Genomic DNA, 72,089 nt, shown 5'->3' with positions numbered 1-72,089 from the left:
CTTTCAGGGGGTGATATATTATTAAACGTTAAGTTAGTTACCTAGTGCCCACAGTTGAGCATATACTTAAACATGCGGATTTGGATTACTGTTTTGAAACGCTCTTTGTAGCACTGAAATCTCGTGGCCTACCTTACATACTGTTATACTTAAACTATAGCTCACCAACCTTTGTGTTGACGTTTTTAAGCATGTTTTTCTCAGGTGATTAAGGTTATTTTCTTCCGCTGTCATGCTAGTCTTACTGTAGACACCCGCTGCTCTAGAGTTATCACCGCATGAACTGTTTAACTTGCATTCAAACTTTAATACTTTTGAACTATGATTTGTAATGACCTATGGGTCACGCACTATTATATTTGCTTCCGTTCATTGAAGCATACTTTTGGATGTAAAACATTTGACGTTGTCTATGACATCACCTTTTTATCATGAATGCAAACGTATTTTGAAATAGCATATAGTGTTTGACCTTGTAATGATCCTGTTGTTGATGATTCGTACACGATGGTTTTGTACGGGGCATCACACAATGAAGATCAAGACGACAACCCGTTACCTGAAGGATACCGCAGCGTTATGGTGGCGTCGTCGATATGGAGATATCGAGAAAGGTACGGTTACTATTGATACTTGGGATGATTTCCTTACTGAACTTAAGAATCAATTCTACCCCAATAATGCTCAAAAGGATGCGATGAGTCATCTACATAAATTACATCATTCCGGGACGATTCGGGAGTATATTAAAGAATTCACGAACCTTAGCCTGGAGGTCCCAGATATTCCCGATGATATTCTTCTCTTCTATTTTCTCGATGGTTTGCAACCTTGGGCTAAAACGGAGTTGGAGAGACGAGGAGTCCAAGACCTTGCCACCGCAATTGCTCAAGCGGAGGCACTAGTCGACCATGCTAATAGGAAAGATTCGTTCAAGTCAAAAGATAAGAAGGTGAGCCATGAGAAAGGTGGGGGAGATAAGCTCGCCCAATCAAGGAATGATAATACACGTAAGCCACCAACCGGGAATAACAAGAGCATAAAAACTTCTTACAAGAATGATAGATGTTTCATATGTGATGGACCGCATAGATCCCGAGATTGTCCGAAGAAAGCTAGCCTTCATGCTATGAAAGCTCAAAAGGCGGGTTTTCAGGATGAGGATGTGTGCATGGGATCGATGCAAATACTCAACGCTATCAAGGCCAAGGTGGAGGTACCCAAAGTAATGGCTAAAGGACTCCAATTTGTGGAAGTTTGTGTTCGAGAAAACCGGGTACGAGCTTTGGTAGATACGGGAGCTACTCATAACTTTGTCTCCACCGAGGAAGCTAAGAGATTGGGGATTAAAGAGATAAAGGAGGGCGGAATGATGAAGATAGTGAACGCGAATGCTAAACTGATTAGTGGAGTGGCTAAAGATGTGCAAGTGAAGATTGGAGAATGGGAAGGAATGATTTATCTATCGGTAGTGCCTATAGATGACTTCAATTTAGTACTTGGGAACTTGGGATGGAGTTCCTAGATAAGGTACGCGGTTTTCCTATGCCGTTCGCTAACTCACTGTGTATCTTGGATGATGGGAAAACTTGTATGGTGTCAACAGAGCGTGGAAGCAAGAGTGCATCCAAGTCACTTTCGGCCATGCAATTCAAGAAGGGATACAACAAGAATGAGACTTACTATTTAGTGGTAGCAAGGCAGACTTGCTATTTAGCGGTAGCAAGGTAAGAGACGGCCGAAGAAAAGGGAAAACTAGAGATACCCAAGGAGATTGAGAAAGTCCTTGATGAGTTCAAGGATGTCATGCCTAAGGAGTTACCAAGGAAGCTACCACCTAGGAGGGAGATAGACCATGCGATCGAGTTGGAGCCGGGATCAAAACCACCTTCCAAAGCCCTTACCGAATGCCCCCACCCGAGTTGGAGGAGTTGCGGAGACAACTTAAGGAGTTATTGGATGCGAGATATATCCGTCCCTCAAAAGCCCCTTATGGTGCGCCGGTGCTATTTCAAAGAAAGAAGGACGGGCCCTTGCGAATGTGTATAGACTATCGAGCACTGAATAAGGTAACTATCAAGAACAAATACCCAATTCCACTTATTGCTGATTTGTTCGATCAACTTGGAAAGGCGAGATACTTCTCCAAGTTAGACTTGAGATTGAGATATTATCAAGTCCGAATTGCCGAAGGAGATGAGGCTAAGACCACATGCGTGACGAGGTATGGCGCTTATGAATTCCTAGTCATGCCCTTTGGTTTAACCAATGCCCCTGCCACATTTTGTACTTTGATGAACAAATTATTCCACACGTTCCTCGACAAGTTTGTCGTGGTGTACTTGGATGACATAGTCGTGTATAGCGACACCATGGAAGATCATGTGAGGCATTTGAAGCAAGTATTCCAAGTACTAAGGGACAACGAGTTGTATGTGAAGCTAGAGAAATGTTCATTCGGATTAGAGGAGGTGGATTTTCTTGGACATCGAATTAAAAATGGAAAGTTACTCATGGACGAGGCTAAGGTCAAGGCAATTCAAGAGTGGGAGGCACCAACGAAGGTGACTGATTTACGATCTTTCCTTGGTTTAGTAAACTACTATCGTCGTTTTATCAAGGGATACTCGGCGAAAGCGGCTCCATTGACAGAATTGTTGAAGAATAACAAAGCTTGGTTGTGGGATGAGAAATGTCAAGCAGCATTCGAAGAGTTGAAAGGAGTGGTCATGGGAGAACCGGTGTTGAGACTTCCGGATGTGACCATTCCGTTCGAGTTATACACAGACGCATCGGACTTTGCTATTGGAGGAGTTCTAATGCAAGAAGGTCACCCAATCGCGTTCGAAAGTCGAAAACTTAACGAAGCGGAAAGGAAGTACACTGTGAAAGAGAAAGAGATGACAGCGATTATTCATTGTTTGAGGACATGGAGGCATTATCTTTTGGGATCAAGGTTCGTGATCAAGACAGATAATGTGGCAACGAGTTATTTTCAAACCCAAAAGAAGTTGAGTCCCAAACAAGCTCGTTGGCAAGACTTCTTAGCCGAATTTGACTATGTGTTGGAGTATAAGCCTGGGAAAGCCAATGTGGTAGCTGATGCCCTAAGTCGTAAGGCGGAGTTTGCAGCGATCACAAAACCACAATTCTTCCTTCAAAATCGTATAAAGGAGGGATTAGAGCATGATCCTATAGCCAAAAACCTTGTTGGATTGGCTCGAGATGGGAAAACACGAAGGTTTTGGCTCAAGGGTGATCTATTATTCACCAAAGGAGACCGGTTATATGTGCCTAAGTGGGGTGATCTTAGACGGACAATCTTGAAGGAGTGTCATGATTCAAAGTGGGCTGGTCATCCAGGTATCAAGAGGACGCTGGCATTAGTAGAAGGCACTTATTATTGGCCAAGGATGGAAGATGACGTAGAGACGTACGTGCGGACATGCATAATATGCCAACAAGACAAGATAGAGCAACGCCAACCAGGAGGACTATTACAGCCGCTACCTACACCGAAAGGACCATGGGAGAGTGTTTCCATGGACTTCATTACTTGCTTACCCAAGTCGGAAGGGTGTGGGAGTATTATAGTCGTGGTAGACCGGTTTTCTAAGTATGGTACCTTCATAGCCGCATCATCCGAAGTTACCGCGGATGAAACCGCAAAACTATTTTTCAAGAATGTGGTGAAGCATTGGGGGATACCGCATGTGATAGTAAGTGATCGAGATTAGAGGTTCACTGGTGATAGTACTCTAAATGAACATATATTTAGTATCAATATCCTTCCGAAATGACAAGATTTTAGTTTTAATTGTTCCATATTCAAGTAATATTCGTTTTTATTAAATAAGTGCGAAGACAAAAGGCGAAAACGAGATTTGAAGACGGAAAGGTCCAAAATGCTCAAATGTACAAGATACAATTAAAATGGTTCAAATTATTGATGAGGAACGTCTAAAAATAACAAGAGTACAAGTTACGAAACGCAAAGTACACGATATAAAATAGTACGCAAGGACGTCCGAAAATCCGGAACCGGGACCCGAGCCAAGAAGAAACGCCCGACGCAATGGACCAAAAATATCTAGTCTACTATGCACATAAATATAATATAATATATAAATAATTATTAAAATTATTTATATTTTATATATATTTAATAAATATGTCGACGAACAAGAAGACAAAAGATATGTGAGCTGTCCAGCGTGGCCATGCGAGTCGCATGGCAAATAGGCATAAACCCATGCGAGTCGCATGAGGATCAGAATCAGGCCTGGTCTATAAATTTGCCAGTTTTCGTTCGTTTTTACACACACCACACACATAATAATAATAATACTCTGTAATAAATAAATATATATAATATATATAGTATAGTGTAGTTTTATATTAGATTAGTTCGGGTTATGTAAAGGTTATTTTACGGGTTTTAAAGTCGGAGCTCTGTCCGTGTAACACTACGCGATAAATAATCAATGTAAGCTATGTTCTTCTTTTTAAATTAATGTCTCGTACTTAAGTTATTATTATGCTTATTTGAGCCAAAGTAATCATGATGTTGGACTAAATATTAAAGACGGAGTTATTGGGCTTTGTACCTTAATTGGGGTTTGGACAAAAGAACGACACTTGTGGAAATTAGACTATGGGCTATTAATGGGCTTTATATTTGTTTAACTAAATGAAAGTTTGTTAATGTTAATATAAAGATTTACAATTGGGCGTCCCTATAAATTACCATATACACTCGATCGGACACGATGGGCGGGATATTTATATGTACGAATAATCGTTCATTTAACCGGACACGGGAATGGATTAATAGCCACTAGAATAATTAAAACAGGGGTGAAATTACATTCAAGGGTAATTGGTGTAATTGTTAACAAAGTAGTAAAACCTTGGTTTACACGCAGTCGATAACCTGGTGTATTCATTAAACAAAGTATTAAAACCTTGTTACAATTCGAATCCCCAATTAGTTGGAATATTTAACTTCGGGTATAATAATAATTTGACGAGGACACTCGCACTTTATATTTATGACTGATGGACTGTTATGGACAAAAACCAGACGGACATATTAAATAATCCAGGACAAAGGACAATTAACCCATGGGCATAAAACTAAAATCAACACGTCAAACATCATGATTACGGAAGTTTGAATAAGCATAATTCTTTTATTTCATATTTAATTTCTTTTATTTCATATTTAATTGCACTTTTAATTTTCGCACTTTAATTTCTGTCATTTTAATTATCGTCATTTACTTTACTCTTTAAATTAAGTTTTTAGTTATTTTTAATATTTTGCATTAGCTTTTAATTGTGACTTTAAAATATAAAATCGACAAACCGGTCATTAAACGGTAAAACCCCCCTTTTTATATTTATATTTATATATTGTTATATAAAAATAAAGTGTTTCATAAGCCCGTCTCCCTGTGGAACGAACCGGACTTACTAAAAACTATACTACTTCGCGACTAGGTACACTGCCTATTGTGTTGTAGCAAGGTTTTGGTATATCCATTTTGTAAATATTTAATTAAAACTTGTTAAATTTTGTAGCATTCCGTATTAAAAATATAGTACTATTTCGTACACCACGCTACACACATCAAGTTTTTGGCGCCGCTGCCGGGGAGTCGGCGAAATATTTATTTACATTTTTAAAAAAACAATATAAAATCTAAAAAAAAAAAAAAAAAAAAAAAAATTTAAAACCGAAAAAAAATATACTTATATATATTTTTAAGATTTTTATTTACAAAATTATCAAATATTTCTATTTTTAGTTTTATAAAAATATAAGTTTTTATTTAAACTATATAAATATTTTATATTAAATTTTAAAACAGAAAAATTAAAAAATAGAAAAACAGAAAAAAAATAAAAAAAAATAATAAGTAATCGGGCCAAGGTACTGTAGCAGCCCAACTTTTGGCCTGGATCCGAACACCATGCGAGTCGCATGATATTTCAACTGAACCCCATGCGAGTCGCATGAGGTCTTCTGACAGGCCACCATTTACCCTAATTTCGCATTTATTACGGATTTTATTATTATTATTATTATAAACCCTAATCTATTTATTATTATTATATTTCAGTTTTTAATTAGTTATTATTACTTATAATTAGTTTTATTTTATTTAAAATTAATACTTTTATAATATAAATATAAAAATAATATTTTTATAAAAATATATAATTTTATCAACTTTTTATTTTCCTTTATATTTTGTATCTTTTATTTATTTTTAGCGTAATTTTTGTATTTTTATCATTCGTGCTTAGTTTTAAGTCTAGTTTTTGCCGTAGTTTCATTTTTATTTCTAGAATTTTTAGGCATTGCCGTAAAATCTCTTAAGTGCTTATTCCTTAGACTAAGATTTAGGTGCTTTAGAATTTTGCGACGCCGTTTTTCGCTTTAGTTTTAAATAGATTTTAGTGCCTTTAAGTAATTGCGGATTTCCTATAGAATTGCTTCTAAGCCTTAATACCTTTAGGCACAACTTTTTAGATTTAGTTTTTAGACTTTTAAGTTCCGACGTTTTATTTTCTTATTTTTATTTTTCGACGCCTATTTTTCTACCTTTTTATTTTTTCGACACTTTTCGACGCGCAATCTATTTCTTTCTTATTTCTCGACGCTTTAGTTTTCTAGGACTTAGAAATTTTCTCTACTTCTTATCTAATTCTCAAACGGAAAGAAAAATTATTTAAGTGGTTAAATTAATGGACGTTGACATTTTTCTGGTTCGTAGTAATAGTTGGATTTGTTAGTGGCTAGTTGTGGGCTTCCGATTTAAAGGGTCCTGGCTACCTGCTGCATCTTTTGGCTATTCGAAACGTGGGCAAAAATCAGAAAAGTCTATTAATTGGACAACTTAGATAAGTTTTTCTATTTTTTATAACTAATAGGATAATTCGTGAATGCACCACATTGTAGCTAAAATTTGGCCATCGCAATAAAATGGAAAAATTTGAAAACAAAGCCTTGGAAACTCTTTTTGAACTCCGAAATCAATTAAATCAATACTCTCAAATGAGTGTTGATGACAATTCGGTCAGTCAATCTTGGATCGCGAACGACGAAACAATAACTGGTTGTGAAATCTGTGGAGATTATCACTCAACATGGGAATGTTACTATTATGTTCCTATGGAAAATTACGTACCCACAGAACCTGCATGGAACGATTATGAAGAACGCAATTCAAACTGGGATTATTCCCAAGAATATATCCAAACTCAACAACCAGAAGACGAGGAAAATTACGTGTCCGAAAATTCTTTAGACAATATGAAAATCAAACTCGAAGAACTTGATGCTCAAAAGGAACAAATGAGAGAGTTTGTAAACCGGCAAGCTGAAACTCTATCAGATTACACACCTGTTGATCTGAGGAGTCGTGTGCAAGAAAATCTCAAATCATCGAATTTTGATGAATTCGGGAGCTCCGAAATCACCAACTATCCCGATGATACTTTTTATTCAGTCTTACCAAATTCACAACATATCGACACATTAGCCTCTACCGACGAAATAATCAATCCATCAATGGAGGATGAAGAAGAAGAAAGGGTGACAAATTGGTACTCTTGGGAAAACGATAACGTTGAAAATTTTACCCCCGAGGCCAAACCGAACTTTACCATCCCACAACTTTCCAACCCAATATTCTCAATAGACGAGTCATCTACTGAAGATGAACTACGAGCTGTAATAGATAATGACACCTCGGATTTCACCCAATTGGGTAATAGAGGTGAAAACTTTAATCCCGAGAATAAACGGAAGGACACTTTTGGAATTGACCACCCTATAGATATAAGTATGTCGGTGTATATCGATCCATTTGACCAAGAACCAGAAAAGAGACATATCCATTTACTAAAAGCTACACTTAAAAAAGAATTAAGTAGTGACGATCGGGTGAGTCTAAACTTTAAACCCATTGATATATTATACACCACCCGAGATGCAAATAACTGGCTCACTATTTTAATTCGTGGAACTTATTCCACCGATTTCACATGTCGTCAGCTAAGTGTGGGGAAGTCTGATCCCACTTAACGTTAAATTAGGGGTTCGGGTTAGTGCATAACTCGTTAATAAACATGCATAATAAATTAGGGTAAAAGATGCATTTTCAAAGATTAGCAAACAGTTCAGAAAAGCAACCATTTTTGAAGAAAAACATGTGTGATAATACAAGAAGGAATGAACGATGAGGCGCGCCATCTATCATTCGTCGAGCTTTGTAAGTACAAACTAGGTATTCTTAATCACTTTTCTACACTAATCACCCTCATGAATTTATAATTAGAGTCTGATTTCATGCAAATGAGGGCATTGCATGATCTCAAGTGTGGGGAAGGGTTATAAATTCTCTCGGGTTTATACTTAGTTTAATTGCCAAATTTCATGAAAATTTGAAAAATTTTCAACTAAAATACTAGTAACGCAGTAGTTGTATTAGAATCTAGTGCTCTCTGATAACAAGGAACAGCCCTAGTCTTATATACTGACTACCCACTTCTAGTAAAATTTTTCAAAATTTTCAACTAAATGAATTTAAAATCATGTTTATACATATTTATGAACGATGAAAACTAGGTGTTAATACCGAAATTATCGTTACCTTAAAAAGGACATAAATTGAGAAACAACCCAAAACGCTTGAATTCATTTAAGAATGGAATAGAAGAGAATAAAAAGGCAAAGAAATAAACTAAGTGTGGGGAGAATGTACCAAGTTATTCAATTAAAAATTATCTATCACATGTTTCTGTAAAGTTATTGCAGGTGCTTTTGTTTTGAACTAAATTAATAGTTTTACCCGGTTTATTGTGATACTTTTGAAAGAAAGATGGATCTACACGATGAATCAATTCCATCATTAGAAGGAAGTAAAGTCTTCCGAAAAAGACACGCGCTTCTTGATTTAGGTCATGAAGTTGTCGTCCAGACCAGCTGTAGGTTGACGAAAAATCTAGAAAAGTCATCACTAAAATCGGCTGGAAATCCACGGACCTCAGCATCAAACAGGGTCGCCAAGTGGTCAGATTTATCCTAACCATGAGAAGGATTTATCTCGTACAATGGGGGGGCACCGTGCAAATTAGCTTGATAAGACTAATGAATCAGATCCCCAGAAAGGATAATCTCCTTAAAGATTAAAAATCAGCTTTTAAGACTGATATTACTCAATCCTTGAGATTGACCTTAAAGATTGAGAATTCAAACTCATGGAATTCAATGATATCTAAACTCGAGCTTGAACGAGAAAATATTTTGATCAAAAATACAAACCGATTTGTTTTCTGAAAATCCATTTTCAATGCGTTCATTACCATTGAACGTTAAATCCTAGGAATTCACCTGGAATTCATTAGGTCACCTGAACCAAATCGGGTGTCAACCGTAAGAACGGTGGTTGCATAGCATGGTCGGAGACAGGACCTTGTGCCAGACCGAAAAATCATAGGATGATCTTTACTATTGCTCCTACCAAGGATAGTACTAGCATCCGACACGTAATTAGACCATGAACAAATGCATGTCACGGGACATTGCCTTAACAGTTTCTTGTTCATCGCTTTCCTTTACAACCGGACGGTAGTTTACCGAAAGGTAATATACGGAACAAGTAAACTGGATGTGTGCTTTCCGATACCGGGATAGCAGTGGATTACACGAACCTAAAAGTTTTTAGCCAAAATATTGATCAACAAATATATTTTGCAACACCGATGGTGGGTCAAATCAGAAAACTTGTCTAGGTTAAAAGCTAGAATGAATTTTCAAAAGATCAAATGTTTTCATAAAGATCCAATTTCCTTAAGGATCTAAATTTTTATAGTCATGTGGGACTGTAAACCGCCTTTCAAATGTGCACTTTGCTTTGGAAACCGAAAGTAAATCAGCTATTTGATTGCCAGTGTCGTTGACCTAAACCCGAGGCAACTATAAAAGACACACCCACCTTTAACCACATCGTTACTATCATTGTTTATACCGCTCTATCAAAATCACTGATGTACAAAGTGTGAAGAATAAAGAAGTGATTCGTATGTTTTTATTTCAAGACTGTATTGCTTGAGGACAAGCAACGTTCAAGTGTGGGGATATTTGATAGTACTCTAAATGAACATATATTTAGTATCAATATCCTTCCGAAATGACAAGATTTTAGTTGTAATTGTTCCATATTCAAGTAATATTCGTTTTTATTAAATAAGTGCGAAGACAAAAGGCGAAAACGAGATTTGAAGACGGAAAGGTCCAAAATGCTCAAATGTACAAGATACAATTAAAATGGTTCAAATTATTGATGAGGAACGTCTAAAAATAACAAGAGTACAAGTTACGAAACGCAAAGTACACGATATAAAATAGTACGCAAGGACGTCCGAAAATCCGGAACCGGGACCCGAGCCAAGAAGAAACGCCCGACGCAATGGACCAAAAATATCTAGTCTACTATGCACATAAATATAATATAATATATAAATAATTATTAAAATTATTTATATTTTATATATATTTAATAAATATGTCGACGAACAAGAAGACAAAAGATATGTGAGCTGTCCAGCGTGGCCATGCGAGTCGCATGGCAAATAGGCATAAACCCATGCGAGTCGCATGAGGATCAGAATCAGGCCTGGTCTATAAATTTGCCAGTTTTCGTTCGTTTTTACACACACCACACACATAATAATAATAATACTCTGTAATAAATAAATATATATAATATATATAGTATAGTGTAGTTTTATATTAGATTAGTTCGGGTTATGTAAAGGTTATTTTACGGGTTTTAAAGTCGGAGCTCTGTCCGTGTAACACTACGCGATAAATAATCAATGTAAGCTATGTTCTTCTTTTTAAATTAATGTCTCGTACTTAAGTTATTATTATGCTTATTTGAGCCAAAGTAATCATGATGTTGGACTAAATATTAAAGACGGGGTTATTGGGCTTTGTACCTTAATTGGGGTTTGGACAAAAGAACGACACTTGTGGAAATTAGACTATGGGCTATTAATGGGCTTTATATTTGTTTAACTAAATGAAAGTTTGTTAATGTTAATATAAAGATTTACAATTGGGCGTCCCTATAAATTACCATATACACTCGATCGGACACGATGGGCGGGATATTTATATGTACGAATAATCGTTCATTTAACCGGACACGGGAATGGATTAATAGCCACTAGAATAATTAAAACAGGGGTGAAATTACATTCAAGGGTAATTGGTGTAATTGTTAACAAAGTAGTAAAACCTTGGTTTACACGCAGTCGATAACCTGGTGTATTCATTAAACAAAGTATTAAAACCTTGTTACAATTCGAATCCCCAATTAGTTGGAATATTTAACTTCGGGTATAATAATAATTTGACGAGGACACTCGCACTTTATATTTATGACTGATGGACTGTTATGGACAAAAACCAGACGGACATATTAAATAATCCAGGACAAAGGACAATTAACCCATGGGCATAAAACTAAAATCAACACGTCAAACATCATGATTACGGAAGTTTGAATAAGCATAATTCTTTTATTTCATATTTAATTTCTTTTATTTCATATTTAATTGCACTTTTAATTTTCGCACTTTAATTTCTGTCATTTTAATTATCGTCATTTACTTTACTCTTTAAATTAAGTTTTTAGTTATTTTTAATATTTTGCATTAGCTTTTAATTGTGACTTTAAAATATAAAATCGACAAACCGGTCATTAAACGGTAAAACCCCCTTTTTATATTTATATTTATATATTGTTATATAAAAATAAAGTGTTTCATAAGCCCGTCTCCCTGTGGAACGAACCGGACTTACTAAAAACTATACTACTTCGCGACTAGGTACACTGCCTATTGTGTTGTAGCAAGGTTTTGGTATATCCATTTTGTAAATATTTAATTAAAACTTGTTAAATTTTGTAGCATTCCGTATTAAAAATATAGTACTATTTCGTACACCACGCTACACACATCAACTGGGCGTTTTTGGACGGAGTTGTTCAAGATCATGGGGACAGACTTGAATTTCTCCACGAGTTTTCATCCCCAAACGGATGGACAGACGGAAAGGGTGAATGCACTATTGGAGCTCTATCTTCGACACTATGTAAGTGCAAATCAACATGATTGGGCTAAGCTTCTTGATATTGCTCAATTCTCTTATAACATGCAAAGGAGTGAGTCCACGGGGAAGAGTCCTTTTGAGTTGGTGACAGGACGCCAACCTTTGACCCCGAATGCTTTGGCCGCTTCATATGATGGAAGCAGCCCAGCCGCTTATAGAACGATGAAGGAGTGGCACGAACAAGCCGACTTGGCGAGAGCATCACTAGATAAGGCGGCCAATAAAATGAAGAAATGGGCGGATGAGAAAAGACGACATGTTGAGTTCAAAGTTGGGGACCAAGTGATGGTGAAGCTTTTACCTCAACAATTCAAAACATTTAGGAAGGTGCACAAAGGATTGATCCGGAGATATGAAGGCCCATTCTCGATAACTGGACATGTTGGGAATGTATCTTATCGAGTTCAACTACCGCCCAAATTAAAGATTCATCCAGTCTTCCACGTAAGTTTTCTAAAACCTTATCATGGAGACGAGGAAAACCCAGAACGAGGAGTTTCCAAACGTGCACCAATGGCAGTTGCGACTTCATTTGATCGTGAGGTGGAAGATATCTTGTTGCATCGAACTGTACGGAGACGAGGTGTGCCGAGCTATAGAGAATACCTAGTTAAGTTAACTTGTCCGATAGTGAAGCAAGCTGGGAAGCTGAAGACTTATTATGGCAGTTCACAGACAAAATCAAGAAGTATCACGAGGATCACACGACGAGGACGTCGCGAGCTTAGGTGGGGGAGAATGTCACAGCCCAACAACTTTGTGGCCCAACCCACTAAGATTATAACCCAAATCATGGAAGGCCCAAGAAGCATATGGAAGATATCTAGAATTCTCTCCTTGATTCTTCCATGGAATGGTATGAAAACTCCATAGATATTTCTAGGTCATGAAGTTTCTAGTACTTAGATCATAGCCATTGATTTAGTTTAATCATAGCCATCCATTTTGATGTAAGAGTAGTATAAATAGGGGTGGCCTCATTTGGCACACCACACCTCAAAAACTCAAGTATTCTCTCTTGTAAAGCTTTCATAATCAATATAAGCATTTTCTTTAAGTTCCCACTTGTTCTCTATTTTGTTCTCTTTTAGTCACTTGAATCATTAGAAGGTCCGAGCTAGGCTGACTTAGTAGAGACTAAGTGCCGCACGGTGAGCTTATCGAGATAAGTCCGTGACAATGTTCTCCGTATATAATAATTAGATTATAATGTATTTATCAAATACGTAGTACTTTTTAACTTGTGATTATCAAGATGTATAATAATTTAAAATGTGACATATGCGCAACTAATTTTAATCGTACACAATCAAACATACTTACAACATAAACTTACAACATAATGCATATTAGTTGACTATGGATAAAAATATTGGTTGCGTACAATCCTTAACATAAACTTACAACATAGCTCATATATCAGTTTATACCGTGTAGTTTTCTTGATCTTTAAAGTGAAACTTGATACATGTGATCCTCACGTTGTTAGGCATATTTCAATCTAAATAGTCTTATCTATCATTTTTCTAAATTCACAGAATTATACAAATGATCAAGATTGACACCAGTAACACAGGATTCGTGATTATTTGAAAGTAGTGAACTAAATAACTTATTTTTCAACCAGTAAAAATTGATGATTGAACGGTTTTACATAACGACAAAGTATATAATGTCGTTTAAGATAGGTTAATGTTACGGTCCATATTTCAATCAATAATCGTTATGAAAAACCAAAATCTTATCTCAACGTATATATTGTTGTAAATTTAGTAGTTAAATATGGATGGTAATTAGTCAAATATGGATAGTAAAATTTGTACTATATATATGTGCATAATGTAAGTTACAAAAACACACATATACATTAAATACATCACACCTCTCGTCAACCTCTTTCTCTCCTATATCTTCTACAACACCTCTCTCTTTTATTGGTTCTTTCAATTTGAATATATTGAACCAGGCCACTAAAGGTAGTTATAAGCCTACTGAAATATAACACGTTATCAGCACGAAGTGCTCCGTATAATCAAGGTTTATCTAAGCAAGCACACGTCACTAATCAAGGTAAGAAATTATCTAACTTTTATTAACTTCACTAACATTTATATTTATGTTATTTAAGTTATATATGGTCGGCTATACCGCCTGAATTATATTTCTGTAATCTAACTTTTATTAACTTCACTAACATTTATATTTATGTTATTTAAGTTATATATGGTCGGTTATACCGCCTGAATTATATTTCTGTAATCTAACTTTTATTAACTTCACTAACATTTATATTTATGTTATTTAAGTTATATATGGTCGGTTATACCGCCTGAATTATATTTTCTGTAATCTAACTCTTATTAACTTCACTAACATTTATATTTATGTTAATAAGACCTCATGATTGTACGCAACACGTCATTTGACAACACGGTACTTTATGTACGCAACACGTCATTTGACAACACGGTACCATGGGTCGAGATTAATTCCGATCAATACGAATACGATGGGGTCTTTATATGTTATCTAACATTTATGATTACTTATGCAATTAATCATTATTTATTTCATGCATACTAATGTTTATTCTTAAAAGTAAATCTTAAAAGTTAAAATAAGAAAAAATAGTTTGTATTTTTATTAAAAGTAAATCTTAAAAGTTAAAATAAGAAAAAGTAGTTTGTATTTTTATTAAAAGTAAATCTTAAAAGTTAAAATAAGAAAAAGTAGTTTGTATTTTTATTAAAAGTAAATCTTAAAAGTTAAAATAAGAAAAAAAAAATATTGTCCTTTATATTACTCATACGCGTTTTGATATAGAGACTTTATTCGTTAACGTCAACTAACGACGTTACAACGGTCATATATACATAACGGTTGTTAACGTCAACTGACGATGTTACAACAACTATATTTTTCAAATATAAAATAAACATCTCCGTTTTCACATTTTCACAAATCAATCTTCATTTTTCAGATTACTACTCTCAAAAAGTTTTTGTAAAAATGATTCACACAAGGATGATTTTTCCTATTGTATTGGTCATATTAACTATCATCATTGTTGCTAATATACCACCGGGTGAACCTATATTCTATCCTGCCCTTGTGATTTTATTATTTGTAATCATACCATTATTCTGTTGTTTGCTACTTATGAATTTAAAATGATTCTAATTTCATTTTATTATTTGTCTATGAATAGAAGTTGATTATGATTATGATTTATGTTATTCATCTTTTTGATAATAGAAAATGTCGAATTTGAAAAGGATTAAATTTGCTCATTTAGAACAAGTGGGAACAACTACTTAACATGGGTTATGAATGTAGAAAAACATCTCGAATCAAACGGTATTTTAGAAACCCTGAATGAAAATAACAATTATTCCAAACAAGAGAAAGCAATAGTAAGTATTTTTCTTAGCAAACATATTGACGAGTCCTTAGAATCTACATATTATATGATCGAAAATCCAAGTGTATTATGGAAAATACTCAAAGATAGATACGATATTAATTATCAAAAAAAAATAATAATAATAATAACGGTGATCCATGAAAGAATAAAATTAAAGATATTAGTAGACGCTCTTATAAGAATTCCAGAGAATCTTATTAATGATCTGGTAACGTGGATCATCAGTCTAGTATTTCTTGAATACGTGAACATCTTGTTTAGCTCTACAAATAAGTCCCAAAAGAAAAGAAAACGAGAGTGAATCTGTTGACAAATCTTGATTAAATTAACCCTGAGCTACCTTGAGACTTGAATGGTTTGAATTTTCTAAGATGCCTAGTATTTTTTTATGTATCACTCATAAATAAATGGTTTTAGACCATAACGCATATGTTTTATTAAGTGTTATCTTTTATGTACTTCAGATTATAACTTGTTTGTAGGTAATATAATTTGATTATCTTGCTGAAATATAACTCATTATTTGCTTATCTTATTTGAAGTTTTAGTATGAATCCTGCAGAAATACAACATCAATTAAATGGTAAAGACCTATGTATTGCAGATAGTAGTAACATACACACTATGATCAAATCTAAGAAATATTTCATTGATTTAAATCAAATGAAGGAATTATAAATACTATATCAGCTCTTGCAAACTTGATATAAGAAACGAAAAAGGCAAAATTTCATATTACCAAATGGTACGAATTTTTTGGTAAACAATGTCTTGTTTTCTCCCAAATCAAAGAGAAATTTGTTAAGTTTCTCTGATATATATCATAATGGATATGATTATCAGTCAATGATAATCGAAAATAAGAAATATCTATGTAGCACTGAAAAGCGCATAGGATTAAAAGCGCATATGATAAAAAGCGCATATGATGAAAAGCGCAGCGCATATGATTAAAAGCGCATATGATAAAAAGCGCATATGATGAAAAGCGCATCGCATATAATTAAAAGCGCATATAATGAAAACTGCATATGACGAAAAGCGCAGCACATATGATTAAAAGCGCATATGGTGAAAATGATATATGATGAAAAGCACATATGGTGATTAATGAAAATCACATATGGTGATTAATGAAAAGCACATATAGTGATTAATGAAAAGTTCATATAGTGATTAACGAAAAACACATATGGTGATTAATGAAAATCACATATGGCGATTAATGAAAAGCACATTGAGAAATAATCACCAATGTTTCTTGAAAGAATTCAAGGGTATATATATGGACCAATTCATCCATCATGTGGACCATTTTTCTAATAGACGCATCTAACGCATGGTCTCATGTTTGTGTGTTATCAAGCCATAATATGGCATTTGCAAAGTTTCTTGCACAAATTATTAAATTAAGAACACATTATTCTGATTACACCATTAAAAGGATGAGACTTGATAATGCTGGTGAGTTAACATCTCAAGCTTTTAATGATTATTATGTCTACAAGGATTGTTGTTGAACATCCAGTTGCTCATGTGCATACACAAAATTGGTTTAGCTGAATCAATAGATAAACGCTTACAGCTAATAACTAGACAATTAGAAATGAGTACAAAACTCTCAATATTTATATGGGGACATGTAAATTTACATGATGTGACATTAATTCGCATTAAATCAAGTGCAAGTTATAAATATTCTCCATTACCAACTTAATTTTGGTGGAGACCAAATATTTTCCATATTAGAACATTTGATTGTGCAGTGTATTTTTAATTGAACAACCACAACAAATGGTTCCTCAAACAAGGATTGAAATATATGTTAGATATGAAACATCTTCAATCATAAGATATATTGAACCCATGACGGGTGATGTTTTTACAGCAAGTTTTGTCGATTGTCACTTTAATGAAACATTGTTCCCTATATTAGGGGGAGAAATGAAATATAAATAAAATGATGTTTCATGGTGTGAACATCAATTAAGGAATATTGATCATCGCACAAAAGAATGCGAAAAGAAAGTTCAAATATAATGCATATGCAAGAACTTGCAAATTAATTACTTTATGCATTTAAAGATACAAAAAATAAGTGACTAAATCATATATACCAGCAGTAAATGCTTCAGCTAGAATTGAAATTACAAAAGCTGGCAATAATGTCACTCACGAGTCTTTGCTACGGCAGAAACGTGGGAGACCAATTGGTTCCAAAGATAAAAATCCTCGAAAAAGAAAATCAGCTGATAATGAGGTAAAAGAAAGTGTTCAACAAGAACCACAAATCAATACTCCTTCTGCAGAGGATATTGATAAATGTAAATACATAAATTGCAATAAATTATGCAATATTATGAAACTGAAATGAAATGAAAAATCTTGATGAGATATTTTCATATAATGTTACAATGACATCATGAATAAAGATGATGATCTGGAACCAAAATCTGTCATTGAATATCAAAATAGACGTGATTGAACTCAACGGAAAGGAGCAATACGAGCTGAATTAGAATCGCTAAATAAAAGAAAAGTTTTTGGATCAATCGTTATCACTTTTAAAGATGTGAAACAATGGGATACAAATGAATTTTTATCCGAAAAGAAATGTGCAAATGAAGTTACAAGGCAAAACTAGACTTGTAACTCAAGATTTCCCACAAAGACCAGAAATGAATTAGGAGAAAAACTTATCCTCCTATAATGAATATAATTACTTATTAGATACTTAATCAACCTGGTAGTTATTTAAATGCATCTCATGGATGTTGTTACTACTTATCTGTATGGATCACTTAATAGTGATATATATATGAATATACCTGAAGGGTTAAGGTATCATAAGCATCTAATGCAAAACCCAAGGGAATATATTCCATTAAATCACAAAGATTTCTAAATGGGTTTATACAATCAGGACGTATGTGGTATAATCGATTAAATTACTACTTGATAAGAAAAGGGTATACATATAAACTTATTTGCACGTGTGTTTTATAAAAACAATGTTCGGATATGTGATCATAGCTGTTTATATCAATTATCTTAAATAAAGAAATCTATGAAGCCATTCAACTTCTAAAGAAAGATTTTAAAATAAAAAAAAATCAAGTATTACGTTGATTTACATATTGAGCATATAACTAATGACTTACTTATACATCAAAGAACTTATACCGAAAAGATTTTAAAATATTTTAATATGGACAAGACAAAAACCATTAAGTACTCATATGGTTGTTAGATCTTAATATTGATACTAATCCATTTCATCCTCTAGAAGATCATGAAGATCTTCTTGGTTCAGAAGTTCCATATTTTAGTGCAATTGGGGCTCTTATGTATCTTACAAATTATACAAGATCTGACATTTCTTTTGCAATTAATTTGTTGACAAGGTTCAGCTCAGCCCCTACCAAAAGACATTGGAATGGGATCAAACAAATAGTTTGATACCTTCTGGGAACTACTGATTTATAATTATTTTATTCTAACAACTCGAAACAAGATTTGTTTGCTTATACAGATGCAGATTATTTATCTGATCTACATAAAGCTAAATCTCAAACTGGATATGTATTCCTAAATGGAGGCACCGCAATACCATGACGTTCTCAAAACAAACACTTGTTGCAACATCATCAAATCATGCCGAAGTGATTGCATTACATGAAGCTACTCGGGAATGATTTAGTTAAGATCAATGATACAAATCATTATTGATTCTTGTGGACTAGAACGCTATAAAAGTCCAACAACTATCTATGAAGATAATACAGCTTACATAGTACAAATGAAAGAAGAGTATCAAAAATGACAGAACAAAACATAAATGCTGACGAGGCGCTAAAGCTATAAACGGTCTTAACGGTCATAAGTTTGATGGAAAAGAATGGTATATTGGTAAGGCTCAGAAAAAGACTGAAAGAGAATAGGAATTGAAACAACAGTTTGAGCAAACCATGAAGGAGACTGTAGACAAATCACAAGGGTCAAACTTGTACATAAAAGATTTAGATGATACAGTTTCAGATGAAAACCTCAGATTCTTCTCATATACTCAAGATCTCGTAAAAGACAACCAGATTAAAATGAGATACGTTCAATCAACAACTCTGCTGATCTTTATACCAAAGCACTGTCAATCGCTGTTTTCAAAACATACGTTCACAATATTGGCATGAGGCAAGTTCAAAAGATGTGACGACTCAGCGTTGTCTACTTGAGGGGGAGTCAACTCTATGCTGCACTCTTTTTCCCTTAGCTAAAGTTTTATCCCACTGAATTTTCTTTAGCAAGGTTTTTAACGAGGCAGTATTAATTGCTCTTTAAAAAAAATTACCATCCAAAAAAAAATTACCATCCAAGGAGGAGTGTTGTAAATTTAGTAGTTAAATATGGATGGTAATTAGTCAAATATGGATAGTAAAATTTGTACTATATATATGTGCATAATGTAAGTTACAAAAACACACATATACATTAAATACATCACACCTCTCTTCAACCTCTTTCTCTCCTATATCTTGTAAAACACATCTCTCTTTTATTGGTTCTTTCAATTTGAATATATTGAACCAGACCACTAAAGGTAGTTATAAGCCTACTGAAATATAACATATATATATATATATATATATATATATATATATATATATATATATATATATATATATTTGGTAAGCAATGAACCCCCTATGAACAAGTACATTGGCTCCTCCATAAAGGGTATAACCTCGGATAAGCAAGCCCCCGAGCGCAAGATCTGGTATCGGGTGAATTGCGCATTATGCGCATCCTCTGGTCGCACTCCCAATCTGAACAATTTGGTATAGCCAGGAATCGAACCCGGCTGGTGTGCTTCATTGGACAACTCGGTAGCCTCCGTGGTAATCTCAACGTATATTTGTTATCATGTCATATATAGAACTAGATTAATGAGCCCGTGCGATGCACGGGAACTCATCCGCAAACAACATAATGAATTTTAAAAGTTGTATATGAATGAATGCTACTTCAACGGATAGATTTAAGAGCTCGTGTGTTAGCATTCAAAACATTAGTATTGAGACTGTTTAGCTCTATTATAAAATTGTAATGAAGAAACCATTCTGTATTGATAACATTTATACTGAAAGTAAATGTGTTGTAACGATTAGTATTGTAAACGTTATTAATAAATACAAATACAATATAAGAATCTATCGTTCATAGTGAATTTCATTAAGTTTCATGTATTTTCTCCATGATAGTAATAAAATAAATGAGTTGTAATCCATTGAATCCAATAATTTGCTTGAAATCCAACGGACCAATTAGAGCGCGACATGTGGTGCAACAATCACATGTGATTAAAAAAAAAAAATTATTTGAAAAAAAAAATTTAAATTTTATTATTGAAAAAAAAAAAAATTTGTTATAATTCAGTAGGCTTATAACTACTTTTAATGGTTATAAGAACAAAGAGAGAAAAAGAGAGAAGAAGGAGAGAAGAAATATTGATATTGATATTTCAAGAGAAATGGTGCACCTTAAATGGTTACCATACATGTCTATTTATAGTATAAAATATTACTATGCAAGAAATATAATAATAATAAAATTAACATCCAATCTAGATATTTTATAACACAATCTAGATATTTTATAACACTCCCCCTTGGATGACAATTTTATTAGAGAATAACTAGTACTGCCTCGTTAAAAACCTTGCTAAAGAAAACCCATTGGGATAAAACTTTAGCTAAGGGAAAAAGAGTGCAGCATAGAGTTGACTCCCCCTCAAGTAGGCAACGCCTGAGTTGTTACATCTTCTGAACATGTCTCATGCCAATATTATGAACGTGTGTTCTGAAAATAGCAGTTGGCAGTGCTTTGGTATAAAGATCAGCAGAGTTGTTGATTGAACGTATCTCATTTTAATCTGGTTGTCTTTTACGAGATCTTGAGTATATGAGAAGAATCTGAGGTTTTCATCTGAAACTGTATCATCTAAATCTTTTATGTACAATTTTAGCCCCTGTGATTTGTCTACAGTCTCCTTCATGGTTTGCTCAAACCCTTGTTTCAATTCCTATTCCCTTGTAGTCTTTTCTGAGCCTTACCAACATACCATTCTTTTTCATCAAACTTATGACCGTTAAGACCGTCTATGGCTTTGGCGCCTCGTCAGTATTTATATTTTGTTCAGTCACTTTTGATACTCTTCTTTCATTTGTATTATGCAAGCTGCATTATCTTCATATATAGTTATTGGTGAAGATAGTTGTTGGTCTTTTATAGCGTTCTAGTCCACAAGAATCATTAATGATTTGTGTCATTGATCTCAACCAAAACACATTTTCGAGTAATTTCATATAATGCAATCACTTCGTCACGATTTGATGATGTTGCAACAAGTGTTTGTTTTAAGAATGCCATGATTTTGTGGTACCTCCATTTAGGAATACATATCGAGTTTGAGATTTATCTTTATGAGGATTTGATGAATGACCTGCATATACATAATCAACCAAATCTTGTTTTGAAACGTTAGAATAAAATAATTTTAAATCAGCGGTTTCTCAAGGGTATCAAAATATGTGTTTGATCCCGCTCCATTGTCATTTGAGCTGAATCTTGCCAACAAATTAACTGCAAGAGAAATGTCAGGTCTTGTACAATCTATAAGATACATAAGAATCTCAATTGCACTAAAATATGGAACTTCCGATCTGTTAAGATTTTCATGATCTTCGCAGGGATGAAATAGATCAGTGTCAATATTGAGTGATCTAACAACAATGAGTTTATCTTTACAAAAAATGTTTTAAAATCTTTTCGGTATAAGTTGTTTGATGTACAAGTAAACCATTAGGCATATGCTCAATTTGCAATCCAAGGTAATACTTGGTTTTTTCAAGATCTTTCATTTCAAAATAATTCTTTAGAAGTTGAATGATTTCATAGATCTCTTTATTTGTTCATATGATGTTAAGAACATTGACATAAACAACTACGATCTCATATCCGAACATTGTTTTTATAAAACATACGTGCAAAATAAGTTTATATTTATACCCTTTTTTTTATCAAGTAGTCATTTAATCGGTTATACCACATTCGTCCCGTTTGTATAAACCCATTTAGAAATCTTTGTGATTTAATGGAATATATTCTCTTAGGTTTTACATTAGATGCTTATGATACCTTCACCCTTTAGGTATATTCATATATATCACTATTAAGTGATCCATACAGATAAGTAGTAACAACATTCATGAGATGCATTTAAATAACTACCAGGTTGATTAAGTATCTAATAAGTAATTGTATTCATTACAGGAGGATAAGTTTTCCTCCTAATTCATTTCTGGTCTTTGTGGGAAATATTGAGTTACAAGTCTAGTTTTGCCTCGTAACTTCATTTGCACATTTCTTTTCGGATAAAAATTCATTTGTATCCCATACGTTTCACATTTTTAAAAGTGATAACGATTGATCCGAAAACTTTTCTTTTATCGAGCGATTCTAATTCAGCTCGTATTGCTCCTTTCCATTGAGCTCAATCATGTCCATTTTGTATATTCAATGACAGATTTTAGTTCCAGATCATCATCTTTATTCATGATGTCATTGTAACATTATATGAAAATATCTCATAGAGATTTTAATTTCATTTCGGTTCCATAATATTGCATAATTTATCGCAATTTTAGTATTTACATTTATCAATATCCTCTGCAGAAGGAATATTGATTTGTGGTTCTTCTTGAACACTTTCTTTTATCTCATTATCAGCTGATTTTCTTTTTCGAGGATTTTTATCTTCGGAACCAATTGATCTTCCACGTTTGATGCGTGGCAAAGACTCAACAGTGACATTATTGCCAGCTTTTGGAATTTCAGTTCGAGCTGGAGCATTTATCGCTGGTATATATGATTTAGTCACTTTTTTTATATCTGTAAATGCATAAAGTAATTAATTTGCAAGTTCTTGCATATGCATTATTTTTGAATTTTCGTTTCACATTCTTTTGTGCGAGTTCAATATACCTTAATTGATGTTCACATCATGAAGCATCATTTTATTTTTTTTATTTTTATTTCTCCCCCTAATCTAGGGAACAATGTTTTATTAAAATGACAATCAGCAAAACGTGCTGTAAAAATATCACCCATCATGGGTTTAATCTATCTTATGATTGAAGATGTTTTATATTCAAAATATATTATCGTCTTTCTTTGAAGAACCATTTTATTGTGTTGTGGTGATACAATTGGAACATACACTGCACAACCAATGTTCTAACGTGGAAAATATTTGGCTCTTGGCCAAAATCAAGTATTAAGTGAAAATATTTATGACTTCCACATGGTATAATGCGAATTAATGTCGCGGCATGTAAATTTATATGTCCACATATAAATATTGAGAGATTTGTACTCATTATCAATTGTCTAGTTATTAGCTGCAAGCGTTTATCTATTGATTCAGCTAAACCAATTTTGTGTATGCACATGAGCAACTGGATGTTCAACAACAATCCCTGTAGATATATAATGATCATTAAATGCTTGAGATGTTAACTCACCAGCATTATCAAGTCTCATCTTTTTAATGGTGTAATCAGAATAATGTGTTCTCAATTTAATAATTTGCGCAAGAAACTTTGCAAATGCCATATTACGGCTTGATAACATACAAATATGAGACCATCCGCTAGATGTGTCTATTAGAACCATGAAATATCAAAATGGTTCAAATGATGGATGAATTGGTCTATATATATAACCTTGAATTCTTTCAAGAAACATTGGTGATTCTTTCTCAATATTCTTTTCATTAATCACCATATGTGTTTTTCATTAATCACCATATGTGCTTTTTCATTAATCACCATATGAGATTTTCATCATATATCCTTTTTACCATATGCGCTTTTAATCATATGTGTTGTACTTTTCATTATATGCACTTTTCATCATATGCACTTTTTATCATATGCGCTGCGCTTTTCATCATATGCGTTTTTTAAATGTATTTGTTGTAATTTATACTTGTAATTGTATAAATAAATAAAATTGAAAACGGAGTGCAAAAATGAAGAATTAATCAAGAAAACGTCAAAACACGAAAAAGTACAAAACAACCATAGCATAGAGTACAAATTCATGAAGCATGAGTTCAGTGTCGGTATGCCAGAATTATTATTATTATTATTATTTTATTTTTTTCAAACCAACTCCAGCCACCTTACATTAAACTATATTATAAAAGTTGATCTTTGACATATGAACATGGGATTGCTTCTTTTGCTTATTTTAAATCTCACTTTTGACACAGATAAAATGTAAACAATTAAAAAAAAATAGCCGAAAGAAGTGTTAGATGAGCGTATGCTCTAATTTTTAACACACATGGATTCACATATTTAAATCAGAGATTTATCCACATTCTTACTAGTATAATGATGATGTTCTAATATTTTAAAGCAAAGGGGGTTCACCACTACACTACAATGATGGTGTTTCTAGATCACGGGTTCACCAAAGAAGAATATTATAATCAATAATATTTTAATCTCAATTATTTTGGTGTGTGTGAGTAGTAGTCATTTTATTGTCTATATAATGAATAATTGTCAAAGATGAAGAGATATATAATTGGGTAGTCAGAACCTAGGGGATGGATACCAAGTCACTTTCACCAATTCTTATTTCAATAAAAAGTCATAGTTAAAATTTTTCCATCCATGTGTTCATATTTTAGTTTGTATTAGTTTCAAGTGTATATTACTATAACTAATATTATAAGGGTGTAATGCCCGTAATCTTATAAAAAAAAATAATAAAAGCAGGTTTCAAATTTCCATTTAGAAAACAAATAGGTGGTGTAGTTTTGTTGACCCAAGTCTTTATTTTATGATATGGGAGTAAGTTGACAGCTCATAACTCCTTTAATATCGTTAAACAAATTATTTGTTAACATTTTATATATACACTTTATTTATCCTTATATATAAATAAATGTACTCCGTAAACCATAAATCATGACAAATAACTAAGACACAATATATCACTAATAATTAGTTAAAAAAATGAGAGGATGATTAGGATTCCATAAAAAAAAAAACTAGTGGGTTAGTTTCAACTACCAAAAGTAATTAATTATTAAAAAAATGTCATGATCATTTGGTTGAAAGCAAGTCGGTGGATTTTAAATAATCAAAGGAAAAGAAATTATTCTATTTTAAAGTGTATATATATATGTGTGTGGATAGACATGCATTATAAGTTACAGCTCACCATTGTAATTCTTAGCCTTAATTTTCATCAATTATAATTACTCCGTGTACTTTTAGACTTATCTCAAACCATGGCAATTGATTAAAACCCTACGAGAATTATATATACGATAGCTTTTCGTTCGTTCCTTTGTTTCCTGAGTTCGTCTCGTCAAGGTTCAAGAAAGATAAAATTATTTTCTTATACTATGTTCGTTATTTTATATCCGTTCACTGGGCAATTGGCTCACGTAGTTTTTCCTTTCTTCTACGGCAGGTAATCAGGATTGATTCGGGGACTGAGAGTGTGACTTAGAAGACCTTGAAGATTGTGCTTTAGATTATTTTTGTAATGACAAATTATAGTTGTTTTTCGACTCATTCAATTATTTGTATTTTTAGACTAATTAGTATTAGTGTTGAATTATTAAGAAATAACACCGTTCAATTCCATGCCGAGTTGGGGTGTTTCAAAGGGTGTTTTAATTCAAGTTTCAACTCTAAAGATAATAAGTGAAGGAGTGAAAAGTACAAGACTTTAAAGCTACCAAAAATACCAAGCAAAAAGGTACAAGCAACAGAGCATGGAGTACAAGTCTACAAAGCATAAGAAAGTTGTCGGCAGAAAACAACACCAGGACATACTCATTCAAAGTCTCAGTTTCGTTTTAAGCAAGCAGACATATATTAATTAATATTTATAAGGAAAAAAGAGGATAGTTTTGAGGTACGGATTCCTTGTTAATTCACATGATATTAATGTGTATTCAAGTTTTGTTTACTAAAACTATTTATTATTTTTGTACGGATTTCCCTTTTATCTTACGAAAATTATTTTTCTTCATGTTCATTGTAGTATTGATATTTGATTCTATGGTTCGTAAAATGTCTTGATTTTCTTGTTAACTAATTAAGTGAAAGGAATGTAAATTAAATAACATCAACAACGTTTTGGAATACCTTGATGAGTATAACTCAGTGGTGGAAGAACCCAAGCTGATAAATTCTTGATCAGAAGACACATCAGAGGTTTCAAGATCTTTCGAAGATCGTCCGGCGATTTCAGCGTGGAGGATGGTGGCTTGAGAGGTGGAAATGGTGGTTGGGCAACTGGAAGAATCATCTTAAATATATGGAGCTATTCGTGCTGATAACGTGTTATAATTCAGTAGGCTTATAACTACCTTTAATGGTTATAAGAACAAAGAGAGAAAAAGAGAGAAGAAGGAGAGAAGAAATATTGATATTGATATTTCAAGAGAAGTGGTGCACCTTAAATGGTTACCATACATGTCTATTTATAGTATAAAATATTACTATGCAAGAAATATAATAATAATAAAATTAACATCCAATCTAGATATTTTATAACACAATCTAGATATTTTATAACAATTTTTACTTTTTTTTTTTTAAATTTAGCATTTCAAATCCAATCACATGTGATTGTAAAGCCCAATCACATGTGATTGTAAAACACAATCATATGTGATTCTGCATGTCAAATACAATCACATGTGATTGAAAAAAAAATTAAAAAAAATTTTTTCAAAAGAAATTCAAAATTTTTTTTCAAAAAAAAATTTCAACCGCAAAGCGACTTTAATTTGGTAATTTGATCAAGTTTGTTAGCGTTTCGTGATCATATCTTCAAAATTTCAGACTTTAATTCGGTGATTTGATCAAAAACTTGGTATTTAAATGTTTTAGCACAAATTAACTGAAAATCGTCATTTTACTAAAAAAAAATTCAATCACTTCAACCACATGTGATTGAATTTGACATGCAGAATCACATGTGATTGAGCTTTACAATCACATGTGATTGGCATGCAGAATCACATGTGATTTACTGCATGTCAAATCCAATCACATGTGATTGAAAAAATAATTTAAAATAAAAAATTTGAAAAAAAAAATTTCGGAAAAAAAAATTTCGAAAATAAATTACAAATTTTTTTTTTAAAATTTTTTTTTTAAATTTTTTTTCAATCACATGTGATTATCGCGCCACGTGTCGCACTCTGATTGGTCCCTTGAATCTCGACTTAAAATTTGGTTTCATTTGAATATTCCTCGTAGTTGAAATAGAGCAACTACATGTGAACTACTATAGTTGAAATAGAACAGTGAAACTTTCAAAAAGAAACAGAAAGTGCAGGTTGTGACGAGAAACATATCAAACTTTAAGTATTAAAAAAAAACAAGAGAAGATCAGTTGGCAAATTTAAACACACCTTTAGATGTTAATATGTTAGTATCGTCAGCGCCAAAAATATTAGCGGTGTGCAAAGACACAGTAGATGTTTTTGCTACAAATGCATTACTCACAACTACATAATGCAATAAACCGTAGTATAAGTGACATATACAAAAGTTAGAGTATCACATATCGCATGCTGAAAACGACATTAACAATTGAAACACATAGAGCAAAATTTGATTACAAAGTTGAGCATACTGGTAGAGGTTGGTGTCTCAATTTCATCGGTGAATGAATATAAGTTGCCTACATCCAAATTACAACAAAATACAACCACAACACATTACTACCACAAACTACAACCATAAAAAATATAAAACGGAATAAAAGCTTTCGGTCCTTACTGCAGTAAATGAAGGCATAAAAAAGCAAAGATGCTCTGAATAATTGCGGTTGTATTCGAAATCGTCTTTCTAATTTGTCATCAGGAAACGTAGGATTATCAAAAAAAGTCATTCCATAGACGTTGAGCCGCACCTTCGCAATCTCTATGAAGATACATTTGGGGTCCTCGTGGAGGTCTCTGACTTGAGCCTTCACCAGCTTCTTGGTCTAGCTCTTCGGCGCACAAACGCATAACATTTCATAATATTTCATCGTCCGAAGAATCATCGTCGACAATGCGTAAAAAGGCATCCATTTGGAGTAATGTTTTGTTTGGAAAATTGAAAGAGTATAGAAAAATGAATGTGAAAGTGTGTTTGATTTTTTTGTTGTGTTTATAAGGTTTTATCAACCTCTTGACATACGTTTCCGTTCATGCACCTACACTATTATTTCATTGAAACATGATGATTTACCAATTTCGTATGCGTTTGATTCGCATGTGGTGTCCCAATAGAGAGGAAAATCAGTCTTTACTGGTTGCGTATTTGGCTCATCAATAATCCCACATATATGGCATACATTCATTATCTATTTCACAATGACAAAATTTGGATTGAAGAATAACACTTGCATACCAAATAACTCTGATGAACTTCTAGCATCAGCAGGCCCATTTTGTTATATGAGAATGACTACTTGGGTGGTAAACCTAAAGTTTTCACAATGACAAAAAAGAAGATACACAGAACAATTAGCATGCCAAGATATTTATGAGTCATTAATTTTTGGAAAAATGATGAAAGAATTTCTAAAATAAGAACACAACACTTGAATATAAATTTTTTGTCGCATTTATAACTAACAAACAAACATTTAAGAACTGCTCTTACGGATATCGTGCATCTCCAGATTTACCAGCATACAAAACCCGCTGACGGATCCTCCTCATATCCGCAATCATCTGTAACGGGTTAGTCCGTCTAAGCATGGCCACGACTCCAGACGTCTTCTCCATGTTTTGGTACGCATGTGACCAGGAACCCGTTGAAAAAGCACGAGAAAGCCCGTTAGTAATAATGGTTGCATCCAGGTAACACACTATTTCACCTGCTGTTTTATCCGGATGCAGATCCCGTTGCATCGGTTTAACTCTCTGCTGCTCGGTGTGTTTCAGATGATTCCTAAGTTCCCGTTCGAGTAGCTCACCAGCTCTAACCTTATGTCCCTAAAATCATATTTGTTGTCAGCCTTTCTTTGACCCATATAACCTTCAAGAAGGCACTTCACCATGTATCCCAAAACCGAGCTTTTCTACCGATCCGATGATATTAGGAAACAAATACGTCTGAATGCACTCTACAATTGTTTCCTCAGGTGGAAATCTGCTTTTTTAGAAGATTCTCAATAAACCTTAGTGAATTTCTCCCTTTACGAAAATTTTTCTGCCTTGGTGATGTTTACGTCCTTGATGTCAGCATCGATGAGGTTAACTACATCTTTATTCGATTTCACACCAAGGGCATAAAAAGGATCCAGACCGGTATATCCATCAGGCGTAGAATATAAACCGTTACCACTTTCGCCGCACCACCGATATCTTCAAACTTTGGCCCATCAGCAAGTTTTACATACAACCTCTTTCTCTTGTTAACTGACCAATACGTCACTCGCCAACTTTGATTATCACTCAACCATACTCAATTTGATCCAAGTTGTTCCTGTGCGATAAACGTCTGCAATAACATGAGACTGTCAACCCATCATCATCAAGTGCAAGCCTTAAAGGTATTTGGTCTACTAAGCCCGCGTTATTTGTTTATGATACCCACATTATTTCCAAAGATATAAAAAAAACTCATATCTTGGCCCCCATTATAGCCAGCTTACTGCATATCAAATACAGCAAAATATTGGCCCCCACAAAGTGTGTATTGACAGATCTTTTCAAAATGGTTTATATTCAAACCCATCCACCATGTTTACACCGGATCATCGTCAAAGTTACCTATGACGCGTTAGTCATTGTAATGACTTATGAGTCAGTATTTATGGTGGACAAACCCAAACTTCTCTTTCAGTACCCGTAGAGTTTCAAATACAATCAATTTACAAATACTATAGAAAATTCATATTAAGTTTTACCTTTTTTAATTGAAAGACAGGTGAGCGATACAAGCTGTTCAAATGTTCAACATCATTACATCTAAAACGGGATCAACACTAATGAATGAATATCTAAATATCTGTAACATTAATCTTCACGATTTATAAAAGAAGTATTTATTAGAAGTTATTTAGTGCTTTTATTTAAATAAGTGTAGACAACTTCCAAATCATGTAAAATTAAAAAATACATGATTTTGAAAAACAAAATTTAATGAATGTTAAAGCTTAAGTTTATGTAATGGGTAATCACTTAAGAAAGTTTGATAACATATACTCGTAATAGGATGTAATGCGTATGAAATTAGTAGTATAAAACATTTCACCATACAGCAATGAAATTTTAAAGAGGTGAGTTTATTTTAACAGTTAACGGATTCTGGCACATTAGTAACCATTCGTTACAAAAGGTTGTTCGGATCTACACATAGTTATATAGCTATTAACATTCCAAAAAACAGTAAACTACTTGTTGTGGATCCGATAACATGGTCAGTACCACTTAATTACAAACCTTCATAATATAAATTGCTCTACTAAAGTCTCAAATCGTTTTTTTTTTTTTTTTTCAACAACTGTATAATAGTAATTGACTACAAATTTGGGGGTTTCTTAATTGTTTGTGGTAACGGAATTAAAAAATGGACCAGAAAATAAGGAATTAAAAATACACACAGAGACTTACTGGATTATGAAGATGAAGTTCCTTAGGTGTGATGAACCGAGACTCCTGCAACTTATGTGAAGAAGAAACACAACCGTTCAAGTTCGATTTAGACTTGTGTTTGTTTTGTTCACCGATTGAATCATTGAGATTTAGGGTTTTGTATTCGATTGGTTGTAGAGACGAACGATGGGAGTTATTAGGGTTTGTAACGGGTGGGTTGAAGAGACGAAGAAGGAGAAGATAGAATGAGGTTCGATATTTTTTTTTTTTTTTTTCCTAATATTGCCAGCCTGGCATGATTAGGTGTTAAATACAATTAGGAGAATGATTAACATGTCACCACTTGTGATTAGGAACTGCTAATTGTCTAACACATAGGATTTAAATTTTTGATTTATAAGATGTAATAATAGAAATAGATAGATAGATAGATAGATAGATTGTCACGTGCACAGTTCTCTTCCTAAGTATCATTAGAATTTCTTCATGATCCTTCATTCTGCTGTGCTTATAGTACCCTTTTCTTCATTTTAACAAATGTATGACTAAATTTGTAAGAGAACTAGATACTATGCTCGGTCAATAGCAATTGATTAACATTTTGGCAAGTGCCTAGAAATTACCAGCTTACTTGCTAACTTTCATTCTTAGTCATGGATCAGTGTCAGCCACAATGATATTTTCTTCCTTTCAGATTTTCGATTTATTCATCATGATTAACTATTTAGCAAGTGTAGATCAAAAGCCAAATCACACATGGTTCTCTTAAGATCGTGCTAGTTAGTTGTGCTTGTTACGAAAAGATCAACACTTAGATAAAGTACATATGTTATGATAACTATCAACTTACAACACGTTCATAACACTATTTGGTAAGAGCTAGCTACATCAAAAGATTAGCTTAACCAATAGACTGACAATACTTGTATAGGAAACGGAGACACATATATAATCTAGCACCATTAACTTCTATACAAACTGCTGCTCTGGTCATCTATAAAATTTTAATTTGCATCCGCAACCAAAAACTGTCAGGCACTGCACATAAGCAAGTACAGTACATATTATGTTAAGTATGTGACAATTGCTATGCTCATGCTGGATCTATAATTATATAATGTTGAGGTTGTACAAGATAGTTTTGAATGAGATTAGATTGCTTAAAGACGTAATAATCACATAATGTAGGGGAACGATCGCTTAATATAATACTCCAAGAGAAAGTGAGGAATATATGGTTGGGGAATGCATACCTTAATAAATAACCAGCACCTTTCTTTGACAAAAGAAAACCTCGTATTACATATGGATCATTTCCAATTAGCCCATTTCTCTGATTCTGTGGAGAATTTCCGGTTCGGGCCAGAAGGCCCAGAACTGTTGGGAGAATCATGCCATATCATCTCCATCTAGCATATAAATAACAAAACTTAACACAAGTATATCATGGATGTGAGCAGTTATTTAAGTGACCAAATGGGGCCAATGGGCAGGTAGGAGTACTCGTCGGCGATTCGGGGATTAAGCAGATTAGACTTTTTATAAATTTAAATAATAAATTTCAAAATTATGTGTGTAAATATAGAAGAAAACCATAAGCGTAAGCATAAACTTTAACGTAATTGTCTAAAAACAAACATAATCGTCCATTTGTTCAAAAACATTAAAATCTAGTCTAAATTCATAAAATGTTGACCAATTTTTGAGTTTGACTGAATTTGACCAACAAATTCAATTTCGGCCCATTAACTGACATTGACCGAAAAATTAAACGGATTTTGGAAAATTGGATCGGTCTGTTCTTCAAAAGGAGTAATCGGAGATTAATCGGTAATAATCCGGGTTTTTTTACAACAATGGATAACGGATTTGGGTCAGAACACGAAAATTTGTAAGGCGGGGTCAAAACATGCTGGATGACAGGCTAACACTAATTTACCTTCATGGCTAATTAATACGTACGAGTAAAACAAGTAATATCACTAATCAGAATAATAACCCAACTTTTTCTTTTAATAATAGCAATCAAAGGAAACCTTATTTGCCACGTATTATAAACCAAATCGGCCCATTTTTCACATAAAGAGTAAGAAAAATCTATCAACTTTAGTGACCGACTACCTCACACGATATTTAAAGGACGTGAATAGTTGGTTATTTATATCTTTCTTTCTTCTAGTTTGTTTTCTAAAGGTTAAGGAATACAGGAAAATCATTTTTACAATAAAGTATACCTCGCCAATGATGACTGTATCACCTTCCTTCACACCACGTTTTATCAGTGACTTGTTAACACCGCATGCTTCAAGCACGTGCTGGAACCTTCTATCGGAGTCCATGTATCTATTGCAAAATAAGTAGATGTCAATATCATTTCAAGCTACATCTAGAAACACACACTAAAAGATACAGCTAACATATAATTTATCTGATATCTGATATTATTATTAAATATGAACAAAAATTCTTTATATTATTGTATGTACAGCTATAAACTTACTTCCAGTTTGTCATTTGAACAAATCTTTGCAAGCCAGCTCCTTCAATATGCCATGTATTTGAAGAACTGTCATGAGAAATTTGAAATTCATTAATGGGAGCCGTCCTCTGTTTTTTCACCATTTCAGCAACATGACTAAACTGTACAGGATCTCTCCAACCTGCATTAAACAAAAATATCATAACTAAGAAACAAAACAAAACATATGACCATACACTTAAAATAAGATGATGAAGTGCTCACTTTCATCTTTTTTGTCTTCAATTCCTTGTCTAACAAGCTCGTAAGCAGAAGTGATCAAATCCCGAGTCCCCTCTCTGTTTATTGCACTTATGCAAAAAGGTTCAATCCCGCGTGAACGAAGGTTCTTTTGGAACGATTCCCACTTTTCATATGCCTCAGGAAGATCCATTTTGTTGTATGCAACTATAAACGGCTTTTCAGCAATTTCAGGACTGAACATTTCCAACTCAAGTCGAACTGCATCATATTCATATTCTGGTTGCTGAGACGAGCCATCAACAATGTGTACCTAAGCCTCCATTTTCCATCATACAACCATTAATTCACAATAATTTCTTTCAAAACATATTTTGTAATCATTTATTTTTAATGCATATAATTGTCATATCACTTTCACGAGCTTGAGTTAGACGAAGTTGCCCAACGTATATAAGGTTTAAGCTTAAGACTGAGCAATACGTATTTGTGCTTCTTTGACGAGTATCAGTCATACAATGTGCTTATTCTAAACAATTATTATGCATCAATGCAATAAAATGATAAAGGCCCTTAGGGTTAGGCACACTTCTTTGAGTTTCATAATAGTTCCTAGTTCCCACCCTTTGAGTTCAAAAGATGTAATTTTGCAATGGTTAATGAACTTAATGATATAAGTCAATATTGTCATAGATTGATTATTCAAAAATTATCTTTTACCTATTGTTTTAATTAGATCAATTGACATGATAAAGATCTGACACGTTAAATAATGCAAAAAGAAACATACCAGAGCCGAACATCTTTCGGTATGCCTTAGAAACTCATGGCCCAAACCAAAACCTCTGTGGGCACCTTCAAGTAAACCCGGAAGATCCGCCACAACAATAGAAGCATCGTAATCAAATGAAACCACACCCAAATTTGGAAGTAGTGTCGTAAATGGGTAATTTGCGATGTTTGGCTGAGCAGCACTAATAACACTTAAAAACGTGCTTTTCCCTGCATTTGGAGCACCCACAATTCCAATATCTGCAACCAATTTAAGCTCTAATTCCAACCACCTGGTAACAAAACATCAATCACAATCAATCATGATCTGAAAACATACACAACAAAGTTCATAATATTAAATAAGTTACACAGAACTCACATTTCAGGACCTTCTTCTCCATTTTCAGCAATCCTAGGCACCTTATTAGTTCCTGATTTAAACGAAGCGTTCCCCCTACCACCTCTACCGCCAGGCAACAACAAAGCCCGATCACCGGCATACAACAACTCCAACAACGCATCACCAGGAACACCATCTTTTCCGGCAGCCCTAACCACCGTCCCAGGCGGCACTTTCACAACAACATCCTCACCTTTCGCCCCGCTCATCTTACTCCCCTGCCCATGACTCCCTCTCCCCGCTCGAAAATGAATACTATTCCTGAACGGTAACAACGAATTCATCGAACTATCAACTTCCAAATACACATTCCCACCTCTACCACCATCACCGCCAGACGGTCCACCTAACGGTACAAACTTCTCACGACGAAACGCCACCACACCGTTTCCACCGTCACCCGACCGTACATAAATTTTCGCCCTATCGAAGCATCGCATTACAGCTGGAACTCCTTTCTCTTTCTCCCTCTCCTCCTCATCATCACCTACTTCATCATTATCATTGTCAAACCCTAATTCATCTACAATATACTCTTCACCATCGGTATCAATTTCATCATCTGAATTCACCTCAAATAGCTCAAACTTACCGTAATCAAACCCTAATTCATCATCATCCTCATCCTCATCACTACCGGAATGAGCTATTTCTACAGTATCCTCAATCTTAGGGTGAATTTTACTTTTAGTTTTGGAATAAGGTTTTTTCTGTTTCAGAGATGGTACTGGTAAATCGGAAAGTTTAATTTCGGAGAAGGAATCGGAGATGGCGTCATCAATGGGAGGTAAGCGAGTGTAGGTAGTGGCTTGGCCACCGGTGACGGAGAGCGGCGGTGGCCGGGAGGTGGTTAAGGTGGTGGTTTTTTTAGGGTTTTTAGAAGAAATGCGTTTGCGCGGTTTATTGGCGCGTGATTGAGCATGAGGGGAAATGAAAGAGATGGATAAGAAAGAAATAGACGCCATTTTTTGTTGCTGAAGTGAAACAGAGACGGATAACAGTACTTGCAGACAGCAAACCGGATTAACTCGGCCGGTTAAGATGGAGAATAGTACAAGCAAACCGGTTGGAAGTGTGGATAAATGGAAATACAAAGCCGCATTTATCAAATTAATCAATCCAGATTAATTAAATCAAAACGAACTTTGGCATAACTAGTAAACCTACCCGCGTTGGCGTTTACGATTATTCTTGGTTAAATTATTTCGTGCCCCGCTTTGCCGCTAGTTGACATTTACGATTATTCTTAGTTTAGTTATTTTGTGGTTAGTTAACGGTTGAAGGATTATTGAAGAGCAAAAAGGAAGTGTAAAATAAAATGAAAATAAATAAATATATTATGATAAAGAAAGTGAGAAAAAGTGGAAAAAGGTTATTTGCCAATATACCCTCAAAGTTAGGGGTATTTACAAGGTGACATCGTGAACAATAAATCACACTTAATATTACGTTTAATGTCATGTTTGGATGCTGACGAGACATGGGAGGTTCGGCTTCTCAATTAGATATTCGGTTTGTTGTTAGAAAGAATCCCTTCATTTGTGTGTAGTGCTAACTCCGTAAATCTTTCGAACATCGGCTTAAGATATCGCGGGGATGGGAATTTCAGTTAGTAGTTGTATTGGTTTGTTTAGAGTTAGTTTTATTGATATTCAATGTATATGTTTTAAGAATTGTGGCTATTTCATCTAGGTTTTTTTTTTTTTGCGAAAAAACGAATACTCATATAGATACGAGGTCGTTTTTCAAAAGAAAACGCCCTCAACAAAAAATACAAAAGAACAAGGGAAAAAAGGGGAAGCTCGGGCCTAGAAAGCAACTAATTAAAAAAAACTATTTATAAGCGAGCCTCCCTAATATCACGATAAAAAATTGCCAAGCAAGAAATCGAATAATATACGAAAATACAAGGAACAAAATCAATTGACGAAAACACATGACGAACCATTAAAATCAACTTCGAGGACCCACCTTTATCAATTTCCATTGATCGTCTCTTTCAAAGAATTTTTCACGCACCCATTCTCAATCTTGTAAGATAACCCGTTAGCGGATCCATCACCCGGTGCGCTCCCCTCGGCTAACTGTGTCATCATGTCATCGAATGCCGCGAAAGCCTTCGCGGGCATATTTCCTTTTCCAAATGCCGATGAGCCACCATCTCTTCTATCTTGAGGGCCCATAAACAAGTTTTGAATCGCGTCTCTGTAATCCAAGTCGTCGATGTTATCTTTAGGCTTATAAATCTTCGATTTGGAAGCCTCGATTGCCTTCTTTCGTGACCTCAGGTTAACTTCGCTAAGTAAACATTTTGAAACTTCCTTATTCATAACAAACCGCGTTTTACAAAAACTGTCACACGAGGATACCTCACAATCGCAATAACATCTTTCACTACGACCAATCAAATTCGGTTTGGGCTTTCACCGTTCGATTCAACCTTCCTTTTTGCCAACAATTCTTTATTATTTTTCTTCTTCTTCAAACGATCCAATCTAATCGCAAACGTGATGTTAATATGTACTAATTCTCCTTCTTCAAACTATTTCATCTAGATCGTTGAATCTACATATGTAACTTAATTGATTTTTGAATCAATTCTATTTAATTTTGAATCTACATGTACGTCCTTTAAAAATTATCAAGCACCCAACTACTATTCCGGTCTTAAAGATTATACTACAACTTAGATTCACACTATGAACTCACACAAGTAAAAAAGAGTTCTTGAACTTCTCTCTGGAAAGTAACGGATCCTTCGAACATGGACTCTAAAACGGCTAGTATTAGACATCAAAAACATAATTCCAATCATCACAATATTGTGATTTCAAAATTTACGATCCAAAAAAAAAATCCCAACATAATCCCAAAGCAACAATCAAATGCACTTCAACAATCAAAGAAGCGTATCGCTAACCAAAGGATAATTGGTCTGGTGGTATTGTGGTCACCCTTTAAACCAAGGTTGAGGGTTCAAGTCGTGTTATGGACATATCCGTACATTGGTGTACGTATTCGTGTAATGGATGTGTGAGTTTGTCTTTCCAAAAAAGAAGCGTATCGCCATCCAAATCTACCTCATACATATCCACTTAGAGTTTCAGAGAACCCCCGGCACTAGGTTCGAACCATTTTTTGTTCTAACTCAGTTCAAACAATTGAGGTCGAACAAATAGTTGTTCTAACTCAGTTCAAACAATTGAGTTCGAACCAATTGTTGTTCTAACTCAAGAGCTAAGACAACATACATTTAAAGTAAAAAAATAGCAACCTTAAGTGGCATTTGGTATATCTATGTTGCTATTGTTAAAATACAATTCAAATTTGGAATAATATGGAATTAGTAATGTATGTAAATATCTATATATTAAAATATAAAAGAAATATCTAGATATTAATGAGAAAAAATCTAGATGTTAAAATGTAAAAATTTAGATATTTTTATGTGGTAAAAATATCTAGATATTTATCCATGGAAAAATCTAGTGTGTAGAAGTTTCCATGGAGTAGTATAAATATGGGTAGTGATTTCATTTGTGAGTAAGTTGTGAAAAGAGTGAGTTGAGAAGTAGAGAAGAAGTAAGAAGTGAGAAGAGTGTGAGTAGAGAAGAAAAGCTTGTAAGTAAGTAATATTGTAATTGTATTTTGTATTAATAAAAGTGTTCTTTGTTAAGTTTCCCGGTTAAGCCTTAGTTTGTGTTTAAGTTCTTAGTGCACTTGTGTTGTTCTTATTATATGGTCGGCTCTGCCGCCTAAGTGATACATGGTCGGTTATACCGCCTAAATGATATATGGTCGACACTGTCGCCTAAGTATTATTGTTCACTAAGGATTTATAAAATTAAAGGCTAACCAACGTCAAAGTGTTGGTGTAGTGAGTCTAGTATAGTCTAGATCCTCTAAAGTGGGTGTGTTGGGCTTGTCAAAGCTTCCAACAATTGGTATCAGAGCGGGTCGTTTCGGGACCATTTCTAGTGGAGGAAATCGGTAAACGTTGGACGTTTACATCGACTTGTTTTCACCAAGGCTCTAAGGGAGATTCTGTCGGAGCACAGTCAGGAACTGTGAAAGCTCATCGGTCAGGGACCAAGCTTATTGGACGTTGGACGTTATGATGGCAGATCTTGCAAGTACGAGCGGTGGAATTAAGAGTCTCAATAACCACAACTATGGTTATTGGCGGACTTGTATAGAATCCTACCTACAAGGACAGGATTTATGGGAAATAGTTGCTGGCAGTGACACAACGCCTTCACCGAAAGAAAATGCCGAAGCCTTGAGAAAATGAAACATCAAGGCCGGGAAGGCTTTATTTATATTGAAGACTACAATCAAGGAGGATCTATTGGAGCACATCCGTGACGAGAAAACACCAAAGGCAGCTTGGGAAACTTTTGAAAAATTATTTTCAAAGAAGAATGAAGCACGCCTCCAGCTCTTGGAAAATGAGCTCGCGGGTATCTCACAAGGAATCTGTCTATTTCTCAGTATTTCACCAAGGTGAAATCTATCTTCCGTGAGATATCTCAACTTGCTCCTGAAGAGAAAGTGAGTGAAGCAAGGATGAAGAGAATTATCATCCACGGCCTAAGATCCGAGTATAATGGATTTATAGCCGCTGTGAGAGGATGGCCTACTCAACCATCATTAATAGAGCTGGAGAATTTATTGGCTAACCAAGAGGCATTAGCCAAGCAGATGAATGAAGTGAGCATAAAAGGCGAAGAAGAAGCACTCTTCACCAATAAGAAGAAAACTATGTCTCGAAGACAAGAAGTGACGAAAGAAAGACATACATATGGAGGCAAAAGTCATCTAAAACCAAAAAGCAATGCTTCAGGGGGAGCTTAACAAGGAAGAAGAGATCATCGCCAACAATACGGGGAAAATGATAAGAGAAAGAATGGTGACTGCTTCAATTGTGGCAAGAAGGGTCATTTTGCTCGAGATTGTAGATTCCCCAGAAGGCGAACTTTCGAAGGAAATGTGGCCGCCGCAAGAGATGAGAAGAAAGAGGTAACATTCGAATCATCCATTAATGAGGAAACTTGGGATGCAGAAGCAGGACTCTCCGTTGAAGCTGACATGAATGATCAAGCTCTTACAACAACTTTAAAGTCAAAAATAAACTACAAAGATGATTGGATCATCGATTCTGGGTGCTCAAATCATATGACCAACGATGGGACAAAGCTGCAAGAAATGGAGGATTACAAAGGAAAGAGAGTCGTGTTGACAGCAAACAATTCAAGGTTGTCTATTTCTCACATTGGAAAGACAATAATTCCAAATGAAGGCGACTCTCAAAAGCTCCAACTCGAGAAGGTGTATCTTGTCCCTGGCCTAAAGAAGAATTTACTATCAGTACCACAATTAACAGCAGAAGGAAATTATGTGCTCTTTGGACCAAAAGATGTGTCCGTATTCAAGAGAGTGAAGGTGGTTGGCAATCCAATTATGCAAGGAAGAAGAATAGAGTCTGTCTATGTACTATCTGCTGAAACAGCATATGTGGATAAGACTCGGAAGAATGAGACGGCTGATCTTTGGCATGAACGTCTTGGGCATGTGGGCTACAACAAGTTAAAAGAGATGATGGTGAAACACATAGTAAATGGGCTTCCTCAAATTGATATCCGAACAGATACAATATGTGCAGGATGTCAATTCGGAAAAGCTCACCAATTGCCATTCAAGGAGTCACAACATCAGTCCAAGACACCACTAGAGCTCATACACTCAGATGTCTTTGGCCCAGTGAAACAAACATCACTTGGAGGTATGAAGTATATGGTGACATTCATTGATGACTTCTCAAGGTATGTGTGGGTTTACTTCATGAAGGAAAAGTCAGAGACTTTTCAGAAGTTTAAAGAGTTCAAGAAGAAGATAGAAAGTGAGCTCAATAATAAGATTAGGTGTTTACGCACAGATAATGGAGGAGAATATTTATCGACTGAGTTCAATATCTATCTTGAGAAGCACAAGATTAGAAGACAATTAACTTGTCCCAATACTCCACAACAGAATGGAGTCGCAGAACGCAAGAATCGTCACCTTGCCGAAACTTGTAGAAGTATGCTTCATGGTAAGAATGTGCCAGGAAGATTTTGGGTTGAATGTATGAGAACGGCATCATACGTGATAAATAGGATTCCACAAACAAAGTTGGGGCATATTTCACCTTATGAAAGATTATGGAAGATCAAGCCAACCGTCAACCATCTCAAGGTTTTTGGAAGTGTATGCTACGTCTTCGTACCAGATCATCTACGAAGCAAATTTGATAAGAAGGCAATTCGGTGCATTTTCGTTTGTTATGATGATTCAAGAAAAGGTTGGAGATGTTGTGATCCAAATACTGGAAAGTGCCATACTTCAAGAAATGTGGTATTTGATGAAGCTTCTTCATGGTGGTCACCACAAAAGATAGAGCTTCCAGAATCTCATGAATTAGAAGAAGTCTCAGAAGAAAGAGAAGAACGTGAAGAGCATGTATTGAATCCAACTAAAGAAGGAGATGGGTCGTACTTTAAGGAAAAGAGTCCATTAAAAACTGGTGTACATCAATCTATATCCGAGGAGGTTCGTCCAAGCCAAAAGGAAGTCGAGGAGCATGCACAAGAATTAAGGAGATCAACAAGGCCGAGACAACCTAATCCAAGGTATGCCAATGCTGCTCATGTAGATGAATCAATACCTATTGAGCCTTCTACTTATGAAGAAGCAGCGCAAAGTCGAGAGTGGCAGAAAGCGATGGAAGAAGAAATTAATGCACTAAAAGAAAACTAGACATGGAGTTTAGTTCCAAAGCCAAAAGATGTAAAACCAATATCTTGTAAATGGGTTTACAAGGTGAAGACTCGATCAGATGGCTCCATTGAAAGGTATAAAGCTCGACTTGTTGCTAGAGGTTTTTCTCAAAAATATGGGCTGCATTATGAAGAAACGTTTAGTCCAGTGGCGAAGATCACAACAATTCGAGCTCTACTAGCTTTAGCCGCTAGCAAATCTTGGAAGCTGTGGCAGATGGATGTCAAGAACGCTTTCTTACATGGAGAACTTGACAAAGACACTTATATGGAGCAACCAAGAGGCTTTGAGAACAAAATCCATCCTGACCATGTCTGCAAATTAAAGAAGGCAATATATGGCTTGAAGCAGGCTCCAAGAGCTTGGTACGGGAAAATTGGTGAGTTCTTGGTACAAAGTGGTTTTACAGTTGCTCCTTCAGATTCTAGTTTATTTGTGAAACAAGATCAAGGAAAACCAGCCATAGTGCTAGTATATGTGGATGACTTAATCATCACGGGAGATCACTATGAGGAGATCCAAAGGACAAGAGAGAATCTGTCTATCAGATTTCATATGAAGGAGCTTGGAGAACTCAAACATTTTCTTGGACTCGAAATAGAGCAGAAAAGAGAAGGATTATTTCTGGGACAACAGAAATATGCGCGAGATCTTTTACAAAAGTACGGAATGCTTAATTGCAAACCTATCTCAACTCCGATGGATTCGAATACAAAACTACGAGCAGATGAAGGAAAAAGTCTTCAAGATGTTACCATGTATCGAAAGATGGTCGGAAGTCTTATTTATCTCACACTAAGCCTGCCAGACATATCTTATGCAGTTGGAGTGGTTAGTCGATACATGAGCAATCCCATGAAGCCTCACCTTGATGTTGTACGACGCATCTTAAGGTATGTTAAAGGCAATATCAACTTTGGTATTTTATACAAGAAAACAAAAGAATGTCATGTGACTGGATATTGTGACGCCGATTACGCTGGAGACTTTGATACACGACGGTCAACAACTGGATACATGTTTAGTCTTGGATCAGGAGTAATATCATGGTGCAGTAAGAGACAACCAACAGTATCCTTGTCAAGCACTGAAGCAGAATATCGATCGGCATCATCAGCAACACAAGAAATTACATGGTTGAAACAACTAATGGAAAATCTTCATCAATCAACAGACTATCAAGTAGAGCTTTTCTGCGATAACCTATCAGCTATACGTCTAGCAGAGAATCCAGTCTTTCATGCAAGAACAAAACATATAGAAGTACACTATCACTATGTTCGCGAGAAGGTCCTTGAAGGGGGGATCAAGATGGTGCCAACAAAGACAGATGAACAAGTTGCAGATATATTCACCAAGAGCCTAAGTAAACCAAAGTTTACAAAATTCAGAGAAGCACTTGGAATGGTCTGCAAGTCATCGTTGGAAGAAAATTTGCATTGAGGGGGAGTGTTAAAATACAATGCAAATTTGGAATAATATGGAATTAGTAATGTATGTAAATATCTAGATATTAAAATATAAAAGAAATATCTAGATATTAATGAGGAAAAATCTAGATGTTAAAATGTAAAAATCTAGATATTTTTATGTGGTAAAAATATCTAGATATTTATCCATGGAAAAATCTAGTGTGTAGAAGTTTCCATGGAGTAGTATAAATATGGGTAGTGATTTCATTTGTGAGTAAGTTGTGAAAAGAGTGAGTTGAGAAGTAGAGAAGAAGTAATAAGTGAGAAGAGTGTGAGTAGAGAAGAAAAGCTTGTAAGTAAGTAATATTGTAATTGTATTTTGTATTAGTAAAAGTGTTCTTTGTTAAGTTTCCCGGTTAAGCCTTAGTTTGTGTTTAAGTTCTTAGTGCACTTGTGTTGTTCTTATTATATGGTCGGCTCTGCCGCCTAAGTGATACATGGTCGGTTATACCGCCTAAATGATATATGGTCGACACTGTCACCTAAGTATTATTGTGCATTAAGGATTCATAAAATTAAAGGCTAACCAACGTCAAAGTGTTGGTGTAGTGAGTCTAGTATAGTCTAGATCCTCTATAGTGGGTGTGTTGGGCTTGTCAAAGCTTCCAACAATTGGTATCAGAGCGGGTCATTTCGGGACCATTTCTAGTGGAGGAAATCGGTAAACGTTGGACGTTTACATCGACTTGTTTTCACCAAGGCTCTAAGGGAGATTCTGTTGGAGCACAGTCAGGAACTGTGAAAGCTCATCGGTCAGGGACCAAGCTTATTGGACGTTGGACGTTATGATGGCAGATCTTGCAAGTACGAGCGATGGAATTAAGAGTCTCAATAACCACAACTATGGTTATTGGCGGACTTGCATAGAATCCTACCTACAAGGACAGGATTTATGGGAAATAGTTGCTGGCAGTGACACAACGCCTCCACCGAAAGAAAATGCCGAAGCCTTGAGAAAATGGAACATCAAGGCCGGGAAGGCTTTATTTATATTGAAGACTACAATCGAGGAGGATCTATTGGAGCACATCCGTGACGAGAAAACACCAAAGGCAGCTTGGGAAACTTTTGAAAAATTATTTTCAAAGAAGAATGAAGCACGCCTCCAGCTCTTGGAAAATGAGCTCGCGGGTATCTCACAAGGAATCTGTCTATTTCTCAGTATTTCACCAAGGTGAAATCTATCTGCCGTGAGATATCTGAACTTGCTCCTGAAGAGAAAGTGAGTGAAGCAAGGATGAAGAGAATTATCATCCACGGCCTAAGATCCGAGTATAATGGATTTATAGCCGCTGTGAGAGGATGGCCTACTCAACCATCATTAATAGAGCTGGAGAATTTATTGGCTAACCAAGAGGCATTAGCCAAGCAGATGAATGAAGTGAGCATAAAAGGCGAAGAAGAAACACTCTTCACCAATAAGAAGAAAACTATGTCTCGAAGACAAGAAGTGACGAAAGAAAGACATACATATGGAGGCAAAAGTCATCTAAAACCAAAAAGCAATGCTTCAGGGGGAGCTCAACAAGGAAGAAGAGATCATCGCCAACAATACGGGGAAAATGATAAGAGAAAGAATGGTGACTGCTTCAATTGTGGCAAGAAGGGTCATTTTGCTCGAGATTGTAGATTCCCCAGAAGGCGAACTTTCGAAGGAAATGTGGCCGCCGCAAGAGATGAGAAGAAAGAGGTAACATTCGAATCATCCATTAATGAGGAAACTTGGGATGCAGAAGCAGGACTCTCCGTTGAAGCTGACATGAATGATCAAGCTCTTACAACAACTTTAAAGTCAAAAATAAACTACAAAGATGATTGGATCATCGATTCTGGGTGCTCAAATCATATGACCAACGATGGGACAAAGCTGCAAGAAATGGAGGATTACAAAGGAAAGAGAGTCGTGTTGACAGCAAACAATTCAAGGTTGTCTATTTCTCACATTGGAAAGACAATAATTCCAAATGAAGGCGACTCTCAAAAGCTCCAACTCGAGAAGGTGTATCTTGTCCCTGGCCTAAAGAAGAATTTACTATCAGTACCACAATTAACAGCAGAAGGAAATTATGTGCTCTTTGGACCAAAAGATGTGTCCGTATTCAAGAGAGTGAAGGTGGTTGGCAATCCAATTATGCAAGGAAGAAGAATAGAGTCTGTCTATGTACTATCTGCTGAAACAGCATATGTGGATAAGACTCGGAAGAATGAGACGGCTGATCTTTGGCATGAACGTCTTGGGCATGTGGGCTACAACAAGTTAAAAGAGATGATGGTGAAACACATAGTAAATGGGCTTCCTCAAATTGATATCCGAACAGATACAATATGTGCTGGATGTCAATTCGGATAAGCTCACCAATTGCCATTCAAGGAGTCACAACATCAGTCCAAGACACCACTAGAGCTCATACACTCAGATGTCTTTGGCCCAGTGAAACAAACATCACTTGGAGGTATGAAGTATATGGTGACATTCATTGATGACTTCTCAAGGTATGTGTGGGTTTACTTCATGAAGGAAAAGTCAGAGACTTTTCAGAAGTTTAAAGAGTTCAAGAAGAAGATAGAAAGTGAGCTCAATAATAAGATTAGGTGCTTACGCACAGATAATGGAGGAGAATATTTATCGACTGAGTTCAATATCTATCTTTAGAAGCACATGATTAGAAGACAATTAACTTGTCCCAATACTCGACAACAGAATGGAGTCGCAGAACACAAGAATCGTCACCTTGCCGAAACTTGTAGAAGTATGCTTCATGGTAAGAATGTTCCAGGAAGATTTTGGGCTGAATGTATGAGAACGGCATCATACGTGATAAATAGGATTCCACAAACAAAGTTGGGGCATATTTCACCTTATGAAAGATTATGGAAGATCAAGCTAACCGTCAACCATCTCAAGGTTTTTGGAAGTGTATGCTACGTCTTCGTACCAGATCATCTACGAAGCAAATTTGATAAGAAGGCAATTCGGTGCATTTTCGTTTGTTATGATGATTCAAGAAAAGGTTGGAGATGTTGTGATCCAAATACTGGAAAGTGCCATACTTCAAGAAATGTGGTATTTGATGAAGCTTCTTCATGGTGGTCACCACAAAAGATAGAGCTTCCAGAATCTCATGAATTAGAAGAAGTCCCAGAAGAAAGAGAAGAACGCGAAGAGCACGTATTGAATCCAACTAAAGAAGGAGATGGGTCGTACTTTAAGGAAAAGAGTCCATTGAAAACTGGTGTACATCAATCTATATCCGAGGAGGTTCGTCCAAGCAAAAAGGAAGTCGAGGAGCATGCACAAGAATTAAGGAGATCAACAAGGCCGAGACAACCTAATCCAAGGTATGCCAATGCTGCTCATGTAGATGAATCAATACCTATTGAGCCTTCTACTTATGAAGAAGCAGCGCAAAGTCGAGAGTGGCAGAAAGCGATGGAAGAAGAAATTAATGCACTAAAAGAAAACCAGACATGGAGTTTAGTTCCAAAGCCAAAAGATGTAAAACCAATATCTTGTAAATGGGTTTACAAGGTGAAGACTCGATCAGATGGCTCCATTGAAAGGTATAAAGCTCAACTTGTTGCTAGAGGTTTTTCTCAACAATATGGGCTGGATTATGAAGAAACGTTTAGTCCAGTGGCGAAGATCACAACAATTCGAGCTCTACTAGCTTTAGCCGCTAGCAAATCTTGGAAGCTGTGGCAGATGGATGTCAAGAATGATTTCTTACATGGAGAACTTGACAAAGACACTTATATGGAGCAACCAAGAGGCTTTGAGAACAAAATCCATCCTGACCATGTCTGCAAATTAAAGAAGGCAATATATGGCTTGAAGCAGGCTCCAAGAGCTTGGTACGGGAAAATTGGTGAGTTCTTGGTACAAAGTGATTTTACAGTTGCTCCTTCAGATTCTAGTTTATTTGTGAAACAAGATCAAGGAAAACCAGCCATAGTGCTAGTATATGTGGATGGCTTAATCATCACGGGAGATCACTATGAGGAGATCCAAAGGACAAGAGAGAATCTGTCTATCAGATTTCATATGAAGGAGCTTGGAGAACTCAAACATTTTCTTGGACTCGAAATAGAGCAGAAAAGAGAAGGATTATTTCTGGGACAACAGAAATATGCGCGAGATCTTTTACAAAAGTACGGAATGCTTAATTGCAAACCTATCTCAACTCCGATGGATCCGAATACAAAACTACGAGCAGATGAAGGAAAAAGTCTTCAAGATGTTACCATGTATCGAAAGATGGTCGGAAGTCTTATTTATCTCACACTAAGCCGGCCAGACATATCTTATGCAGTTGGAGTGGTTAGTCGATACATGAGCAATCCCAAGAAGCCTCACCTTGATGTTGTACGACGCATCTTAAGGTATGTTAAAGGCACTATCAACTTTGGTATTTTATACAAGAAAACAAAAGAATGTCATGTGACTGGATATTGTGACGCCGATTACGCTGGAGACTTTGATACACGACGGTCAACAACTGGATACATGTTTAGTCTTGGATCAGGAGTAATATCATGGTGAAGTAAGAGACAACCAACAGTATCCTTGTCAAGCACCGAAGCAGAATATCGATCGGCATCATCAGCAACACAAGAAATTACATGGTTGAAACAACTAATGGAAGATCTTCATCAATCAACAGACTATCAAGTAGAGCTTTTCTGCGATAACCTATCAGCTATACGTCTAGCAGAGAATCCAGTCTTTCATGCAAGAACAAAATATATAGAAGTACACTATCACTATGTTCGCGAGAAGGTCCTTGAAGGGGGGATCAAGATGGTGCCAACAAAGACAGATGAACAAGTTGCAGATATATTCACCAAGAGCCTAAGTAAACCAAAGTTTACAAAATTCAGAGAAGCACTTGGAATGGTCTGCAAGTCATCGTTGAAAGAAAATTTGCATTGAGGGGGAGTGTTAAAATACAATGCAAATTTGGAATAATATGGAATTAGTAATGTATGTAAATATCTAGATATTAAAATATAAAAGAAATATCTAGATATTAATGAGGAAAAATCTAGATGTTAAAATGTAAAAATTTAGATATTTTTATGTGGTAAAAATATCTAGATATTTATCCATGGAAAAATCTAGTGTGTAGAAGTTTCCATGGAGTAGTATAAATATGGGTAGTGATTTCATTTGTGAGTAAGTTGTGAAAAGAGTGAGTTGAGAAGTAGAGAAGAAGTAAGAAGTGAGAAGAGTGTGAGTAGAGAAGAAAAGCTTGTAAGTAAGTAATATTGTAATTGTATTTTGTATTAATAAAAGTGTTCTTTGTTAAGTTTCCCGGTTAAGCCTTAGTTTGTGTTTAAGTTCTTAGTGCACTTGTGTTGTTCTTATTATATGGTCGGCTCTGCCGCCTAAGTGATACATGGTCGGTTATACCGCCTAAATGATATATGGTCGACATTGTCGCCTAAGTATTATTGTGCACTAAGGATTCATAAAATTAAAGGCTAACCAACGTCAAAGTGTTGGTGTAGTGAGTCTAGTATAGTCTAGATCCTCTATAGTGGGTGTGTTGGGCTTGTCAAAGCTTCCAACAGCTATAACTGTTAAAATACTTAAAGCAATATGATAGATGAGTTAAATATTGTAAAATATTAGAGTATGGTGTTATATATGCAAATACGCAAGAATATTTGCTTGAACCTCGATCTAATGTGAATGTACCTTGCTCTTCGTAGGAAGAAAGAAATAAACGATTGTTTATCATCGAGGCAGCGAGGCTTACAATAAAAGATGTGTAAATTTCAAATTACTAACTTGAGAACTGCTTTTGTTTGATAATTAAGAGTGTTTCTCATTGAGCTTTCTACAGTGTGATCCAGCTGAAAAGAATTCATGTGACCCGCCCTCTTGCAAGTAATTTTTTTTTAACAGTGGTTAGGAATTACTGACGAGTCCGAACGCGATTTCGGAACCCACCCACCCGATCATTTCCCTGGTCGAACCATATACAGCCTTACCGCTCCTCAAGAGGAATCCCATGACGAATTTATACGGGCATCGCCTGTGGTAAAATCCCTTGGGTGAGGTTCAAGCACATAGACGTCCGAAAACCTCCCACATATAACTAGAACCCTTAATCCTTGTTGTTACAATTGGAATCAATGCAGCTTGGATGCAAAACCTGTCATGCTGGTATGTTTGTTCAAAGAAGCGTTTGGATCGTGGTATTCTTTTGGTTGGGTATGGATCAGCTGACTATGCACCTAGCAGACTTAAGGACAAACCATATTGGATCATCAAGAACTCTCGGGACCAAACTGGGGAGAGAATGGGTACTACAAGATCTGCAACGGCCACAATTAATGCGGAATGGATACCATGGTTTCAACGGCAAATGCTTGAAATTTGTATTTGAATTGATGACTGAATGCTACAAAATCTTTACATATGTGTTTACAAGAATACCTATTGTTAAAAGCTTATGCTACTACTATTTGCATATCAGCTTCACTATGAACATTGCTTATTGTTTCATGCTTTCAGTTAATGGTTTAATACAATCTTGTTTTCTGCTTTAGTATTGTCATTTAAGAGCTAGATGGTGTTGTAGTCAATAATTTCTAGATAGTTATGTTAAAACAAATAAAGTACACACAAATATGTTACATCCAATGACATCCATGCATCAAGTCATTATTCATGTTTAGGTTTGGGAAATTTATCTAAGAACAAAACAATTGATTCGAACTCACTGCTAAGGGTTGATACACATTTTTACTGGCCAACGAAGAATAAGAGCCTTTTTAATAAGAGCCTTTTTTTATACCTCGTGCGTTCAAACATTGATTCGAACCAATGGTGTATTTTGACTAGATTTTTAATTGTATTTTTGAAAAAAAAAAAGTATTGTTGCTAATTTCTCATATAAAAAGGTTAAAAAGTTAGTTAAGTATACATTGATGAATGATGATACTTTTTGTTGACTATCATCTATCCTCTACCGACTAAATAAATATCGACATATCAAGAGGGTTTGACCATCAAAAGCATCGTAGAATACCCACCCATTGACAAAGCAATCCTGTTTTACAAAATTCCATTGACTACATTTTTGACCAACCTTTTTCCTCAACGAATATGATTTTGACTAGCATGACCACTAAAACCTCCTAATTATTAAAAAAATAAAAAAAATAAAAAAAATAAAAAAAAATAAAAAAAAATAAAAAAGTTTTTTATAATTTACTCTAACGCAAAACTGCGTACATATATTAAAAAACTTTAATTATTAATATAGTTGAAAGTTGTACGATTTTCATATTCGGGTTACCGGGAGGGCGAGTAATCCAACTTCATACTCTAGTGTATTACGGAGCATGCTAGGATTACCGACTGTTTTCAACCCTTACCAGGCCACCACAAAACTTGACCTCTTGCAAAGATATCAGGAGCCCCACCACTCAGCTACCTTTTAATGTTTTATAGTAGTATATTAGAGAGACATGAGACCGAAATTGTTATCAAAGGGTTTGCTAGTACTCAGACAACTCACAATGCACCCTTCGACATTATGAAAAACGAAACCAGACATGAAATAATGAAATCCAGTTAAGAAAAGGTAACCTTCCATTGATGGTGGTGGCCCACAAAGCTAAGAAGCCTGGGTTTAATAATGTGTTGCCAAACAAATCTATGTATTTCAACCTATGTACATGTCCATATTATGAGGATAAAAGAAAAGAAAAGACCGACTTGATGTAGCATCTAAGGTTGTGGTTCAGCCTTGCAAATGGGACACCACTTCTTGAGTTGCAGCCACTGCTTAACACATGGAGTATGGTAACCATGTCCACATCCCAAACTTCCTATTTCATCTCCTTTCACAAACTCCTCCTGTAACGAAAACACACTTTACATATTAGGCCGCAACTTCATGAATTAAATATATTACTAAAAGTAAACTTGCAAGATACTCTGGACTAGATGGAGTAAATAAGAGTATTCGTTTCATGAATTTCCTTGAACAGAGTCAAGGCAGTTACCACCAGAGGTGACAAAATGGGCTGGGGAGGGGGTAGTAAAGGTAAGAAATGTGTTTGGGTCAAAATGAGTAAGTGTTAGTACAGTCTCTTCGGGTTGGGCCACCTGCAAAAAGTGACTGATCTAGAATCGTAGTTACAGGTGACATAAAAATTAAACTATCCAGTGTGATTTTGACCCAAACACATTTCGTACCAAAAAAGAAATTTCCACTAGATGATGTATTTCATTGATAGCCCGTGCTACCAGTGATATAATAGTAGGTCCACCCCTGCCTGTAAACACTTTTTTGTGTTTGCTTTCCTTGAGTTTTTAATATATAATAGTTTTGTTAAATATGGTAGTAATACAAAGTTACAGAATCACCATTTGCAGTAATAGCTTTTTGCAATATAACCATTCAAGACTTTTTCATGCTTTTTGACTAGACTTAGCAACTAACAGTTTAGCCCATTTACGTATTATCTAATTCTTCTTTTTACCCATTTGACCTGTTAGCGATTAAAAAAACATAACCCAAAGGACACATTTACGAAAAGTGTCATCAGTAGTCCCCATCAAGATAACGAAAATTAATACCGATCACCCTTATTTGGGTGCAAGACCCCTTTAAAATACAAACACAACAACCTGCTATAATAATGTCACCTACACAACCATGTGCCTACGAATTTTAAAAGAATAAAAAAAGCAATCGAATATCAGCAAAAAACCTAAGAGGCCAAAGACTATCATTAATAATGAACACAATAATAGTAAATCACCTGACAAATACTGCACTTGCGGTCATCCACACCCAAGCTACACTTCATTTTCCCATCCCCTAATTGCATAGATTCATACACGCTTGTTTTGACACATTTCGACACGTCCTCTTCAGATAACGCTGTGCTCACTGTACCCATTCTCTCCTCAAGCACGAGTAGTTCCTGTAAAAAAAACCAACATAACCATAAATAAAACTGATTTGAAAAAAAAATATTAATTAAAAAATAAATTAGGATGTTCAAAATAGTATTAGTGTAAGAGATGAGAAAACAAACCTCGTATGACATGTTATCAATATCCAATCTCATGTCCCTATGTTGATCATAGAAATTAAGGCCACCAAGGAACAAATTTGTCTCGAGTGACAGTAGTTGCTGTAGATAAAAAAGGATAGTTAAGAACAATATGCAAATTTATAGTTCATAAATTAGCTCATCAGCTTTTTTGGCATCTGATAAACCATATAGAAGTCATAGAAGTCATTATAATGATCAGTTAATCAAACATGACCTATTTATTTCAAACTTAATAACTTAATATAATTTTTTCAAGTCACAAATATCAAATAATGAGTTAGTTACCTCAATTGTTAACACCTCATCTTGTTCGAGCCTATTAAGAGCCAATAGTACCTGCAAGCACCACATTACAAAACACATTATTAATTATTATATCACACAAAAAATCTAACCACCTGGTGAACCCATAATAAGAGGATGCTTAGTAATAAAGTCATAAAATTTACATCTGCAATCCCATCAATGTTATAATTCCGTGTTCCACGATCATTCACAAACCGAATAACAGAACGCTCAGTAGAATTGGCAGAACTCGTGGTTGATGACGTGTCACTCGTACTACCACCATCATTAGCAGTTAGTTCTTGAGTCTCAGGCATCTCAGGGATAACTTCCGTTGACTTGACCAGTGAGAAATCGTCTCCATGCAGTTGATTCGTTGACCTTTGACTTTTAACCGATGAAAACCCACCTGTTCTGCCAGCTGTCGAAGTTTTCGATTTTCTAGGTTCAGACACAGGTGATACACTAACAACCTTCTTACCTTTACCAGACGAACTACTTTCTCCCTGAGTGAACCTCTTTCTTCTACCATTGCTTGACTCGCTACTTTGATCCGATATTGGACTTTTCGATTTCAACTTTAATTGGGTACGACTTTTCGATTGATTTGTTACGTGAACTTCAGACTCAACCGTTACATTTTTTGATTCTTTTGGGATTGGTTCAATCTTAGTAGATGGTTTTTTCTCTGTTCCTTTCACATTGGTAACTGAAGAACAATTTTTGGAAGGATTAGGAGTTGTTTCCTTGCTAGACGATGAGCGTAAAGTAGGCTTCGAAGTTTTGGGCTTCTCTAACGGTTTACTTTTAGGACCTTTATAATGGTTAAGTCGACCGCAGCAACCAATTCGACTACACATTTGACCACTTGCATCTTCAGAAGCAGCAGTATCTTTTAACGCAGAGACTGATCTCTTTTTCGCGGCAGCAGTCCCATTAACAGACCTTTTGCTAGAATATCCATCCATGATCTGCTTCAATTTGCAAAATCATTTGATGTGAAACACAAGATAAAACTTTTATTAACACGATATAATACAGAAAGTAACGCATTAACACAAAAAGTAGAAAAAGTATATTCAGCCCTGTGGATTAAAAAAACAAAACTCAGCATCAACTCAAATATATTAAATACGGTATTATAATAACACAGCACAAGTTTTTAGCCCTAATATGAATATGAATCATACGAAATGAAATGAATATTCAATCAAAAAGTAAAACAATTGTAAACTACAACCCTAACATCATTATATCAAACATAATTTATCACAATTCAAACGTCCGAAAAAATCTTCTCCAATTCACAACAAAATTAATGAACACGATTATAAAGCCTTGATTAATCACATAAACACAAACACGCATATATACATACATATAAGATACAGAAACACAAATATAGATGATTATCACGAAGAACAGGGTAATTAAAATTAATCTGTCCATCCGATATCGGCAAAATTTTGATAAACAGTCGTTGATAATTTAACGTAGCGAATTTCAATTTCAATAACCTAAAATATCCAATATCAATTCAACGTTAACAAAATTGAAGCAAAAAAATGTAAAATGATGTTAATCAATACCGTATAAACCCTAATTGATAAGAAAATGAATAAGAATGGAAATCAATATCAATATAGGGTTTGAATATTTTGGTTCACCTTGCGTATGAGATATAAAAGCTAACGAAAATGAGAGGATTTTGTGGAGATGGATAGAATGAAAATCGGAAGGTGATGATAATTTTAATTATTAATTGTAATTATAGTATATTTATCTTTTATCTTTATCTTTATGGTATGATTTTAATTTTCTAATTTTGATTATGCAAATTGGAAAGATAGGAATTATGATTGGAGAAAAAAAGACAAAATAGAAGGGCTTAAATGCCGGCCAGCCAATAGAATTTGTCGCGATTGTATTGTGCCTATGGTTTTACAAAGTCAACGGCCGGCTCGGGTTGTTGATCAGAACCTAAACCAGTCACGTTTTTATTTATAACTTGAATCGTGTACCAAATGACCGGACAGGGTCGGTTCAGATTTATCAAGGGTGACGTAAACGAAAGGATTTTTCTAACGTTAGCCCTTAGGGCTATTCTTAGACCTTCTTTAGCGGTGGCGTGTTGCCACCAACACCGGCCAACACGCCGTGTAGTGGTGGCGTGTTGCCACAAAATTCGCCGGCGTGCTTCAAGTTTCAACCGAGCATCTGGTACGCGTGTTGGCTACTTGGTCGACGTGGACTCCTCCCAGCCGCAAGAAAATGCAACGGTTTTTATTTTATTTTATTTCTCAACTCTATATATAACTTCAAACACATATATCAAACACAACAAAATCAAACACTTCTATATCTCTTTGTATACACACCAAAATCAAAATCAAACACAACAAACAATGTCTCATCCGAGTGATTGGTCGTTGTATAACAACATTATGACGGGCACCGGTGAACCGACTACTCCGGGCTCATCATCTTCATCTCGACCTTCATCTCTTGGTTTTGCCAACTATACTACTAGCTCGTTTAATATGAGCGAACAACAACTTGAGCAACACATCAAAAGATTACAGCAAATCCAAAAATGACAAGAGATTCAAAGAGAGCTCGGTCTAAGCCCGCAACAAATGTCACGACTTCAAGGTGAAACTCAACCACAAACTCAACCATAAACTCAACCCGAAGATGAGGCCGAACAACCTGGTGGTATGAGGAGAAGAAAACACCAAGGAAAAGGAAAATAAAAGGCACGTGAACCAATCCAAAAAAGAGTTTGGACATCGGCCGAAGAGGTTGTAGTGACCCGGAAATTTCCGATCAAATTTAAACTTGAATCTTTATATGTTTCCGACACGATAAGCAAAAAATCTGTAATGTTGAGTCTCGAAAGTTTTGAAACCTATATTCGTGTAATCAAATACCCTTTGACTATGCTCAACGATTCACGAACAATTGTTGTAAATAAATATGTGTATATATATATAAGATAATTGGAAATAATAAGAATATAGTTTGAACATTAGAATTAGATATATAAAATAAGATATAAAAATAATTGTGTTGTAATGAATCTATAATCATATATGGTTACATTACATAATTAATATTGCATATAATCTATAATATATGTAAAATGTATAAATATTAAATATTTAAGATATGTTATTATATAAATATATTTATTTATATTAGAAATGACATATGTAAAATTAAAATAATAAATGTAAATACAAGTTTAAATATAGTATTATATCAATATTATTATTATTATTATTAATCCCATTATCATTAATAATATTATTTGTAATATTAATATTGTCATAATATATAACGAATAGATATGAAAAAAAAGATACGTAAATTTTAATATCTTAATTGTTATTTGTATTATCATTAGATATTGTTATTGTCTTATTATAAAAATCATTATTTTTATCACCAATAATATTATTATTATCATTTTTATTATTATAATTAATATTATTACTAATATTGATATAATTAGTAATAATATCTATTAAAAATTATTATGTTAAGTATTGTTATTTATATTAGGACACAACTGATTATTATCATTAATGTTATTATTGTTACTAATAAATATTGTTATGTATGTTATTATTATCATTACTATTATTATTTAAAAATATTATTATTATTAATATTTATATAATAATTATTAATAATAATTATATCTATATATAAAATAAGGAAAAGGGTACAATTTTGCATTCCATCAACTGTAAACGATTTTTGTAACTTTCCCCAATCTGTTACACATCAGTATCAGTCATACCAATTGGTAGACAATTTTGTTCCACTTTATTTTTTTTATTCATTATATGTACTAATCGAATATTAGAGCGACGACCCAAATAACTAGCAAACAAAACTCCAATTCAATCAAGTGAGCTGTAATTATATCTGTAATATCTATATAGTACGTTACTAAGGTAATTAAAGCAAAAAAATAGAAAAATTAAAAATTAAAAACGCAAGAACACAGAGCATGTTCTCTGTTCTTTTACTTTTTAGCAAAATCACGATCTCGAATAAAATTTCAAATTGTGTAAATGAGGTTCTGTTAGGAATCTATTATTCAATCTTTCTGTGAAATTTGAAGTTCCAATTTCATTTATCAAAGCCAAATTTTGGAGTCAAAGTTTAAAGGTCAAAAAGTCAAAGTTGTGTTCATCTCCAAATTCATAATTTTGTCGACGTTTCTGTTTAAATTGAGGATTCGCAAGGTTTCAAGAGATGATTTGGAAAATGTTTCATGAAGGAATTATAACCTAAAAATGTTTGTAAATCAAAAATCATAATTTTTTTTTTTTAAAAATATGCGACAGCAGCAGTAGCAGCGTAATTCTTTTTTTTATTTTATTTTTTCATTTTCTAATAATACAAACGTAAGATGTTAATTGTTTATAATTATTGAGAAGTATCAAAATCATTGTCGTGATGAATGGAGATTATTTTGGTCGATTGATTTTTTATAAGGAAGATGAAGAAGGAGATAATAGAGATATGAGTTAAATAAATTAAGGAGGGGAATATATCACGAAAATCAAAAGTAGCTGAGTGGTCTGAGGTGTTTTCCGGTTTTCGAGAGGTCGCGGGTTCGAGCCCGGCTCGAGGCAGTTTTTTTTGTTTAAAACCTATTTTGGTGAGGTTTAACTCTTTTTTTTTCACTATTGTTATTATTATTATTATTATCATTATTATAATTATTACTTATTATTATTATTATTATTATCATTTATTGTTATTAGTTGTAAACTTGTCATTTTAGTATTATTATTATCATTATGATTATGATTATGATTATTATTAGTATTATTATTTTGATTATCATTTATATTATTATTATTATTAATGTTATTACTATGATTATTAATATTGTTGTTATCATTATTATTGTTTGTATAAAAATAATACAAGTCATTATTATTTTCACTAATATTAGTATTAATAACATTTTTGTAATTATTAGTATTATTATTATTATTATTATTATTATTATTATTATTATTATTATTATTATTATTATTATTATTATTATTATTATTAACATATGTAACATTTTTAACAGTATAGTTATTATTATTAGTATTATTACAAAAAGATATTTTTATAAAAATACATTGCAAGAATATCAATATTACATATCATTATAATTTTATTATTAAAAAGATAGTAACTAGGCTTTATATAAAATATATCAATTAATATATACTTAAATATTTTATCACATGTAAGCCCTAATATAAATTATTAATATTAATATGTTATAATGAAAGATAACACTAGTTAAATAAAATATGTAAATTAAATATATCTATATCTATATAACAAATAATTTAACAGGTATATTATTAATAAAAATATATATATTTATTCGATTACATTTATGAATATTAATAAATATACAAATGATATAGGTTCGTGAATCCGAGGCCAACCCTGCATTGTTCAATATAGTCATATGTATTTTTACTACAAAATACATTAGGTGAGTTTCATCTGCTCCCTTTTTAAATGCTTTTGCAATATATATTTTTGTGACTGAGAATACATGCGCTGCTTTTATAAATGTTTTACGAAATAGACACAAGTACTTAAAATTACATTCTATGGTTGAATTATCGAAATCGAATATGCCCCTTTTTATTAAGTCTGGTAATCTAAGAATTAGGGAACAGACACCCTAATTGACGCGAATCCTAAAGATAGATCTATCGGGCCCAACAAGCCCCATCCAAAGTACCGGATGCTTTAGTACTTCGAAATTTATATCATGTCCGAAGGAGGATCCCGGAATGATGGGGATATTCTTATATGCATATTGTTAATGTCGGTTACCAGGTGTTCAATCCATATGAATGATATTTTTGTCTCTATGCATGGGACGTTTATTTATGGGAATTGGAAATATGAAATCTTGTGGTCTATTAAAGTTATGAAAGGATTGTTTATGATAAACTAATGAACTCACCAACCTTTTGGTTGACACTTGAAAGCATGTTTATTCTCATGTATGAAAGAAATCTTCCGCTGTGCATTTGCTCATATTATAGATATTACTTGGAGTCATTCATGGCATATTTCAAAAGACGTTGCATTCGAGTCGTCGAGTTCATCAAGATTATTATTAAGACAATTATAGTTGGATATATTATGAAATGGTATGCATGTCTGTCAACTTTAGATGTAATGAAAGATTGTCTTTTCAAGACGAATGCAATGTTTGTAAAATGTATCATATAGAGGTCAAGTACCTCGCGATGTAATCAACTGTTGTGAATCGTTTATAATTGATATGGACTTCGTCCGGATGGATTAGGACGGGTCTTCACAGTTGGTATCAGAGCGGAGGTCTTAGCGAACCAGGTCTTGCATTGGTATGTCTAACTGATAGTTGTTAGGATGCCTTAATGAGTCTGGACTTCGATCGTGTCTGCATGTCAAAAGTTTTGCTTACCATTTTTGTCAGAAATCATCTGCTTATCATCCTTAGGAAATTACCTGCTTATCATTCCTAGTCTAGACACATCTTACTGCAATGATTGCATGAATAGTGTATAGACAAAAATTCGTATCTTAGCGTATCTGCTAATTCATATCTTAGCATATCTGTTACTGTAGACTTTGCCTGACAGCTTCCGTAGATTCCTCCATAACTTATGGGATTTTAGTATTATATATGCATATGTAAATTATGTATTGCAGGGTACTAATCTACATCCTATAATCTATTTCTTATCGAAATTCCTTCATCTGATTGTACGAGATGAATCCCTCAATCAGTTCAAATTCCTCGGATTCCGACAGCTATTCCGATATGGAGTTTCACCTAAGCTCCGAAAGCAGTGTCACCAAAATGAATCAACCAATCATCCATCCCCAATTCATCTGATGAGTTCGTAGTCGACTTAATCAGTGGAGACGCGAAGAAGAGGATCATTTTCACCAACCAATTTCACCTCTTGACAATGAACTTGAAGCGTTTACCGGCGAACCTGTTCGAGACACCATTTTCTCTCTCATTTCTAGAGTATCTCGTCACCATCATATACTATCTCAGATTCTAAACCTTATTCATCCATTCGTTCCGACCGACAATCATTTCGGAATAATAGAAGAAGTCAACGAGCTTCGCGCTCAAGTAATCAATTTAGAAAACATGGTGCAAAACTTACCAGCTTCAGCAACATCACCGGCACCAATAGTACCATCAACAACCCAAGTCTCAACATCACAAGTCTCAACATCTCATTCTGTACTTCGAGAATAATCATTGTTCTACATGACGTTCTACATCATTTATCTTCGTTCGACATGGCGATTATGTAATCTCTAATGTTTTAGAGATTATATATATTCTTGTTCTAACGGTAAATCAAATGAGATTAATATCATATTAACTCATTAAATCCATAATTACATCTGAAGAAAATATATATGCAAGTATATTTTCATAAAGATTGTAATTAAAAATTCTTTTGTACAAACTGTTAATGGTGAAAATATTTTAACGGGTAGGTAATACCCAAAGAATATTTAGATTTCACATTAATAAATTACACTATACATTCTTCGAATCAGATTCAATAGTCATTTACTATCCTACTTACATCCACCGATATACAAATCCGTTCACCACGAAATAACCATTTTCATTCAATTTCATATTTGGATTTTGACCTATCAGAATCCAACAAGTGGATAATGAAGAAAACATTGGACAAGATAAAATTTGTTAGAAACAAACAAATTAACTATGAGAAATTTTGTTAAGAATCCACGCTAACAAAATCCTAGCTAACTGTTCCTAGCTAACTGTTGATTCCGTATTACATTTTAATTATCGCAATTTATTTATCGCAATTTAATTATCGCAATTTTAATTCTCGCAATTTTATTTATCGTCATTTAATTTCTGTTATTTACTTTACGCACTTTATTTATCGTCATTTAATTTCTGTTATTTATCTTACGCACTTTAAATATCGGGACACGTATACAAGGTTTTGACATATCATATCGACGCATCTATATATATTATTTGGAATCACCATAGACACTCTATATGCAGTAATGATCGAGTTCTCTATACAGGGTTGAGGTTGATTCTATAATAATATATATACTTTGAGTTGTGATCGAGTTTGAGACATGTACACGGGTCAAGATATGTATTAATTAATTCGAATTTTATATATTAAACTATATATGAATTATTGGACTGTTAACTGTGGATTATCGACTGTGGACTAATGACATTGGACAATTAAAATGAATTAAAATATTGACCATAATATATGAAACTAAATAATTCTTCAAGTTTGCCACTTGATTTCATCTTAAACGCCATTTGTATCTTGACAATTCTAATCTGCGTTCAAACCTTTCATGATTCTTGAAAACACCTCAATTGAAAGGATGAACCAACCGCATTTCATCTATGGAAGAAAAGATTGACGCATATAGTTATGTATCTGAAAACTCCCGGACCTTAAGTAAAAGTTTAACACGTATCTGTGTTAGCTCCTTTGGCATTGTTATTACCGAAAATAACAATGCAACTCTTTTTCAAGTTAGCCAATTTTATCACAGCTTTAGCAAATCAACTTCAACTTCCATTCGAATTAGCCTTATTATAACCTCGATATATAAGTTTGCTTGTCGTCATCGTTACCAGGGAACCGTTTATATTTCACCACATTAGCAGTAAAATTACCAGCAACTTCAATGAATTTGGACTTTCTGAAAAATTATTATATTCATTGAAACCCCATCTTGTATTCATCTATACCCTGTAACAATAATTGTCATACCAATTACCGGGAATCAGCAATCAGTATTTCGAATCTCGTAGCATTTCTACATCAATAGTTATATGTATACATATAACAATTATCTCCTAGAATTACGATCTTCAATTCTAAAATTTTGAAAAGGCACCCAGTTTACGAATCGATACTCTGAATGTTGAAAAAGCTGAATGAAGCAGCAGAAACTGTTGGCAACCGTAAACGACCTTAGTCATCGGAAGTTTGATGATAAAGAATAATATGTTGGAAAAGCTCAGAAACATTGGATCTGGAAAACGGATAGAGTTAACCATGAAGGAGACCAAGGACAAATACAAGGACCAAACCCTATATTCAAAGAATCCAGGTAATTCTGGATCCAATGAAATTGTTAGAGAATATCTTGCTCCGAAGTCATGTTAAAAATCTTGCGGAAAAATCTTTCTTCATTAACCATCGAACTTAGAAATTCCAAAATATCATCATCAATATCTTCGATATTTCTGAGGATATTTTCATAAATATTCTTGTCCGAAATTATATACCTCTTCGTGTTTCCTGTGTATCATTATATTGGAAACATTCGATTGAAAATTTGGTACCGAAAAGCAGATTATGCAAAACTATGAAGAAAGCCGTGGACAAATCACAAAGAATAAGTTTGACTTCAAAGAATCCAAATGATTCAATGTCTGCTAAAGTCTTTAGTGAATATATTGCTCCTTACTCTAAACCCTTACAGACAATAGTTTCTATCATCCTCTGATCTTAGATATTCCGAGATATTATCGTATCTTTCATTATAAATATCCTCCATATTTCTGGAGATATTTTTATAACTATTCTTATCTGAAATCATTAATCTCTTCGTGCTATCAGTATTACATCATATAGAAACTATTAGTTTCTATATTCTGTAAACCTTTGAGCTTAAAATATGAATGTTATTGAAGTAATGTTGGGAACTGATGCATGAGTTAGTATAATATAATGACACTTGATCAACGTGATTATATTACAGTAAGTCTGAGTTTCTAAATGGAACATGATGATTCACAGAATATAACGTCATCATGTGCCATGTTACATAACTCTGTCATTCTGCTTAACTTCTGAACATATCAAGAAAGTATATTCTTGATAGTTCTATTCTCTGTGAATCTGGTAATTTGACAAATCAAATCGTGCTATTACGTCCCTTCACATTTAGAACATTAACAATGTTCATTTTGAAACTTATATCTGCGAATTCTGGACCATTACAAGAGATGCCTAATCGCAAAAAGAAGAAATGAAGGGAAAAGGCTTGAAATAGAAATGGGAGTATAAATCGCAGCAAATAGGAGAGAACGTTAACTGGGGATGACAATGATTATATAAAACAGAAGTAAGGACTCCGAAATATAAGGGAGAATATAAAGCCCGATAACAACACATATATTACAAACCGTGAATATCAATGTTTATCGCAACATAAAGACACGAGAGAATTAAAAACAATATAACCCCAAGGGAAAAGTAGAAGAAAGCAGATTCCTCTGGTAGAAGTTGGAAAAGGAGAATGATTGTTGCGATAGTAAGGATAAGGAGAAGGATTAGAACTGGATTAAGCATTTTTAGAATCTTTTGGATATATGAAACAAGAAGGAAAGTATAGGAATGGTGAGAATAATGGAACATAAGAGTTTAATTTATAATGAAGATGTCAGACAGAGTAATCGAAGCAGATCACCGTAGTTAATTAGAGAGATCTTAATTTCCTTATCCATCCAAGAATTAGATCTTATAGATTTCCAAGATTTTCTTTTAAATCCCTTGAATTCCGGAATTCAACCCTGACTCTGTCAAAAGTTAAGACGAATCTTTAATTTTTCTATTTCAATCTTTTGTGATAGCTTCACTCGTACTCTTCACATAAACGAATTGTTTTATCCATAATACTCAATGATGATAACACTCTAATTTTCAACTTATATTCGTCATAAAAACATGTTTATTGTTAACTATGACAACCTCACTCAAATTTCGGGACGAAATTTCTTTAACGGGTAGGTACTGTAGTGACCCGGAAATTTTCGATCAAATTTAAACTTGAATCTTTATATGTTTCCGACACGATAAGCAAAAAATCTGTAATGTTGAGTCTCGAAAGTTTTGAAACCTATATTCGTGTAAACAAATACCCTTTGACTATGCTCAACGATTCACGAACAATTGTTGTAAATATATATATATATATATATATATATATATATATATATATATATATATATATATATATATATATATATATATATAAATGTAAGTATAAAAGATAATTGGAAATAATAAGAATATAGTTTGAACATTAGAATTAGATATATAAAATAAGATACAGAAATAATTGTATTGTAATGAATCTAAAATCATATATGGTTACATTACATAATTAATATTGCATATAATCTATAATACATGTAAAATGTATAAATATTAAATATTTAAGATATGTTATTATATAAATATATTTATTTATATTAGAAATGACATATGTAAAATTAAAATAATAAATGTAAATACAAGTTTAAATATAGTATTATATCAATATTATTATTATTATTATTATTAATCCCATTATCATTAATAATATTATTTGTAATATTAATATTGTCATAATATATAACGAATAGATATGAAAAACAAGATACGTAAATTTTAATATCTTAATTGTTATTTGTATTATCATTAGATATTGTTATTGTCTTATTATAAAAATCATTATTTTTATCACCAATAATATTATTATTATTATTATCATTTTTATTATTATAATTAATATTATTACTAATATTGATATAATTAGTAATAATATCTATTAAAAATTATTATGTTAAGTATTGTTATCTATATTAGGACACAACTGATTATTATCATTAATGTTATTATTGTTACTAATAAATATTGTTATGTATGTTATTATTATCATTACTATTATTATTTAAAAATATTATTATTATTAATATTTATATAATAATTATTAATAATAATTATATCTATATATAAAATAAAGAAAAGGGGTACAATTTTGCATTCCATCAACTGTAAACGATTTTTGTAACTTTCCCCAATCTGTTACACATCAGTATCAGTCATACCAATTGGTAGACAATTTTGTTCCACTTTATTTTTTTTATTCATTATATGTACTAATCGAATATTAGAGCGACGACCCAAATAACTAGCAAACAAAACTCCAATTCAATCAAGTGAGCTGTAATTATATCTGTAATATCTATATAGTACGTTACTAAGGTAATTCAAGCAAAAAAACAGAAAAATTAAAAATTAAAAACGCAAGAACACAGAGCATGTTCTCTGTTCTTTTACTTTTTAGCAAAATCACGATCTCGAATAAAATTTCAAAGTGTGTAAATGAGGTTCTGTTAGGAATATATTATTCAATCTTTCTGTGAAATTTGAAGTTCCAATTTCATTTATCAAAGCCAAATTTTGGAGTCAAAGTTTAAAGGTCAAAAAGTCAAAGTTGTGTTCATCTCCAAATTCGTAATTTTGTCGACGTTTCTGTTTAAATTGAGGATTCACAAGGTTTTAAGAGATGATTTGGAAAATGTTTCATGAAGGAATTATAACCTAAAAACGTTTGTAAATCAAAAATCATATTTTTTTTTTTAAAATATGCGACAGCAGCAGTAGCAGCGTAATTCTTTTTTTTTATTTTTTTTCGTTTTCTAATAATACAAACGTAAGATGTTAATTGTTTATAATTATTGAGAAGTATCAAAATCATTGTCGTGATGAATGGAGATTATTTTGGTCGATTGATTTTTTATAAGGAAGATGAAGAAGGAGATAATAGAGATATGAGTTAAATAAATTAAGGAGGGGAATATATCACGAAAATCAAAAGTAGCTGAGTGGTCTGAGGTGTTTTCCGGTTTTCGAGAGGTCGCGGGTTCGAGCCCGGCTCGAGGCAGTTTTTTTTGTTTAAAACCTATTTTGGTGAGGTTTAACTCTTTTTTTTTTCACTATTGTTATTATTATTATTATTATTATTATTATCATTATTATAATTATTACTTATTATTATTATTATTATCATTTATTGTTATTAGTTGTAAACTTGTCATTTTAGTATTATTATTATGATTATGATTATGATTATGATTATTATTAGTATTATTATTTTGATTATCATTTATATTATTATTATTATTAATGTTATTACTATGATTATTAATATTGTTGTTATCATTATTATTGTTTGTATAAAAATAATACAAGTCATTATTATTTTCACTAATATTAGTATTAATAACATTTTTGTAATTATTAGTATTATTATTATTATTATTATTATTATTAACATATGTAACATTTTTAACAGTATAGTTATTATTATTAGTATTATTACAAAAAGATATTTTTATAAAAATACATTGCAAGAATATCAATATTACATATCATTATAATTTTATTATTAAAAAGATAGTAACTAGGCTTTATATAAAATATATCAATTAATATATACTTAAATATTTTATCACATGTAAGCCCTAATATAAATTATTAATATTAATATGTTATAATGAAAGATAACACTAGTTAAATAAAATATGTAAATTAAATATATCTATATCTATATAACAAATAATTTAACAGGTATATTATTAATAAAAATATATATATTTATTCGATTACATTTATGAATATTAATAAATATACAAATGATATAGGTTCGTGAATCCGAGGCCAACCCTGCATTGTTCAATATAGTCATATGTATTTTTACTACAAAATACATTAGGTGAGTTTCATCTGCTCCCTTTTTAAATGCTTTTGCAATATATATTTTTGGGACTGAGAATACATGCGCTGCTTTTATAAATGTTTTACGAAATAGACACAAGTACTTAAAATTACATTCTATGGTTGAATTATCGAAATCGAATATGCCCCTTTTTATTAAGTCTGGTAATCTAAGAATTAGGGAACAGACACCCTAACTGACGCGAATCCTAAAGATAGATCTATCGGGCCCAACAAGCCCCATCCAAAGTACCGGATGCTTTAGTACTTTGAAATTTATATCATGTCCGAAGGAGGATCCCGAAATGATGGGGATATTCTTATATGCATATTGTTAATGTCGGTTACCAGGTGTTCAATCCATATGAATGATATTTTTGTCTCTATGCATGGGACGTTTATTTATGGGAATTGGAAATATGAAATTGATAAGGCTAAAAAGGAACATATATTTCATAGCAATATCCCTCCTAAATAATAGGTTTTCATATGTAATTGTATTATATTTTCATTGTAATTGTTTAAATAAATAAGTGCGAAGACAAAAGGCGAAAACGAAGATTTGAAGACACAAACATCCAAAAAGCTCAAATGTTCAAGATACAATTCAAAAGGTTCAATTAATTGATGAAAAACGTCTAAAAATGACAAGAGTACAAGTTACAAAACGCAAAGTACAAGATATTAAATTGTACGCAAGGACGTTCAAAAATCCGGAACCGGGACATGAGTCAACTATCAACGCCCGACGCAACGGACCAAAAATTACAAGTCAACTATGCACAAGAATATAATATAATATTTAAATAATTATATAAATTATTTATATATTATATATATTTAAAAATTATGTCGACAAGCTATGAGACAAATGATCCTGAGCTGGATTTTCAAACTCCGCGACTCGCGGAGTTTGAAGGCTAAAAACTCCACGACTCGCGGAGCTGTCAGAAATCAAAACTCCTATAAAAGGTCACGAATTCTGCGTGTAAAAATAACATAATAATAATACTCCCTAGTATAATATAAATAAATATAATATATATATATATATATATATATATATATATATATATATATATATATATATATATATATATATATATATATATATATATATATATAATATAGATTAGTGTTATATTAGATTAGTTCGGGTTATGTAAAGGTTATTTTACGAGTTTTAAAGTCGAAGCTCTGTCCGTGTAACACTACGCGATAAATAATCAATGTAAGCTATGTTCTCCTTTTTAAATTAATGTCTCGTACTTAAGTTATTATTATGCTTATTTGAGCCGAAGTAATCATGATGTTAAGCTAAATATTAGAGATGGGGTAATTGGATTTTGTACCATAATTGGGGTTTGGACAAAAGAACGACACTTGTGAAAATTAGACTATGGGCTATTAATGGGCTTTATATTAAATTAACGATACCTCGTTAATTTAATATAAAGGTTATGATTTGACGTATCTATATATAACCACATACGCTTAATCGGACACGATGGGCGGGATATTTATAAGTACGAATTATTGTTCATTTGACCGGACACGGGGATGGATTAATAGTCAATGGACTCATTAAAACAGGGGTGGATTACATTCAAGGGTAATTGGTGTAATTGTTAACAAAATATTAAAACCTTGGTTTACACACAGTCGATAACCTGGTGTATTCATTAAGCAAAGTATTAAGACCTTGTTACAGTTCGAATCCCCAGTTAGTTGGAATATTTGACTTCGGGTATAAGGTTAAATTTGCCGAGCAGTTATAATTATGACCGATGAACTATTATGGACAAAAACCAGATAGGTTTCAAATACATTCAGGACAAAGGACAATTAACCCAGGACAATAAATTAAAATCAAAACGTCAAACATCATGGTTACGGAAGTTTAAATAAGCATAATATATTTTATTTCATTTTTCCTCGTACTTTTATTTATTGTCATTTTAATTATTGTTATTTATTTTATTTAGTTATTTATATATCGTCATTTACTATACGCTTCGCTTAAAATATAAATCGACAAACCGGTCATTAAACGGTAAACCCCCTTTTATATATTATTATATATAATTATATATATATATATATATTTTGTACAAATATAGTTGTTTAAAAATATAGTGTGCAATAAGCCCGCTCCCTGTGGAACGAACCGGACTTACTAAAAACTATACTACTCTACGATTAGGTACACTGCCTATAGTGTTGTAGTAAGGTTTAGGTATATCCCATTTGTAAATAAATAATTAAAACTTGTGTAATTTTTAATAGTATTTCTTGTAAAATTAATAGTATTTTATATACACCTCGCACGACAACAAGTTTTTGGCGCCGCTGCCGGGAAACTTGGCGAAACGCTATATTTTTAATATATATTTGTATAAATATATTTTTAGAAAAATATATAAAAAAAATGTCGAATTAAAAACTGTACCAGAGTTGAATTTTGGAACCCCGCGACTCGCGGAGGTTTGCTGCTTGGAATACCGCGACTCGCGGAGAAACTCTGACACCGACAGAAACCCTAAACTGCATTAATTACGGGGTATTTATTAATTATTATTATTATAAACCCTAATTACCTATTAATATTATAATTAGTTTTATTTTAAAGTTTCTTTTTATTTAATTTGTTTTATTTTGTTTAAATTAGTTTAATTAAATTGTAAAATTAATAGTTTTATAAAATAAATAATATAAAAATAATATTTTTATAAAAATTGTACTTTTTACAACTTTTTGTATATTTTTATATTTTGTCCCTTTTTAATCGTTTTAGCTTAATATTTGTATTTTTAGCTCATATTTAGTTTTAAACTTAGTTTTTGCCATAGTTATTTTTACTTCTAGTCCCTTAAGTGCTTTTTCTTTAGACTAAGATTTAGGTGCTTTAGAATTTTGCGACGCCGTTTTTATATTTTAGTACATTTTTAAGTTATTACCATTTGGGATATAGTTTTTCTTTTAAGCTTTAATATTTTTAGACGCAACTTTTAATTCTTAGTTTTTAATTCCTTTTTAAGTTACGACGCGCTATTTTCTTATTTTTATTTTTCGACGTTTTTCGACGCGCATTCTTTTTCTTTCTTATTTCTCGACACTTTAGTTTTTAGGACTTAGAAATTTTCTCTATTTCTTATCTAATATCTCAAACAGAAAGAAAAATTATTTAAGTGGTTAAATTAATGGACGTTGACAATTTTCTGCTTCGTAGTAATAGTTGGATTTGTTAGTGGCTGAGTTGTGAGCTTTCGATTTAAAGGGTTCTGGCTCCCTGCTGCATCTTTTGGCTATTCGAAACGTGGGCAAAAGCAGAAAAGTCTATTAATTGGACAACTTATATAAGTTTTTCTATTTTTATAACTAATAGGATAATTAGTAAATGCACCACATTGTAGCTAAAATTTGGCCATCGCAATAAAATGGAAAATTTTGAAAACAAGGCTATGGAAACTCTTTTTGATATCCAAAATCAATTAAATCAATACTCTCAAACGAGTGTTGATGACAATTCGTTCGGTCAATCTTGGATCACGAATGACGAAACAATAACTGGTTGTGAAATCTGTGGAGATTATCACTCAACATGGAAATGTTTTTATTACGTTCCTATGAAAAATTACGCACCCACGGAACCTGAATGGAATGATTATGAAGAATACAATTCAAATTGGGATTATTCCCAAGAATATATCCAAACTCAACAACCAGTAGACGAGGAAAATTACGTGTCTGAAAATTTATTAGACAATATGAAAATCAAACTCGAAGAACTCAATGCTTAAAATGAACAAATGAGAGAGTTTGTAAACCGGCAAGCTGAAACTCTATCAGACTACACACCTGTTGATCTGAGGAGTCGTGTGCAAGAAAATTTCATATCATCGAATTTTGATGAATTCGAGAGCTCCGAAATCACCAACTATCCCGATGATACTTTTTATTCAGTCTTACCAATTTCACAACATATCGACACATTAGCCTCTACCGACGAAATCATCGATCCATCAATGGATAAAGAAGAAGTAAGGTAACAAATTGGTACTCTTGGGAATACGATAACGTTGAAAATTTTACCCCCAAGGCCAAACCGAACTTCACCATTCCACAACCTTCCAACCCAATATTCTCAATAGACGAGTCATCCACCGGAAATGAACTACGAGCTGTAATAGATAATGACACCTCGAATTTCACCCAATTGGGTAATAGAGGTGAAAACTTTGACGTCGAGAATAAAAGGAAGGAAACGTTAGAAATTGTCCACCCTATAATATGTATGTCGGTGTATATCGATCCATTTGACCAAGAACCAGAAAAGAGACATATCCATTTACTAAAAGCTACACTTAAAAAAGAATTAAGTAGTGACGATCGGGTAGGTCTAAACTTTAAACCCATTAATATATTTTATACCACCCGAGATGTAAATAACTGGCTCACTATTTTAATTCGTGGAACTTATTCTACCGACTTCACATGTCGTCAGCTAAGTGTGGGGAAGTTTAACCCCACTTAATGTTAAATTAGGGGTTCGGGTTAGTGCATAACTCGTTAATAAACATGCATAATAAATTAGGGTAAAAGACGCATTTTTAAAGATTAGCAAACAGTTCAGAAAAGCAACCGTTTTTGAAGAAAAATATGTGTGATAAAACAAGAAGGAATGAACGATGAGCCGCGCCATCTATCATTCGACGAGCTTTGTAATTACAAACTGGGTATTTTCAATCACTTTTCTACACTAATCACCCTCATGAATTTATAATTAGAGTCTGATTTCATGCAAATGAGGGCATTGCATGATCTCAAGTGTGGGGAAGGGTTATAAATTCTCTCGGGTTTATACTTGGCTTATTTTCTAAATTTTATGAAAATTTGAAAAATTTTAAACTAAATGAATTTAAAATCATGTTTATATATATTTATGAACGGTGAAAACTAGGTGTTAATACCGAAATTATCGTTACCTCGGAAAGGACATAAATTGAGAAACTCCCTAAAATGATTGAATTCATTTAAAATGGAATAAAGGAGAATAAAAAGGCAAAGAAAGAAACTAAGTGTGGGGAGAATGTGCCAAGTTATTCAATTAAAAACTATCAATCACATGTTTCTGTAAAGTTTATTGCAGGTGCTTTTGTTTTGGACTAAATTAACTATTTTACCCGATGAAAGGAAAGAAAAGATGGATCTACACGATGAATCAATTCCATCATTAAAAGGAAGTAAAGTCTTCCGAAAAAGACACGCGCTTCTTGATTTAGGTCAATAAGTTTTCGTCCAGACCAGTTGTAGGTTGACGAAAAATCTAGAAAAGTCATCACTAAAATCAGCAGGAAATCCACGGACCTCAGCATCAAACAGGGTCGCCAAGTGGTCAGACTTATCCTAACCATGAGAGGGTCTGTCTCGTAAAATGGGAAGGGCACCGTGCAAATTAGCTTGATAAGACTAATGAATCAGATCCCCAGAATGGATAATCTCCTTAAAGATTAAAAATCAGCTTTTAAGACTGATATTACTCAATCCTTGAGATTGACCTTAAAGATTGAGAATTCAAACTCATGGAATTCAATGATATCTAAACTCGA

The 72,089-nt window shown here is 33.6% G+C and overlaps 2 protein-coding genes across 3 annotated transcripts; both read right to left on the bottom strand.

The window, feature by feature from the left end:
* Positions 1 to 31,781: 31,781 nt before the first annotated feature.
* On the bottom strand, positions 31,782 to 36,301 carry LOC139888246 (GTP-binding protein OBGC, chloroplastic-like; the record flags this gene model as incomplete). Its single annotated transcript, XM_071871269.1, has 7 exons — positions 31,782 to 32,343; positions 32,559 to 32,714; positions 33,540 to 33,648; positions 33,806 to 33,965; positions 34,049 to 34,337; positions 34,815 to 35,088; positions 35,178 to 36,301. Coding segments are annotated over 6 exons (2,055 nt in total), but the record flags the coding sequence as incomplete, so codon positions are not given.
* Positions 36,302 to 50,979: 14,678 nt separating this feature from the next.
* On the bottom strand, positions 50,980 to 54,648 carry LOC139891361 (uncharacterized). Of its 2 annotated transcripts, none has more exons than XM_071874327.1 (6): positions 54,442 to 54,574; positions 53,017 to 53,823; positions 52,853 to 52,903; positions 52,547 to 52,645; positions 52,268 to 52,432; positions 50,980 to 51,356 (listed from the first exon to the last, which is right to left on the bottom strand). In XM_071874327.1, the coding sequence occupies exons 2-6, from the start codon at positions 53,818 to 53,820 to the stop codon at positions 51,228 to 51,230; spliced, it is 1,248 nt and encodes a 415-aa protein (XP_071730428.1). In that variant the 5' UTR covers positions 53,821 to 53,823; positions 54,442 to 54,574; the 3' UTR covers positions 50,980 to 51,227. The 2 variants fall into 2 exon arrangements, with proteins under 2 accessions (XP_071730428.1, XP_071730427.1); XM_071874326.1 differs by having other exon boundaries at positions 50,982 to 51,356; positions 54,520 to 54,648.
* Positions 54,649 to 72,089: the final 17,441 nt, after the last annotated feature.

This window comes from Rutidosis leptorrhynchoides, chromosome 2 (genome assembly GCF_046630445.1).
Source record: "Rutidosis leptorrhynchoides isolate AG116_Rl617_1_P2 chromosome 2, CSIRO_AGI_Rlap_v1, whole genome shotgun sequence".
In the NCBI taxonomy this organism is placed as follows: Eukaryota; Viridiplantae; Streptophyta; class Magnoliopsida; order Asterales; family Asteraceae; genus Rutidosis; species Rutidosis leptorrhynchoides.
Note: the sequence above shows the minus strand (reverse complement) of the source record. Positions and strands in the feature narration are given on the sequence as shown.

Bases quoted from the DNA above. Each gene is read 5' to 3' on its own strand.
- LOC139891361 (XM_071874326.1), bottom strand. From the start codon at position 53,820: ATGGATGGATATTCTAGCAAAAGGTCTGTTAATGGGACTGCTGCCGCG. The intron at 52,646-52,852 runs GTAACTAACTCA...TTTTATCTACAG, and splicing joins ATGAGGTGTTAACAATTGAG to CAACTACTGTCACTCGAGAC. The intron at 52,433-52,546 runs GTTTGTTTTCTC...TTTTTTTTACAG, and splicing joins TTGATAACATGTCATACGAG to GAACTACTCGTGCTTGAGGA.